Source organism: Myotis yumanensis, unplaced genomic scaffold, assembly GCF_028538775.1.
Source record: "Myotis yumanensis isolate MYYU_CA2020_CCGP unplaced genomic scaffold, mMyoYum1.0.hap1 SCAF_1, whole genome shotgun sequence".
In the NCBI taxonomy this organism is placed as follows: domain Eukaryota; kingdom Metazoa; phylum Chordata; class Mammalia; order Chiroptera; family Vespertilionidae; genus Myotis; species Myotis yumanensis.
Window position 1 is genome coordinate 131803782 of NW_027223752.1, and position 59544 is coordinate 131863325.

The 59544-nt window shown below is 44.4% G+C and overlaps 1 protein-coding gene across 1 annotated transcript; it reads right to left on the minus strand.

Annotated features, from left to right (window-relative positions):
• Nucleotides 1-4574: 4574 nt before the first annotated feature.
• On the minus strand, nt 4575-45491 carry LOC139014920 (cyclin-Y-like protein 1). Its single transcript, XM_070421887.1, has 8 exons — nt 45390-45491; nt 21948-22045; nt 18817-18852; nt 16203-16254; nt 13647-13766; nt 9188-9354; nt 6033-6198; nt 4575-4685 (listed from the first exon to the last, which is right to left on the minus strand). Exons 1-8 carry the CDS (start codon nt 45489-45491, stop codon nt 4575-4577), a joined length of 852 nt encoding a protein of 283 aa, XP_070277988.1.
• Between the last annotated feature and the right edge of the window lie 14053 nt (nt 45492-59544).

Here is a 59544-nt window from a genome sequence, read left to right on the forward strand (position 1 = left end):
TCATGGCTGCAGGCAAGGCACCTCCTGTGTCCAGGGGTACCACCTTGCCTGTGGTCCTGTTTTCAGATCTCAATCACCGGCCGCAGGCACGGCGGATCCTGGGTCCTTGGATGCCACCATGCCTCTAGTGCGGCTTCTAAATCACAATCATGGGCCACAGGCAAGGCCGCTCCTGGGTCCCCTTGTGCCGCCGTGCCTGAGGACAGCCCTCTGAACATGATCATGATCCCGGGTCCACTTGGGTCCCGGGGTGCAGCCTTGCCTGTGGTCCTGCTTTTAAATCTCGATCAGGATCACGATCACGGCTGCAGTCAAGGCAGCTCCTGGGTCCAGGAGTGCCGCCTTGTCTGTGGTCCGGCTTTGAAATCACGATAATGGGCCACAGGCAAGGCGGCTCCTGGGACCCGGGGTGCTGCCTGGCCTTGGGCTCAGCTTCCTGATCGTGATCATGATCCTGGGCCACAGGCAAGATGGCTGACGATTCCTGGGGTGCCGCCTTGCCTGTGGTCCTGCTTTCAGATCACAAGCAGGATCAGGATCATGATCACAGCTGCAGGCAAGGCCGCTGCTTGGTCCTGGGGTGCCACCTTGCCTGTGGTCCAGCTTTTAGATCTCAATCAGGGGCTGCAGGCAAGGCAGCTCCTGGGTCCCGGTGTGCCGCCATGTCCGTAGTCCGACCTTCAAGTCAAGATCATTGGCCACAGGCAATGCGGCTCCTGGGACTCGGGGTGCCTGTATCCCGGCTTTCTGATTACAGTCATCATCATGGGCCATAAGCAAGCTGGCTCCTGTGTCCAGGGGCGCCACTTTGCCTGTAGTCCGACTTGTGGATCTCAATCATGGGACGCAGGTAAGGAGGCACTTCGGACCCAGACTGCTGCCTTGCCTAAAGCCTTAATTTCCGAGTACTATCACGATCACGATCATGATCATGGCTGCAGGCCAGGCACCTCCTGGGTCCCGGGGTGACACCTTGCTTGTGGTCCTGTTTTCAGATCTCAATCACCGGCCGCAGGCACGGAGGATTCTGGGTCCTTGGATGCCACCATGACTGAAGCACGGCTTCTAAATCACAATCATGGGCCACAGGCAAGGCCGCTCCTGGGTCCCGTTGTGCCGCCGCGCCTGAGGACAGCCCTCTGAACATGATCATGATCATGGGTCCATTTTGGTCCCGCGTGCCGCCTTGCCTGTGGTCCTGCTTTTAAATCTCGATCAGGATCACGATCACGGCTGCAGGCAAGGCAGCTCCTGTGTCCCGGTGTGCCGAATTGCCTGTGGTCCTGCTTTCAGATCACAATCACGATCACGATCATGATCACAGCTGCAGGCAAGGCCGCTCCTGGGTACAGGGGTGCCGCCTTGTCTGTGGTCCAGCTTTCAGATCTCAATCATTGGCTGCAGGCAAGGCGGCTCCTGGGTCATGGGATGCTGCCTTACCTGAAACCTGGCTTCTAAATCACAATCTTGGGCCATAGGCAGGATGGCTCCTGGGATCCGAGGTGCCGCCTTGACTGTGGCCTGGCTTTCAAATCACGGTCAGTATCACTGCTGCAGGCAGGCAGCTCCTGGGTCCCGGCGTGCCGCCTTGTCTGTGGTCCGTCTTTCAAATAATGATCATGGGCCACAGGCAAGGCGGCTCCTGTGACCCAGATCGCTGCCTTGCCTGCAGCCTTAATTTCCGAGTCCTATCACTATCATGATCGTGATCACGGCTGCAGGCAAGACACCTCCTGTTTCCCGGGGTGCCACCTTGCCTGTGGTCCTGCTTTCAGATCTCAATCACGGGCCGCAGGCACAGTGGCTCCTTGGACCCGAGGTGCCGCCTTGACTGCTACCGGGGTTTCAAATCAGTATCACAGGCTGCAGGCAAGGCAGCTCCTGGGTTCCGGGGTTTCGCCTTGCCTGTGGTCCGGTATTCCAATCTCAATCACGGCCAGCAGGCACAGCAGCTCCTTGGTCCTGGGGTGCCCCCTTGCCTGAAGCCCGGCTTCTAAATCTCAATCATGGGCCACAGGCAAGGCGGCTCCTGGGACCCAGGGTGTCACCATGCCTGAGTGCAGGCTTTCAAATCACGATCATGATCAACGTCCAGAGGCAAGGCGGCTCCTGGGACCCGGTGTGCGCCGTGCCTGAGGTCGGCCCTCTGATCATGATCAGGATCACTGGTCCCCTTGTTTCCTGGGATGCCGCCTTGCCTTGGTCCTGCTTTCCGATCTCAATCTCAGGCCGAAGGGCACAGTGGCTCCTGGGTCCTGGTGTGCAACCTTGCCTGAGGCTGGGCTTTCTGATCACGATCATGATCATATGCCACAGGCAATGCGGCTCCTGTGTCCCGGGGTGTCACCGTGCCTGCGGCCGGCCTTCTGATCATGACGTAGATCTCGGGCCGCCTTCAGTCCTGGAGTGCTGCCTTGCCTGTGGTCCTGCTTTCAGATCGCAATCAGGATCAAGATCACGGCTGCAGGCAAGGCAGCTCCTTGATCCTGGGCTGCCTTCTTCATGCGGCCCGGCTTTGAAATCATGATCACATGTTGACATGTAAGATAAATTCTCATATTTTCAGTTAACAAAACTTTTCAAATGTATACCACAATATAAAAAATTTAAAATCTCATTTTTTTCATGTGCACTTTAAAAATGAGGCAAAGTAAATTGAAAAAGTACGAAACTATATTTCTCAAAGGGGAATTCAGTGTAGTATGCCCACCTTAATTAGTTACTGAAGTAGCAAACTTAATATATTATGAAGCCTTTTAATCTATCACTGTGGATCTTACAGCACTGTCCACAGTAAGTATGCAGTATATACTAAGATACTAATAAAAAAGTTACAATAAAAGTTCTTACTATTTCCTTACTTTTTAATATAGAGACTGGCTTTAAGCAGCTAATCTTTACAAAAAATTTTAATTACTTCAACTATTCCTGCCAACATTCTGATAACTTTAATGAAATATTAAATATACCTATATGCAACCCAGTAAAACCTGGAAAATATTTAAACTCAATCTTAATGACCCTTTTGACTGACATCCTAGCCTAGTGAATATTTTCTACTCACTTCCTTCAACTGTATTATCAACTCTAAACATGTTAAAATTTTTGAAAGGTTATGCTTGAAAAGACTCAAGAAGAAACATCATGGAAGTGTTCCAATTTTTAAAATTCTTCCTTGCTAATGTGCTTTTAGAATTTGCCATTGTAACTGCAGATTTAGGAGAGAAAATGCTGACATCACAGACACATTTTAACTCAAAAAGTCAATAGTGCAACACAGACAGTCCTCTAGGGAAAGCAAGATGTAGATCACAAACAATGAGATTTTACTTTCTAGATACTGGTTGTCTAATTTCTTTAAAACCAATTTCTAGACATGATAGCTAATGGCATGCATTATAGGTAGAGTAAGTCACTTACTCAATGTAAGCCCTTGGAAATACCTGCTAGCAAGGCGGTCCTGGAAAGTAATACAGAACAGCCACCCTTTGTATCCAGCGTCTGTACCACCAGAAATCTACACTTCACTAGTTCATTGTGGCAGTTTTAAGGCCAGTTACACGAGAATTTTCAAAGGCTAAAGAGCACAGACTATATGATTTTTATAATGAGAATAGTTGTTATTTAATTTCTTTGAAAGAGAAACCTTCACCCTGGCTAGATGGCTCAGTGGATTGGAGTGTCTTCCCAGGCACCAAAGGGTCCAGGATTCAGTGACCAGTCAGGGCACATACCCAGGTGCCAGGTTTGATCCCCAGTCCCAGACACTGGATGGGAGGCAACTGGTAGATATTTCTCACATATCCATGTTTCTCTCCCTTTCCCTTTCCTTCTCCCTTCCTTTCCCTCTGACATCAATTAAAAAGAAAGAGAAATCTTCAAAGTCAGAAAAACTGAAATGAAAACTCATAATTAAAATTATTTTAAAGTAATTCATATATGGTAACAATGTCCAAAAGGTTCCGGAGGAAAGGAAACAGCACATAATATATATATTAAAAAAGTAGCCATTTTGCTCTAGGAAGCAATATAAAATATTTAAGGAATTTTCTACTGTAAAATAATCCATTTTCCACATTATTAAAGTAAACATTAAAGCATTTGAAACTATACTAGTATACAGAAATAGGTACTTTAAACTTATTAAGTGAGAGGACCAAAGCTGAAAAGAAAATGTCAAGTGGCAGGTTAACTAGAAATTGTTAAAAATTTAAGAGAGACATTTCCTTTTTATCCAAAATTAAACAAATGTAATAACCTCTAGTAATAAAAATAATCAAAAGGGAAATGAAAAATACTAAGGATCATAAATTAAGCATAGGCTAAGAAAGATCCTCATCAGGTTAAAACCTTTCACTTATTTTTAAGAGGAAATACTAAACTTGCCAGAATAGGGAATATTATATTTCAACAGTCCTTGTTTTGATAGGTGAGATACTCTTTATGTCAATACGCCCCCGCCACCCCTGTCTCACTTAAAAGGAAAGAACTTATCTGGGATTGGAGCAGGAGCAGTGATTCTTCTCCAGTCCTTGCAGAGGAGGCGCTCATCCTGTCACAGCCCTCATTCCTCCTTAAGATAAGATGGCATGGCCACGCTGCACATCAGTAAGGTTAGCACAGCTGCCAGATTTTTTTGTGGCCACCCTGCACAGGTTTTTGTTTTCACAATATCTGGAAATGGCCTACGGGTAAACATGAGATAGAACACAGGTACATTCAAAATAAAGGAGCTGCAGCCTTCACAGAGAAAGCATCACTGATAGCCACACAGTCCCACTTCTTTATATGGATTATAGTCATTGCCTCTTCGGAGAGCTGGCGTATACACTGCATGGTCCTTGGGATCCTATTTTATGTTCATCCACGAAGTTAAGTAGTTTAGGGACTCTGGTTAGATTGACAGAGCAAAGGGGAACTCAGTATTTTTTTTTAGTTTGAGTTTTTTCAAGATGTCAAAGGTGTGACAGTCTTCCTCACAACAGGATCATCTGTTGTCTGTACACTTGGTTCCTTAAATATAATAAATATACAGTTGGGAAATGTTGTTGTTTACTCAGCTATTTACATTCTATCCAATCTTCATTAGCTAGCGTTTACTCTAAGGAAATTTTAATGAGGCAGGCATGTGCTGTATTTTACTGAAACCTCGAAAGGTCTAGTGACTGATGCACCATCAAGGTACTATTTCACTTGCACATTAAGGCAGACGCACTCTAAAGGACTATTAAGTACCACAAAAACTGTCCATTTTTGTTGTAATTTTGTTGTATACTCCCCAGAATTCATAAGCCATAAATATTACTTTGTCGCACATCCTTTACAATTGCCATTAAAAACCCATATACTTTCTACACCCAGTGCTTGAAGTACATATTCTACAATCTAAGTATCAGTCTCTCAGGTTACTTTTTTCTAACAAACTGAAGGTACTGAACTGTGATCTATACAGAAAAGACATGAATTTGCAAACTGAGTTAAGAGTGATAAGTAGAATATGGTTGTAGATATGATTAATGATACAATTGTAGGAAATTATTCATGTATGGTTATAAAATAGAATACAGTTTCAAAAAAAACCATCAAAGTTTAAAATGGATTTAAATTATTCTGAATCGTGGTCACAGAAAAGGTAATTTTTTTTTAAATTTTTTAATTTTTTTTATTTTTCGCTTAAAGTATTACAAAGGGTATTACATAAGTGTCCTTTTTTCCCCCCCGCCCTTGACAAGCCCCTGCCCTCCTTTACCCCCCAGTGTCTTATGTCCATTAGTTATGGTTATATGGGTGCATACAAGTCCTTCGGTTGATCTCTTACTCCCCTCCCAGAAAAGGTAATTTTTATAATGTAGGATTCTTATATACACCATAAAAATACTACTAATATGATGTGAGAGAGTTAATAAGTCTTATTCAATGTGTTAGTTTAAAACAGCTTTTCATTTTCCTAGTCTCTACATAATATGATTTATGCACAGGTACTGGTTTTTAAGTCTGGCAGAAAACCCCACTTTGTGATTCCACAGCCTTACCTCTAGGTTCAGTGCTCTTTCTTTTCGAAGAGGAGTCAATGCAATAGGCAACAATCCATGGTCACTTGCTAAGGACCGAAGGTCAAAATAGTATTGGGCATAGACACTGGTAGAAACATACAGACGAAACCGCAGTAGACATATGTATTGCCTTTCCAACTCATTTCTGGGGAAGAAGGAAAACACAAAACCACCACAGGGCAGTTTTAGTCAACATGGTTCTCTTCAATATTGTCATTCTAAGCTACTAGGTTGGCTCTGAGTTTAGTTTTGAATTAAATAAAGGCTACCCAGCTGGGCTAATACACTAATGTTCAACCAGGCAAACAAGGCTCAACAATTTGTGGTCCCCTTTGAGTTTGGGACAAGGGGAAGGACTTTGAGTTTGGGACAAAGGGAAGGAGGTTATGTCTCTTGTGCACAACAGCTGTTGACTAGGGGCTCAATTATCAGAGTCCCATTAGTGCAGCTGTAGGTTTATTCTTCTTGCTCACTCTCAGGGCTCCACTCTAGTGCTCAGATGAAAGGAATGATGTATGCTGTTTCTTAGCCCTGAAGAACTTGCAGACATTTTACCAGGCTGATAGCAGGAAGGGGATTAGTAAAATAGAGATGTGCCAACAAAAGGACTGGGCACATCACCACAGCAACAAATGGATCCATTCAGAACCACCACTCTTATCTTTGAGGGGAAAACTCTTGGAAAATTATCAGACACCAAAAAACAAACTGAGGAAGAGACAAATCAATGGAAGCATGTACAATGCTCATGGACAGGAAGCATTAACACCTTTAAAATGTCCATACCACCTCAAATAATCTCTTTCAACCAAATTCCTATCAAGATGCCAATGCCATCTTTTACAGAAGTAGAACAACTAATCCAGAGTTTTATACATACCCACAAAAGAATCTGGACAATTCGTCACAGCAGTTGAGAGAAAAACAAAAGAGGCTGGAGGTATCACACTACCTGATATCAAACTCCACTACAGGGTTAGAGTCATCAAAACAGCATGGTACTAGCATGAAAACAAACATAGATCAATGAAACAAAATTGAAAGCCCAGAAATAACCCCACACCTATATGTTTAATTACTATTTGAAAAAAGAGGAGACTTCATTCAACGGTATGAAGACAGTCTATTCAATAAATGATGTTGGGAAAATTGAACAGATACATTCAAACATTGAAGCTAGACCACTTCTTACACCATATACAAGAATAGACTCAAAATGGATTGTTAACCTAAATGTAAGTGTCAAAACCATAAAAGTCCTAGAAGAAAACATAGGCACTAAAATCTGGAATATTTCTCTTAGTGCTTTGCTGATAGATTACCCTGAGCAAGCAAAATAAAAGAAAAAATAAAGGATTGGGACTATATCAAACTAATAGTTTTAGTATAGCAAAAGAAAACAGCAACAAAATAAAAAGACAACCCACTGATGGGAAAACATATGTGACATTGATATATCTAATAGGGGGTTTAATATTCAAAATTTATAAAAAACATATATAACGCAACACCTTATAAAAAACAGATACAGCTCAATACCAAAAATACGAACAATCTAATTAAAAAATGGACAGAGGACCTGAAAAGACACTTATCCAAAGAGAGCATAGAGATGGCTGATAGACAGGAAAAGATGCTTAACATCACTTATCATCAGTGATATGCAAATTAAAACCACAATGAGATATCCTCACACCTGTCAGAATGGCTATCATCAACAAACAGCAAGTGCTGACAAGGATGTGGTGGCAAGGTATATTGGTGCAGACACTGTGGGAAATAGTATGGAAGTTCCTCAAAAATTAAAAATTGAACTGCCTATGACTCAGTGATTCTACCCCTGGTATATATCTGAAGAAAACCAGGGCACTAATTGAGAGGATATATGCACCCTATATTCACTGCAGTATTATTCATAATCCTTAAGCTGTAGAAGCAACTCAAGTGCCCATTAACTGATGAGTGGATAAAAAAGCAGTGGAATATCATGACTCATCCATAAAAAAGAATGAATTCCTGCCATATGTGAGAGAATAGTTGGACCTAGAGGGTATAATGTTAGTGAAATAAATCAGTCAGAGAAATACAAATAACATATGATTTCACTCAAAAGCAATATAAATGAACAAACAAAACAGAAGCAGACTCAGAGGTAAAGGGAACATTTTGATGGTTGCCAGAGGAGAAGAGGTTTGGGGGCGCTGGGTGAAGAAGGTGAAGAAATTGAGAAGTACAGACTGGCAATTACAATGCAGTTATGGGAATATAAATTACACCATGGGAAAGAGAGTCAATAATACTGCAATAACTACGCATGGTGTCAGGTCAGTACTAAAAATACTGTGGAAAACACTTCGCAAAGCACATGATTTTCTAACCATTATGCTGTACACCTGAGACTAATATGAAATAACGAGAAGCCCGGTGCACAGATTTGTGTTCTTACACAACCCGGGACCCCTCGGGGGATGTCAGAGAGCCAGTTTTGGCCTGATCCCTGCAGGCCAGGCCAAGGGATCCCACTGGTGCACGAATCTGTGCACTGGGCCTCTAGTATGTATATAAGATCTTTGGTTAATCTCTTCCCGCACTTCCCACTCCCCCATTCTCTCTGAGATTCATCAGTCTGTTCCATGTTCCCATTCCTATGGTTTCAATCCTGCGTTAAGCATCTGCCCAGGTCACGAGTGCACATCATAACTACTGGCTGGGCAGCCGGTCGCTTAGGTTTCTCTTTATATATAGATAATGAATGTAAAGTCTTATTGAAAATAAATGAAATTTTGAAAACGGGGGAATAAAAGACCTGAACTGGTAGAAAGCGTTAAGAAAGGCATGAAGGTATTTACATTACTGTTGTTTTTGAATCTGAGCTTCTACAAACTTTGCTACCAGAGAAATATACCAAATTATCACACAGATTATTACAATAATAACACATGAAGACATACTAATTAATGAGGAGTATGAAATGTCAAAGCAAATATGGATAGAAAAATGTATGTAATTTTATGCCTAGTTCAGTCCTCTGCACAATGCAACCTTTCAAAATATTTCTTATTTTGTAAACTTTATGGGGGCAAATAAGGTATTCGAAAATGGTTTGAAACTTCATCAAAATCTTGCCAACTCACAAGTTCTTGATTGTAATGCCCCTTAGCAATGAGAAGAAGTGAAAATTCCACATAGCCTCATCGTGCAGATACTTGTAGGTCAGAATAATCGCTCCCAAAACAATGCGTTTCCAGTTAGATGGGCAAATGTCGATTTCAGCATAAGATAAAAGTCTTTCTATGTAAACCTGCAAAGTAGAACACTGGTTTTTGATTCTAGTTCAGTTTAAGTGCTGTGATAAGAACTTTCAGGAATGATAGATTTCATCAGTTTTTGACATGCCTTTTATTCATAGCTTCTAGAGAGACTGCTTGGCCAGCCAAAGCCAGAGGCCAAGAAACAGTTGCGAATCAGACACTTCTACTGCCTACTTTCCCATGTGAATTTCCAGCCTGCTCACCAAAGAGTCGCTGGTTCCACTCTTGGCCCCTGTCAGGACTCATGCGGGAGGCAATCCATAGATGTCTCTCTCTCATACTGATGATTCTCTCTCTATTTCTCCTCTCCTCCCCTGTCTTTTCTACTTTCTCTGAAAATCAATGGATAAAATATCCTCTGGTGAGGATTAAAAATTTTTTTAAAGAGAGTCCCCCCAGTGGCTGCTGTGTGGTGCAGCAGGACAGGCAGTGCAAACAGGTGTGTCTGAGGCAGGTCTCTACAACTGTCAGGTATCCCTGGACTTAGTGCCTTTGTAAGAAACACACACGCACACCAAGGATAGACATTTCATATCCCCTAAGCCTCACATCTCCATCACGATTCTGTGAAATACATCTCTGTCTTACACAACCTGAAGCTTGGTCAGTTCTGTTGGTTTCAGTTGGTAGCAGAGCTGCCAGTCTCTATCTCCCTGGTTCTCCTCTAAACCTGCCAGATAGCTGGTGAGATCTCATGATTTCTTCACATGTATTACATGTCTATTCTACAAAGAATTGGGTGAAGTTAACAGCTAAGCAAAGATTATAGATGCAAGCTGTGATTTGCTGTTTCGTCAAAGGGTTCTTTGAAGGAGAATATGTTTACTGTCTGAGGTTATCAGATTGACAGCCCACATTAGCCAAAGGTGTTAAAACCCAACTGTATTATAGAAAGCAAAAGGTTATTGAACATTATGTGCTATTAGTGAAAGTTTGCACCAATCTTCCAAAGCTAAATGCTCCCAGATATCCTATGAATGAACCTCCTTACAAGGTTTAACTGTCAACTTCCTGGGAATAATTAGAGACATACACAACATTGGAAATCACTCAACTTTCCTTCATCACTTCTACAGATTTAGAATGTGCCATTTCTCATTCATTTATACCACTTGCCCTCCTGTGTCAGTGGAATTGAGATTTCTCTTTTCACTGAAACTCTTCTAGCAGTGAAGTCAATCCCATCCCACTTCTGAAGAACACCTCCCAGAATTACCTCTTCTTGAACACTTTCCTGTGCCAGAGATTCTCCCCAATATGAATGTATTTATGTGATACCCATCCCACTCCCCACAATCCCTAGACTGCCTCCTCTCTGTTTGCTCACAGTGAATGCCCTGAAGTTGCTTCTCATCTCCCACTCTCTCCTTCACCCACTGTAGTCTGCCCCTGGCACTGTCACTCGACCAAAACTACTATGCTAAGGTCATCGGTGCATGTGCACATACAAACCAGAGCTCTTCACCCTAGCTCCCCACTCCCCACGCATTCCCTAATGTCATGTGGGGCACTGCCATTTGCCTAAGTGCTTGGCCAAAGACATCCAATTGAGTTGACCTGTTGCAAACTGTTGGCAACTCTTGTTATCGCTGCCTGTCACTGATAGTGAGGCTGCTTCCTAGTCTATTTGTCACTTCTCACCCATGTCACTGTTATTGCCCCTGACTTCTCGGCCTCCACTCAGACTCCCAGCTACCATCATTCTCCCCAAAGCAGCCTGGATAGCTTTTGTAATCAAGAGCACTTCCCCACCCTGCTCAACTCTGCCAAAGTGTTTCCACCAAACAAATAAAAATGTCACTTTCTCCCATGACCTGCAAGCTGCAAGGCCCAATCAGGTAGCACTTGCCCTTCTGGTCCACATGACCTACATTCTCTCCCTCATTCCACACTCTGACCACACTGGCCATACCTCACTCTTACTCAAATACCAAGTATAAGTTCCCATCTCAGAGGCTGGCACTGATTCCCTCTGCACATAACGCCAGAGCTCCTCATCTTCCTCAGTTCAGTCAGGCCAGGGTCAGATGTCATCTCTTACAGAGGCTCTTCCTGATCACCTCTCTCAAGTAGCAAGCCCCTCTCAGCATGATATCACGTCACCCTGCTGTACCTTCGTGATATTTACTACTACCTGAGACAGTCACCTTTTAACAACACTCAGTTAAAGAAATATTTCTCTCTTCCTCACTAGGACAGAAGCTCCATAAAAGCAAACACTTTATTCAACCATGGCTCTCCTCTATCCTCTGCAATTAGATCTGTAAGGACTCAGCTCTGAAGGAGAAATCATCAGGCATAGCTTAGGGTGCTATCAAAAACAGGGAGAAACAATAAAATAGAAGGAACATAAGCGAGGTTCCAGAAAGAGAGTGAGGTCAAAGTGCTCAATGCTGACAAGAAGTTGCTCATTCCATAAATATCCACTAAATACCAGCTCTTGTTACTCTTCCTGCTTCCATGCACTTTTTATTCACACATTTTCTCGGTATTGGAATAGCTAATACTAATTCCCTGCCAGTAGCTCAGATCCATGCTCGAATTCCACATATTCAAACACGTGGCCTGGTGCACCAAAAGCATGCATGGAGGGGGGTGTTCCCTCAGCCTAGCCTACACCCTCTCCAATCGGGAACCCCTTGGGGGATGTCCAACTGCCAGATTACGCCCAATCCCATGGGCCTAAACTGGCAGTCGGACATCTCCCTCACAATCTGGAACTTCTGGCTCCTAACTGCTCACCTGCCTACCTGCCTGTTTGCCCCTAACTGCCTCTGCCTGCCTTCCTGCCTGCCTGCCTAATTGCCCCTAACTGCCTCTGCCTGACTGCCTGATCACCCCTAACTGCCCTCCTCTGCTGGTCAATTTGGTTCTGACTAGTCTCTTTCTATGCCAATCAGCATCAAAAGCTCTGCTTCCTAGGCAGCCATTGGCTCCTCACACTTCACCCAGATTTGGTTCTGACTGGTCAGTTTCTATGCCAGTCAGAGTCTCTGGGTCTATCAACAGAGCCTGCTCAGAAGTACGGCACTGATGAGCAGCCCCGGTGGAGGCCTGGAGAGAAATAGAGGTGCTGCTGCTGGCCCGGCTTGGAGAGAAAGAGAGAGGCAAGTGTTGATCAACAGCTGCCACACAGGCTATGGATCAGACCCTGCTTCTCTCTTCAGGCCTCAATCTGGGCCTGGTTTGTAGTCCCCTCAGCAGTCAGTGCTGGGTCATAGTGCCTGCAGCCGCAGCAGTCAGTGCTGGGTCACCACGGCAACCAAGTGCTGACTGCAGGACTGACTTTCGGTTGGCTGAACCTCCGATTATGACAAACTCAGGGTTTTTATATAGTAGGATGATCTCTAGAGATGCCCCTCTGTCTCACAGGTGCATCATCTTAATCTGTTTGAAAAGCACTCACCCTCTTCTACCCCAGATGCTCTCCTTGCTGAGTTCCCTAGCTCTTCAAGTGGGAGCACCACTCCCGCCTTTGATCAGCTGTGCTCAGCACTCCAGAGGGCTGGCATATACGTGGAATGCCCTGTGTCTAATCCAGTGCCCACTGAGGGGTCTCTATTCGGAAGCATAGGCTGCCTCTCCAAAATTCTGACTGAACACTGACGGAGGAGGCACTGCACTAAGTACTCTTCCCTCAGACCAAGCAGGAGACTTTCCCCTTTAGGATTGTCCGAGGGAGGAGTGATACAATCCCCATTCTTTCTCAGGAGAATGGACCACTCATTCCAAATGACACACTCTTTCCACAGGAATCCTGGATGAATGACAAAGAGGCCCTTACACAGCTGTAGCTGAGCAGACAACCAGCAAAGCCCTTTCAGGTCCTACTGGCACTAGAATCCTGGAAACATCACAGGCAGGCACAAGAGGACAGCAAGGACGGATGAACACCCATCATCCAAGGAACAGAGAACATTGGGCTCTAGTTCTCAGTCAGGACACACATTACAACTGCCTGGGGAATGCAGCCTGCGACTCAGCTTAGACCTACACTGAACCTGACACTGCCTGGGGCCCAGAAGGTTCTGTTATTGCCCCCATCCTGCCCCATCAGCACACCTTGTATGTATGCCTGTGTGCACTGCATGTGCCTATGTCTCCTGAGGTCTGGAGGGAGAAATTGGAAACCTCTCCCTCCTGCTGCCTTTGATAGCAATCGCTTTGTGGTGAAAAAAGCAAGGACATTTTAAATCATAGTGATTATTAAGCTCAAGTGTGTGAACTTTACATCCTTTGATAGGTTTCCCTTAATAAAGTTCTGAAGGAAGAACTATCTTACCAATGTTGTTATGGCATATCCTCCTGTTGCCTTAAAGGCAATGAGGAAAGGTCGAATAAATCTGTAAATTGATTCGGGATCAGGATTATGATGAAAGAATTCCTCAGGAACCTTTTCTTCCTGCAAGAAAGTACCCATTGAAGAAAAATATTAAGTACTTTTGTAACAACCATGTTCCACTTGTGCCCATGTGCCGCTTAAAATAATTTTGATTGGCTGACGTGTATTTTAGACTTTTAAATATAAATAATGGGACCTTAAAAAACAGCGACTGAATATTGACACTCAATAAAGATAAATACAGGCACAACCTCAGAATATTTATATATTCCTTTCCACCTTCCCCTACAATATTCTGTCTAAATGTGAACTATTTTTAGGCTCCAAAGACTTGTTGGTTATCATGTCATACTTCTCTGCAATCAACTTTGAGAATGTAACCATCAGGCTCTAAGGCTGTGCTGTGCATACAGTGCTCACCAGCCACATATTGTTAAAGAGCATATCTGAAGACATTTGAAAATTTTTGTCTTTCTAATTAATTCAATATTTAAATAGCTGTTTAATTGTCTTCTAGAGATCCTGACATATCTATTAGGTTTATGTACAAATATTCATATTGCTTGATGCTATTGAAAATTTTCTTTTAAAAATATACATTTTTGTTTTTCAGGCATGTTGTCCACTGTAGTTCACTAATTATACAAATCTGAAACTCAGTTCTTACTGACCTATCCTATATAATAAAAGGGTAATAAGCAAATCGACCGAATGGCGGAACAATTGGTCGCTGTGATGCGCACTGACCACCAAGGGGCAGAGCCTCAACACAGGAGCTGACCCCTGGTGGTCAGTGTGCTCCCACAGGCGGAGTGCTTTTCAGCCAGAAGCCAGGCCGATGGCTGGCGAGCACAGTGGCTGTGGCAGGAGCCACTCCCCCCTCCGCGGCAGTGCTAAGGAGGTAAGCCATCAGTCAGACATCCCATAAGGGCTCCTAGACTGCAAAATGCAGAGACTGGGCTGAGGGATCCTCCACCCCCAGTACATGAATGTCACGCACCGGGCCTCTAGTTTCTTATATAACACGAGAGGCTCAGTGCACAAAATCCGTGCATGGGTGGGTGGCCCTCAGCCTGTGCCCTCTCACAATCTGGGACCCCTCGCATAGGGTCCCTAGGCTTGACTGGTGATGAGGCCCTATTGGGGCTTTCCTTCTCCTGGCTACTGGCAGCTGACCATGCCCCCGTTGCTGCCACTACTTGCCATTGGTGTGGCACTGCCAACCCCTACCCCATCACTTGACATCTCCCTCTGCGGACAACAGGCGTGGGGTGTGATCATTGGCTGGCCTGGGTTTTCCCTCTGCGGGGTGATCACTGGCTGGCCCTGCACACCCACCACCACATTGCTAGCCAGTGGGCTGGGCCTCCCTCTGTGGGTTGATTGATTGCGGGGGCCCCCAGATCAATCACCCTGCAGAGGGTGACCCTGCCCACACAAGACAGTGCTGTCTGTAGGGGTAGCCTGGGTCTTCCTCTTTAGGACAATTAGTCGTGGGGCTCTGCCCACCCAGCTGGGGCTCCACAAATGGTCACCGCCCAGAGGATGGCCTGGGCCTCCCTCATTGGGGCGATCACGGAGTGCCACCCCACCCCGATCGATTGCCTCGCCAGCCAGAGGCATGTGTCTCCCTCTTTGGGGCCTTGGCCTCCCTCTGTAGGGCGATCATGGGGCGATGGCCGGGCCCCCTGACCAATCACATTGCACCCACCCTGGCAGGCCTGGCACCAGTGTGTGTCATAGCATGGTCATCCAAAGTTCATCTGGAAGGTCGTTCTGCTGTTTGGTTGTTTGGTCGGTTTGCATAGTACACTTTTATTATTATAAACTAGAGGCCTGGTGCACGGATTTGAGCACAGGTGGGGTCCCGCGGCCTGGCCTACGGGAATCAGGACAAAACCAGCTCTCCAACATCCCTCAAGGATTCCCGGACTGTGAAAGGGTGCAGGTCAGGCTGAGGCATCCCTCACCCCAGTACACAAATGTTGTGCACTGGGCCTCTATTTTCTTATATAACACTAGAGCTCTGATTCACAGATTTGTGCACAGGTGGGCTCCCCTGGTCTGGCCTGCAGGGATCAGGCTGAAACCGCTCTCCGACATCCCCCAAAGCATCCGGGATTGCAAGAGGGCAGTTCTCGGGTTACACACCCCAGAATAGGCTCCCTCCTCTCTGGTTCCAGGTTCATCACCTGAGAACCACAGCTGCCAAGTCACAGCAACTCAGTAGCATCTGCATTGAGTGTCAGCCCCCTGTTGGTCAGTGCGTGCCATAGCTACCAGTTAGACAGTCGCTTATGCTTTTATATATAGAGATTTCTTTTGTAAAATAATTAGATACAACATGTGGTGGGGAAGAAAACTTAAAGGAAGGTAATGTGAACTCCAAGCTGGAGAAAGTAATTTTTTTCTAGTGATTAATTTTGAAGCAAATCAGCATGGAATAAGCACAACTGTCTGAGAGAAAAGGACAACCTCAATACAACTGGCACTTACTGTGACAGGATGGAGTCTCTCATCAAAAATGTCCTTGGATCTATTTGCATCTCTAGAAAACAAGAACGTGATTGAAAAAAAACTAATCCAGGAATTGTCGTGTTAGCAACACATCTGCTGGGAGTAGAGGGGGGTGGAGGGAGCTTAACCTTCAACAAAGAAAGTCCTTCTACAAATTCTTCTCTTAGATCCCGTAGGAATTTTCTGACCTCTTTTTATTCAGCACATCAAATTCTGTGAAATTTCTTCTACAATGACCTGCCAGAGCTGCCTTTATAAGCATTGACCCTCCCTAATAGGCAACACTAGGCAACCAAATCGATGGCCAGTCCTCTAACCTCTCATTGGCAGACACAGGAACATTTTACAATGCAGTAGTAGTGGGCAATTCTTCATGTGAGAATGAGATTCCTGTTTTTTTTTTCCACTGTTTTTTCTCTTACTAGTTTCCTATATTATATTCTTCTTGATTCTTTACAATAATCTGAGGTTAAAATTTGCCTTTGTATTTTAAAAGTGACCACTCTATTGATTTGAGGGGGAAAAAATGGATTGGCTGCCTCCTATACATGGAACTGGAAAACTAGCTATGTGGCCTTACAGTATTGAACCTACAACCTAGGTATGTGCTGCCCTAACTTGGAATCAAACCTGCCAGCTTTTGGTGTACAAGACAATGCTCCAACCAACTGAGTGAGGGAAACCAGTCTTCTGGGGGTGTTTAGGTTTAATATTCCACACAACTACACTCTGCTCATTTACACAGTGGTTCTCCAAGTGTGTTTTGCAGGCTTCAGTGGTTCCACTAGACCATTTCCAGGAGACCCATGAGGCCAAAACTGTTTCTATAGAAATATTAAGGCACTGCCTGCATTTATACTGACATTTGCAATGACTGGATAAAAGCCAAAGTCAGTAAAACTGGTTTCTGAGCAAGAATCAAGGCAGGGGTCCCAATCTGTGCTAGTAGTTATTCTATTCTTCACTGCCACTTGTTGACAAGAAATATGCTTTACTTAAGCACATCTTTGATAAAGCAGTGACAATGAATAATGTTATTAGAAGTTGAATCTTCTTCTTATACTCTACAGTGGTTCTCAACCTTCTGGCCCTTTAAATACAGTTCCTCATGTTGTGACCCAACCATAAAATTGTTTTCGTTGCTACGTCATAACTGTAATGTTGTTACTGTTATGAGTTGTACTGTAAATATCTGATATGCAGGATGGTCTTAAGTGACCCTTGTGAAAGGATCATTCGACCGCCAAAGGGGTCGTGACCCACAGGTTGAGAAATGCTGCAAGGGGAAGTATGCATTAAGCCTTTCTGCATACTGAAATGTGGTTGTTAAGGAAAAGCACTTGGAATTAGTTGTGAGATGAATGCCCTACTGTTCTCAGAGAATAATATTTTTATTTGATAATACAAGTGTCGTGCACTCAAGACTGAAAAGTGAGTCTGTCACTTCCAGGAAAATAACCTATATATTTCTTGCCAGTTGCACAGTTCCAGCTACCAAGCTCAAAATCAAGATTCGGGAAAACTTGTATCCTTTTTGTGACCTAACAGTTTTTCAATACCTAAAGGTTTTTCTGAGAAGACTGGTGGTTATGTGATGCTACTTAACAAAACTGAGTTTTGATACTGTAAAAAGAAATGTGAGCTGATACTTTCCAAATGACCAATGCACAATGTTATTAGAAAATTACTTACAATTTAAGAGATTCATTTAGCATAGAAGATGTATGCATGGGTACTAATTTAACGAGACCTTAGTACAAGTTCAAAGTTAGGATTTAAAATTCCATTGTAACTAATTTCAGAAGACAGCTTCTGTGGACTTCTGGTATAGTATCAAAGAATATCCAAAATTATCTGAAGGCTTTGAAAATACAAACTTTTCTAGCCATAAAGATACATGAGGCTGGGTCTGCATATTGTTTATTCAAAACAAATTCTTGAGATGACTGAGGTAATCACTAAGGATTGAAGACAGGGTGTAAGTGAGAATCAGCTGTCTTCTGTTGAACCAGACATAAAGAGATTTGCAAAATGTAAATAAGTGACACAATTTCCATTCAACCAATTTATTGTGGAAAATGATTCTCTTTTATAAAGAATTTTGTTACCACTATGACTTGCTATCAGGGGTGTTTCTGCCCCCCAGGAAACATTCGGCCATGGTGGATACAGCTTTTGTTGTCAAAATGGGGCCTGGGAAGATGGTGCTACTGGCATCTAGTGAGGAGAGGCCAGGGAAGCTGTAAACACCTTGTAACGCACAAGGCAATCAGCCACAACAAAGCAGTATCCTGCTCAAAATTTCAACAGTGCTATAAAAACCATGTTTCAACATACAAGGAATTCATTTTTAAATTCTCAATTTTAATTTCTAATAAAGTAAATATCAATATAAACCACATAAACAAATTTTCTTCAGGATCCTCAATAACTTAAGCATTAGGAGTCCTAAGACAAAAACAAATGGTTCGCTTCAACGATGTAATAAGAGCACTATAGCTTACTCCAATAATATCCATAGTTAAAATCTAACACTAACTTTATATCTTGTAAGTTTATTAGCTAGAATCACAAGACTGGTTTTAAAACTCACCTCTTCTTTATGTGGTAATATATTGCTAGTGCCAGGCTGTGGAGAAAAGAAAAAGTAACAATTGACTTTATGTCAGGTCTGAAGACAGGTTTTAAAAGGGTTGTGGTGGGGGAAGACCATCCCAGCTGCCCAGTGGCCATGGAATTCTGAATGAGATCCTCATTCAGAAAGTATCGCCCAAGCACTTTCTGCCTTGTGGTAGTTCTTTGTCAGTTACTAAAATTAGTAAACCAAAATGCTAAGGAATATGCTGTTAGAAGACATGTTTGGGGTGATTATTATAACATATACGTTATTACACTCTTGCCCTATCTTTTGCCTTTCTACTCAGAGAACCTTTCATCCTGTACAAGTTAGATCTACTTGAGCACATGCTTAAATTTAAGCCACAGTAGTTTTTCCACCTGCCCACCTATTTTCCTTCTTCCCCTAAAGTTAAATAAAATGCTCTATACAGAAGAGAATCATTTAAGGTCACTTTTACATAATTGTTAAGAAAATGTAATGGCAAATATAAGAATGCAATGAAGTAAAATTATACACCGTGCAGTATTAAAAACATTTATTTCCAAATTAGTTTAAATAAAATTTTAACGAGCAGATGTAAGTCCTCACATACTGCGTAATTTCCTATATCCCTATGTTATTCCCAGATGCTGTGTAACATGAAACAAAGGAGTGCTGTAGATCAAGTTATATGCTTTTTCTCTTTGCCCCAAATGTCAGAAATGAAGCTCCAAATAATTGAGGAAAAGCAAATCTGAATTTTATAACTAGGCTATAGAATATTAGCAGTTGTACAAAGGCCTGTATTAGCATCAAAGATGGGCACTTCTATAGTGCTTCAAACAGTTTCATCTTCAAAATGATTTTAAAATCATAGAATTTGAAGCATATAAGCTGAAAGGAACCAATGAACTTGTGATGATATTTAACTCAGCAACCCATTTTACAGAGAAAGTAACCAAGGCTTAAAACTGACTTGCTCAAGGTCCCACCAAGAGTGAGAAGCAGTTCTCCTTCTTCTACCCTCTACCCAGGCAGTGTGTTTCCCAAGCTTGGCTGTGCATTGGGATCATCAGAGGAGTTTTACAAACTGCCTTCTTCCACCTTGAGATGCTCTGATTTAACGGGCATTGGTTAACTTTGGAAGCTTCTCGGGTGATGACAAAGTGCAGCGAAGTTTGAGAACACATGAAGTAGAGTTAAAATCAAAATCATCCCAGATGCTTTTCTCCACATAAAAATGCCTTCCATCCCTCCTCAGCTTATCAGAAGTCTTGTGAGAGTGACAGAGTGTGTTAGGGAAGGAGAAATGGAATGCATGTTTTTAGAGACACATTTAGACAAAAATTGCGTAAGTGATTCTAATAAGGCTCACCCATCCCATTGAGAACAATGCACTATTATCCCAGAATAAACTTTTTTTTCAAAACCATTCCTAAAAGCTAATGAGCTCTATTAATATTCTCACTAAACCTTTAATTTACCAATAGTAAATGTACTGAATGATCATTTTCAAAACTTGATAAAAGCAAATGAAAATTTACTGTACTTCCAAAAATTAGACGAATTTGGAGGGAAAAGGCATAACACCCACTTGTCTAAGTAAGGCTAATCTTCAAAACAACTCTTGAATTATATATTGTAACACCAGAATCATCTACTTCAAAAGAAGCTATGAAATGCAGCCAGAAAGGACTGGTTTTTACTCCCGGATTTAGTGGCCAGACTGAAGAAAAAGACTCAGTGATTGTGAGTTGGGTGCCAAAGCTCAGGACTTTAGAGAGAGACGGGCTCCAGTTTTGCTGAAACACAATTTGATCTCAACTGTTGTTATGAGAGAAGAAACTTACATTATTATGATTGTGAACTGGCTGTTATAATTAAAGTAGAAGTTACTGAGAATTTAATTAGCCAAAAAAGCTGATACAATATAAACAAAATTAAGTTTATAAATAAATTATGTCTTAGGACTGAAAAATAAAATCAGGAATGAGGATTTTAATATTTTCAGGTAGAATTTCTCAAACTGTGTTCTGGAAAGTCAACCCTCTCATCCTGGAGAGACACCAATAATGATCCTTGGACAGCTCCAATGGGATTCAGGAAGCTCTACATCCAAGTTTTGGTTTTATTTTGCTCTTAAGTAAGCTTGAGAGTTTCATATTAGGGTGTTTTTAAAGTGCATCTCCAATTGTGGACTATGAACTCACAGAATTTAATGAATAGTTTTCATCATCATGACACTGTTATGTTTGCTGAAGCGTAAACCTGACTGTGACTATGTTTCCCAAACTTCACCTCTCTCATGATTTTGCTATATATGGATCGATATAATGTAGTTTCTTGAAGATGTGTAAATATATATCTATAAATATATATATATGACTAAATTTAATTCATCTATGAAATTAAAACCTCAGTTGAACAAATTTAACCCTCAAAGAAATTATTTTGAAAAGTTGTTCCTTTAGACTGCTTTGATGCATTTTTCCTGGAAGGAGAGTGCATTTCAATATAGAAATGGTGCAGGAAAAAAGAAAGTAGGATGGGGGAAACCTGACACAATCCAATGAACTGTAATTGCAGATACACTCTGGTGCCAGTAGGGGACAAGCTGTCCCTTCTTCCAAGAGCAGCTTCCAGGGTAGTACACATGGTTTTAGGCCTGTATCTCATGAAGAAATACTCTATTCCAGAAACATTCAGTAAAACGCACCTCTCCTTTCATTGGTTCAACAATGTCTCAGGAACAGTAATGCCTCAAGTAAAGATAAACACTTTGGGGGGGATTTTATAATTGTTAAGTGGGTTTCCCTTCTTCCATCCACTCTAAGATTAAAATGGAAGTGGAAATCTATAATAATAAAAGAATAATATGCTAATTAGACCAGACAGCCAAAGACCTTCCGGACATCCTTCCAATGACCTTCCGGATGAAGCAGGGGCTGTGAGGGCTGAGGCAGCTGCCACGGCTGAGAGGGCTGAGCCCCTTGCACGAATTTCGTGCATCAGGCCTCTAGTCAATATATAATTGACACCAGTGTTTTAACCTGAGCACTGAAAAGGACAATAAAATGAAAGTATATATGGGCAGGATAAGGGTTCTGTCCCCTATTTGTACTCACCACTGCAAGGTGATTTTCAAATCAGACTGAGAAATAGTGCTGTCTACAAATATTGTAGCACACGAGCTGTACTTTTCCCTAAGGTGACCAGGAGACACCTGAAGGGGAAGGGGAAGAGGAGAAAATATCACAGTAACTTAAACCTACAAAAGTGTGTTTTTCCTTGGTTAAAATATCAGACAATTAAGCATTACAATTGTTCTCATACCCTATGAACTGCTTCAGTGCAATACCATGTGCAGCTCTACAGTAAACACACTGCATGCTCTCACTTCCAATGATGAGAATTGACGAGGGGGTCATAAAATGCTGCCCTTGACATACTACCTATAATCCAACTTGGCAAACACCTTTGATTAATTCCCTTTATAACAATGTAAAACATTTAAAATAAGATTTTAGTGTTTTTTCCTTGAGAAATGAATCCTGCCAAGATTTCTATTTCTACTATTTATTTTCTACATTAAGACATACTGCCTTCTATAATATTGAAGCAAGAGCTTTTACTGAAGTACATAAAAGCCAATAATAAATGTTAGTTCAGGAGACAGTGTGAAAAATACATGTATCTGAGGCAGAGGTGTGTGTGTGCTGGGGCTGGCCTGCGGCTCACAAGTTAGGGACGAGAGTTCTCTCTGGGCCTCAGTTTCCTTACCTTGAGAATTAAAAAGTATTGTTTTAAGATTCTCTCACATCCAAAAATAGATCAAACAACTCTGAGAATTTAACTCTCTCCTCATGCTGAAATAAGACTATTATTACATTACTCAAAAGAGAACCTCAGATAATACGGTACATAACATGATATTACGAATTCTACTAGAGGCCTGGTGCACAAATTTATGCACAGGTAGGGGTCGCTTGGCCTGGCCGCTGATCAGGACTGATTGGGGCCACCTTGCCCAGTCCTGATCCTGGCTGATCAGGGCCGACCAGCCAGGGTGAGGGACTATGGGAGTTTGGCCGGCCGTGGGAGGTTGGCTTTGGGAGCACACTTAACACCAGGGGCAGTTTCTGATTTGAGTGTCGGCTCCCTGGTGGACAGTGGGCATCATAGCGATTGGATGATTGGTTGTAACGGTCTCTTAGGCTTTTATATATATATATATCTATATCTATCTATCTATCTATCTATCTATATATATATATATGTCTATATATATATATATATATAGATATAGATATAGATATAGATATATATATATAAACTAGATCCAATGAACAAATTCATGTACGAGTAGGGTCCCTCATTCAGGGTCAATTGGGGCTGTGGGAGGTTGGCAGGGGGGACAGGCCATGAAAGGTTGGCTAGCCACCCTGATCGGGGCCATTGGGGGCAGCTGACCAGGGGGAGAGGTCATTGGAGGTTCCAATCAGGACCATTGGGGCCAGCTGGAGGGAGGAAACGTGGGACGGTAGTCGGCCGGCCTTGGGGAACGGCCATGGAAAGTTGGTTGGTCAGCGGGAGGTGCTGCAAAGGGTTGGCCAGTCACCCAGGGGGAGGGCTTATGGGAGCTTGCCAGGCCCAGGGGAGAGACTGCGGAAGATTAGCTATGCCATCGGGGCCATCAGGCTGGCTGGCCGGTGCGGGGAGGGTTTGTGGGACGTTGGCTGTGGAAGCACACTGACCACCATGGGGCAGCTCCTGCATTAAGTGTCTGCCCCCTGGTGGTCAGTATGCATCATAGCTACTGGTTGTTCTGTTGGTTAGGCTTTTATATATATAGATTCCCTAAGCTACATTATACTTATCAGGACCCTGCCTCACTCAGATGCTCTCTCTGACTACAAGGCCTTTTTCTTCCACTTTTTCTCAGCAAGGTTAACCCCACTTCCCATCTACCTCCAGGACACTTCTGCCAACAGCCACACGACACAACTGCTCCTTTCTCTACTCTCACACATCTGAGTTACTACCTGTTACTCGGTATCAACAGCTTCCAGGGCATCCCCCTCATAAAAAAGTGAGCTTCTCTAGGGAAGACAGGACTTTCACTCCTCTTATACCCCCAATCTGCTGAGCACCGAATCTTGGGCAAGTTAGGAGTGGGACAAGTGCTTGACCAATTACCTAAAATCAATTGCAACTGGAAGGCGAATCCTACTACAGATCTAAATTAGAATTTACCTGCAGTGGTGTCAGAGGTATGACAATGATTTTTTGAGATATCCTAGAGAATAAATTATCTTTAAAACACTAGAAATATTCATGTCTTTTAGAAGTATCCATTGATTTGTTAAGAGCCTAACAATACAGCAATAATCAAATACGGAAAGAGCCCAAAGGATGTTACAAAAATCCTCTTAGAGTAAAACCAAAACCCAATTCTAGTCACTGTAAGTAGTTGAAAGTAATAGTAGTATTCTTTAATATGACAGAATACCAACAATTTTAATAAGCTTCATTTTGTTAGTGGCAAAATGGCACCAGAGGTTTGACTTTTGTCGTTGAGTTTTGCTGAGGAAGAATTTAGAGCCAAGAACTTAAATTATAAGAGAAAGTATATTTAGAAAGTCACAGAGGTAGAAGTGAGCCAGTGTTGCTGCGTGGGCTCCACACACAAGTTACAGAGGCAGAAGAAGGGCCCCTGGAACTTAGAAGAAAGAAAGGAAGAATATACACGCCCGGGGGAACAAGAGGGGGAAGGCATGGGCATGCTCCAGGTTGAGAGCACCTGAGAAGAGGGCGGGGAAAACTACAGGCATGCTCAAGGGAGAGAGCACAGGTGCTGGGTCCTTCATCTTAAGGGCTTTTACCTAAAGGCAGAAATTTTAGGGACGGTCTTAGGGGACCTAAGCTGGGCCTGAAGCTGAAACCAACTGAGGCCTAGATATTACTTGTACTTTGACCAAAATTCTGTCTCTAAGCTCAGCAGACCTGAGGCTTTGTTACTAAGGTTGTTAGAATCAGGCCAGGACTTCTTTTGTCCTCAGGGCTTAATGCTATGGGAGTCAGGATGCAAGGGCATGCATGCAAGTTGTATGAGACTATTCTCTGTGACCATTGTTTCTCTTTAAGGGTGTCCATATGCTGGGGGAGGAAAGATGAGGGGACCAGAGATATGAAAGTTCAGGGGTTGTAAACTGCATGACCCGTGATGTGCTAAGGGAGGAAAGGTCACCCTTGGGTGAGGTCCCACCCTACAATACTTGGTTTCCCAGTTTTGCCCATTGCTAGGCACCAACAGCTTTCTACTTTGGTGACATACTTGGCCTATCGTTCCTACTCTGTTTGTGTCTGCCTAACTGCCTACTGTATCAGTTTTCTTGTGTTATTATAAACTAACTCAGATAAGCCTTCTTTCCTCATATTCCTATAAACTAGCTTTCATCATGCTGTCATACTTTCCCACCAGTGTGCCCCTCATATACACAAAAGCCAGGAAAGGGAGATTATCCGGTTGATATCATTTAAAATACAGAGCATTTAAAAACTGCCAGTATCCAATAATCAGAAATATCTTTATATTATACTAGAGGCCAGATACACAAAATTCATGCAGGAGTAGGCCTTCCTTTCCCTTGCTGCCAGCACCAGCTTCCCTCTGGCACCCGGGACCCAGGCTTCCCTCACAGCCCTGGCTTCATCTGGAAGTTGGTTGTCCGGGAGGATGTGGGGTCAAATTAGCATATTATACCTTTATCATTATAGATATAATATCATTTTGCCTGTTTCAGATGCTTCCCTTTAAAGCCACTGACTCCTCAGTAACCATAGGCTCCAGATGGCATAATTTGAAAACAATCACTCTTTGGAGGAACAAATTCTCCTTCCAGCTAGAAATAAATTAACTATAGCTAAAACTCTGATATATTTCTTATGCCATGCAGTTAACATATTCTTTACTTTTGGGATCTCATCAGACAAATACAGCATAAAATATGAAAACTCAATTCAAATACTTTTTTTCCAAATGGAAGGTTTACTACTATACAGCTGCAATATGGCATATAATACACCATAATAAAGTCAATTATGACCAGAAACCTATATAGGGGGAGTAAAAAGAATAGGAAAAAATGCACCAAAATATAGACTAGTTAGTAAAACTTTGGGTGATATTTGCTCCCATTTCCTCTATTTAAAATTTTTTCCATTATAAATGTACATTGTGTTCTATTTGAAAATAGTGCTAAAACACTGAAAATTTTTAATCAGACATGGGCTCACAGGTCTATGGGGGTTCATTTAGTAAAGCAACACTTTACAGTATAGTACTGTTAGGTCCAATCAAAGCAACACTGAGTACTTCCCCATCAGTCCAGGTCTACTCCCAATTTTTCAAAATTTCCAGTACCAAGTATCTAGTACCCACTATGGTGGCAGAATTAAACCTCGTAGCAAATCCTGGATATACTGGCTGCCAGATGATTATGTTCCTCTCATCTTGCTTGAATATGTAAAACAATTGTTCTTTATGGTTAAAACTTTACTGTTGCTAGCATACAACCTCAATAAACTCCACAGAAAAACATAGAGATAAAAATGCAAATACTAAAAAAGAATCAAAGAGCCTAACTGCCAATGATAAGGTAGTCTTTATAGTTATTTCAGTAGGTCACTAAAATACACAAGGCAAAAATCCTACTGTATGTTCACTCATTCAGAACAAATGGTAGAATAGATTGACTTTTACAATCTTTTCAAGAAAGGGAAGGGGTTCCTTAGATTTACTTATTTATTATTATTATTGTTTTTTATTGTCTAAAGTTTTACATGTCTACTTTTTCCCCAATTGACTCCCCATGTCATTCCCACCCCTGGTGGGCAAGCCCCCACCGCCCCAGTGTCTGTGTCCATTGGTTATGCTAATATGTATGCATACAAGTCCTTTGGTTTCTCTTCTTAACCCCTCGCCCCCCTCCCCGTTGCTATTTGTCTCTGGATCTACTTTTGTTTATCAAATTATGTTCATCATTATATCATACATATGAGTGAGATCATATGATATTTATCTTTCTCCGACTGGCTTATTTCGCTTAGCATAATGCTCTCCAGTTCCATCTGTGCTGTTGCAAATGGTAAAAGTTCCTTCTTTTTTATAGCAGCACTAGAGGCACGGTGCATGAAATTTGTGCACTGGGGGTGGTGTCCCTCGGCCGAGATGCACATTCTCCAATCTGGAACCCCTCACGGATGTCTGACTGCTCGTTTAAGCCCAATCCATACTCCGGCAGTTGGACATCTCTTTCACAATCTGGGACTGCTGGCTCCTAAGCACTCGCCTGCTTGCCTGCCTGATTGCCCCTAACTGCTTCTGCCTGCTGGCCTGATCACCCCCAACTGCCCTCCCCTGCCAGCCTGATTGGCCCCAACTGCCCTCCCCTGATGGGCTGATCTTGCCCTCAATGGCCCTCCCCTGCTGGCCTGGTTGCCTCCAACTGCTCTCCCCTGCCAGCCTGATCTCACCCCCAACTGCCCTCCCCTACCAGCCTGATTACCCCTAACTGCATCTGCCTTGGCCCCCACCACCATGGCTTTGTCCAGAAGGAAGTTGGATGTCCAGAAGATGGTGAGTCAACCCATTATAATTCACATATTACCCTCTCATTAGATTATATAGGATAGGATTGCTTTAAGGCGGGGGCGGGGGGGGGGGGGGAAGGGAAGCCTTTTTCAGCAGGAGGAGATGCACTTGGCAGACAAAAATACATAATCACTATATCTTGATTGAGAGCCAGCCCTATGCACTGTACAGCCAAACTGGTCATTAAAAAATTGAACCACTTTCTTACACCTTCCACCAAACAAACTTTGCCCTTAAAACCTCTCCTCAGTCCCCACCTTAAGATCTGCCTTCACAGTTCATCCAGATTAGGTTTTGATTGGTTGGTTTCTATGCCAGTCAGCTTCAAAATCTTTGCCTCCTAGGCAGCCATTGGCTCCAGATTATGTTCTGATTGGTCAGTTTCAATGCCAGTCAGCCTCAAAAGCTCTTCCTCCTAGGCAGCCAATGGCTCTTCTCAGTTCACCCAGATTTGTTTGATTGGTCAGTTTCTATGCCAGTCAGCATCTCTGGGCCTATCTCCGGGCCTGATCAGAGAGGTGTGGCTGACCAGCAGTCACCCAGGCTTCTGGCAAGCAGGCTGAACTGCTGACCTCTCAGAGAGAGAGAGCTGCAGCTGCTGGTGAGGCCCAGAGAGAGAGAGGCAAGGGCTGATCAGCAGCTGCCATGGAGGCTGTGTATCAGACCCTGCTTCTCTCTCTGGGCCACACAAGCACCTACAGCAGCTGATCAGCCCTGTGTCTCCCGTTTTCTGAGAGGTCAGCAGTTCAGCCCGCTCGCCAGTCCCTGCTCACCCGAACCTGCTGCGTATGAAGTGTGGTGTTTGGTCATCCCTTCAGTTGTTTTGTACATTATGGTCCCTGGCTCTTTATATATATAGACTAGTAGCCCGGTGCAGAAATTCATGCATGGGGGAGGGTGGGGAAAGGGGACTCTCATCCTGATTGGCTGGTGAGGGTAGCGGAGGGGACGGTACCAGAGTTGGCGAAAGTCCTGAGAGCCCCTGGGTGTGGCTTGGCGTGCCTCCTGGGGCTGGTGAAGGTCCCAGGAGCCCACGGCCGTGGCCATCGTCGCCTCCTGGGGCACTTGACACAGGCATATGCAAATTAACCGCCATCCTTGTTGGATATTTTGCATAGTCACTCAGATTGGCTTGTGGGTGAGGCTTGTGGGCGTGGCTCAGGCATAGCAGAGAGATCGTTAATTTGCATGTTTCTCTCTTATTATATAGGATAATGAACTCACAGAAAGAGAAATGAAAAAAAAATCCCATTTATCCATGCACCAAAAAAATTAAGATAACTGGGAATAAATTTAACTAAGGAGGTAAAAGACCTCTACTCAGAAAGCTATAGGACATTGAAAAAAGAGATAGAGGAAGAGCTAAACAAATAGAAGAACATATTATGTGCATGGATTGGTAGAATCAACACCATTAAAATGTCCATACTACCCAAAGCAATCTACAGATTCAATGCAATCCCCATTAAAATACCATTTGCACATTTCAAAGATCTATGACATACATTCTTAAAATTTATATGGAATAAAAAAAGACCCTGAATAACCACAGCAATGCTGAGAAAGAAGAACAAAGTTGGAGGGATCACAATACCAGAAATGAAGCTATATCAGCAAGACATGGTTCTCACAACTGCCTGGTACTGGGACAAGAAAAGACATATAGACTAATGGAATAGAACAGAGAACCCAGGGTTCCTCAGATTTAAGTTCAATAGCAAAGGCTAGAAAAATTATCATGCCTAGGAGTCTAGGTGACAACTCAAACCTTACTATCAAGTACCTGTTGAAATCCTGCCTGCTGCCTCATCTTAACATATCCTATATAATAAAAGCCTAGTTAGTGTCACACAACGTTGTCACAAGATGGCTGTCACAAGATGGAAGTCACGAGGTGGCTTGCAGGGGAGGGCAGTTGAAGGTGATGAGGCTGGCAAGGTGGGCATTTGGAGGCAAACAGGCTAGTAGGAGAGGGCAGTTAGGGGTGACCAGGCCTGCAGGGGAGGGCAATTGGAGCTGACCATGCCTGTAGGGCAGTTTGGGGCGATTGGGCCAGCAGGGGAGGGCAGTTGGGGGTGATCAGGCTGTAAGGGGAGCAGTTAGGTGTCAATCAGGTCGGCAGGGGAGCAGTTAGGGTGCAATCAGGCTGGCAGGGAGAAGTGGTTAGGGGCAACTAGGAAGGCAGGCAGGCAGGCGGTTAGGATCCAGCAGTCCCGGACTGTGAGAGGGATGTCCGACTGCCGGTTTATCCATATTGGAGAGGGTGCAGGCTGGGCTGAGGGAGCACCCCACCCCTCCATGCATGAATTTCAAGGAACGGGCGTCTAGTTAAAAAATAAAATGGAACTTTACTGTTTTCTCTCTACTTTTTCACAAGTTGTGGATATTAAGAATTAATAATGACTTCTGAATCACTTAAAATTTCAAACACTTATACGCATTAATGCGAACTGTTCCATCTATGTGGCACAGAAATGGGACAATCTGATGAAATGCAGTTTGAATAGAACTCTTAACCAAGGCTGTAGTAGAAAAATGGAGTATGCTAACTATAGAAGTAACCAAAAATATTCTCTGAATTAATATTTTTTTTTTTTTTTTTTTTTTTTTTTTTTTATATATTTTATTGATTTTTTACAGAGAGGAAGGGAGAGAGATAGAGAGTTAGAAACATCGATGAGAGAGAAACATCGATCAGCCGCCTCCTGCACACCTCCTACTGGGGATGTGCCCGCAACCCAGGTACATGCCCTTGACCGGAATCGAACCTGGGACCTTTCAGTCCGCAGGCCGACGCTCTATCCACTGAGCCAAACCGGTTTTGGCATGAATTAATATTTTTAACTTCATTGAATTAAAACTTTAAACTTTGATTTACACTTTAAATATAAGTTCTAAGTTCTAATTTTGAGTTTGAACGTGTAAGTTTGAGATTTCTGAATTGACCACAATTCCAGTTCCTTTCCCCTTCCTTTCAGAGATATGTCATTAGAATTAAAGGCATAAAAAAGCTACCCAAAGTATAAGAACAAAACAGAGGAAGCACACTTTAGTGTCTAAAGAGAGTGACTGGAATAGGGGTAAGAAAGCCAGTTTGTCTTACAGAACCCAAGGCAGGCTCAGAATGCAGACCCCAAATTCTTGCAGTGTAGCCCTGTTACAGTAATAAGTTTAGTTAGTATAAGATAGTATAATCAAATTTCATTTCTTTATTAGAGTGAATTTTAAACTTTACTTAGAAGTGAAACTTAACTTGTGTGTCTGTGTGTGAGACCCTGATAAGTAACTTGTAATGCCCTGCAAGCTAACTCCTGACCAATAACTCCCAGCATGTTAACTCCTGATAAGAAACTTGCAACCTCCTGCGTGTGCATCCTGATAAGCCCAGAAGGCCACCGGAACACACTGGCAAGAGACACTGAAGAAGCCTGTTATAGTAATAAGTTTAGTTAGCATAAAGTAAACTCCATTTTTGTATTAGCATAAGTTAGCATAAAGTAGACTCACTTTGTATTAGCATAAGTTAGCATAAGTAGACCCCATTTTATTCTTAGACCAAAACTTGTAAACAACTCCAAAAATAAGATGTATGTATGATTGATAAGCTGTGAACATGGTCACAACTTTCCTGCCTGAGTGTATACCTAGATAACAGGGCGGCACCAGTGTATGGCACCCGATATGAGACACTGAAGACGCCCAGCTTCAAGGATTTAAGGAGAGCAAATCTGCTGAGGTTTAGACGCTTGTCTGCCCTCCACAGACAGAACGCTCTCCTCCCCCCTGAAACTGCCGAACTGGAAACTGCCATTCTTGCTCTGCCTGAGCCCAAACTGCCAGAGGCGCCTCTCTTCGAGTCAAGAGACCGAGCTCATTGCTGCAGCGTATTTTTGACGACCTCCCTGTGTCTCCTCTGTCGGCGAGTGTCTCCGGGTGGCCTGCCAAGGACTGAAACCCATCAGCTCTCTGGTAAATAAATCTGTGTGATTTCTTGCATTGTTTATCTCCTGTGTCTCTCTCTCTCTTCTTAGTTTTTGGTTAAGCTCGGCCATATTAATTAATAGTAAGTACCCTCTGACGTTTGTATTGGTATATCCAAATGAAACCAATTGGGTCACCTGTGCTTACGTTCCTATAGATAATTGGAACAAGCCCTGAGAGTTAAAAGTTCCTGCTCGGGGGAGAACCAAGATGGCGGCATAGGTGAATGCCTGTATTTGCTGCCTCACACAACTACATCAAAACTACAACTAAAAGACAAAATGGATATCATCCAGAACCATTGGAAGGCTGGCTGAGTGGAAGTCCGACAACTAGAGGGAAAGAGAAAAGCACATCTAGACTGGTAGGAGATGCAGAGGGGCGGAAGAGCAGAGGTACGGAGGCATGTGAAATGGGCTGGCAACTGGGTATGCTGTTGTCTTTTTCAATTGGGAGGGAGATACAAACTCCCGAAAGCTCTGAAATCCAGTGATGGGCCAGAATCTGGGGACCCACACTCATACGAGGAGAACCCAAATTGTCTGGCATCAGGTCGGAACACGAGGGCGGGTTTCTCACAGAGGTGCTTGCAGCGATCATTCTTCCTGCATGAAGCCGTGGGACACAGAGACCCAGGAACCTAATGGGGCAAGGCTGATGGGCAACCATTGCTGTTTGCACCACCCTGTGATTCCCTGAGACCACACTCCACCCAATTTATAACCTCAACCAAGCTGTGCACAGAGGCTTTTGCATATGAATGGCCTGACCTTTTGCAACCTAATCTAACAAACTGCAACTGGGTCTAAGAACCCCAGAGCTTCCAAAGAAGGCCTAAGGCTCCTTAGCAGCCTGCACTGCTTCACAGCTGCACTCCATGTGGGAACCTCCAAACCCCAAACAAAGAGGAGGAATCTGCAGATCTCATTGTAGCTTCTGCTGGCTGGCCTCAGGCAGTGGCTGACTTTGCACCTCCTTGGAAATCCAAGAGCCAGTGTACGCAGTGGTCAAAGTGAGATCACACCAGATTAAAACCCCACAGATTCATAAGAGACACACTCAGGGAGCAGACTCAGTGAGCATCAAAGCCTCACTGAAGCAAGTCCTGCTTCATAAGGTTGTCTCCAGCACAGCAGTTCTCCTACTGTACACACAACTGGTCATCACAGCCGACTGGCCTGGAGGTCAATTCCTTCCAGTGATACCAACAACAGTCAAGGCTTCACTAGAACAAAACTGTACACAAAGCCCACAAAGGGGTGCACCAAGAGTGTCAATCACAGGTGAGTTGGGTGTTGAGTCACTGGGCCCTATAGGACACCTGGCACACAAAACCACTCTATCAACACAGGGAAGTAGCCAAAATGCAAAGACAAAGAAACATGTCACAAACGAAAGAAATGGGGGAGAGAAAACTACTGGATACAGAGTTCAAAACCATGGTTATAAGGTTACTCAAGAATCATCTAGAAACCTTTGAGAAATTTAGAGAGACCATTAAGGATATGAAACAGGATCAATTAGGAATTAAGCATACACTGACTGAAATAAAGAATAATATAGTGAGATCCAACAGTACACTAGAGGATCCCAAGAGTCAAGTCAAAGATTTGAAATATGAAGAAGCTAAAAACACCCAACCCATAAAGTAAAAAGCAAAAAGAATAAAAAATATGAAGATAGTGTAAGGAGCCTCTGGGACAACTTGAGATATACCAACATCTGAATTATGGGGTTGCCAGAAGAAGAGAGAGAGCAAGATATTGAAAACCTATTTGAAGAAATAATGACAGAAAACTTCCCCTACCTGGTGAAAGAAATACACTTACAAGTCCGGGATGCTCAGAGAACCCCAAACAAGAGGAACCCAAAGAGGACCATACCAAGACACATCATAATTAAAATGCCAAGAGCAAAAGGCAAAGAGAGAATCTTAAAAGCAACAAGAGAAAAATAGCTGGTTACCTACAAGAGAGTACCCATACAACTGTCAGCTTATTTCTCAACAGAAACTATGCAGGCCAGAAGGGAGTGGCAAGAAATATTCAAAGTGATGAATAACAAGAACCTACAACCAAGATTACTCTACCCAGCAAAGCTATCATTTTGCATTGAAGGTCAGATAAAGAACGTCACAGATAAGAAAAAGCTAAAGGAGTTCATCACCCCCAAACCAGTATTATACAAAATGCTGAAGGGTATTCTTTAAGAAGAGGAGGAAGAAGAAAAAGGTAAAGATAAAAATTATGAACAACAAAGTGACAACAAATACATATCTATCAACAAGTTAATCTAAAAATCAAGTCAATAAAAAATATAATGAATAGAATAAACTGGTGAATATAATAGAATCAGGGACATAGAAAGGGAGTGGACTGACAATTCTAAGGGGCAAAGGGGGTGGTGGTGCAGAAAGAGACTGGACAAAAATCGTACACCTATGGATGAGGGCAGTGTGTGTGGGGGGGTAAGGACAGAGAGTGGGTACTGGGTAGAAAATAGCTATGGGAGAAAAAGAGGAACAACTGTAATAATCTGAACAATAAAGTCTTATTTTAAAAAAGGTAAATAGTACCTTTATTGTGGACAAATCTGGCAGACAGAATCAGGGCCATAGAAAGGGAGTGGACTGACAATTCTTGGGGTGAAGCGGGTGGGTGGTGCAGAAAAAGACTGGAAAAAATTGAACAGCTGTGGATGAGGACAATGGGGGAGTAAGGGCATGGGGTGGGGTGGAAACAAGGTAGAGGGGAGCTAACGCGGGAAAGAAGACGAACAACTGTAATAACCTGAACAATAAAGACTTATTTAAACAAAAAAAGAAATAATGAAATTCTGGAGTAAATATGAAAAAAAAGTATGCTCACACCTTGTGTTTCCAATCCATTATAATAAAGAGGTAATATGCAAATTGACCCTCACACCCTCACATCATTACAAGATGGCCGCCCCACGTTGTCACAAGATGGCTGCCACAAGATTGCTACCCCCATGTCATCACAAGATGGCCACTCCCATGTTGTCACAAGATGGTCCACAGGGGAAGGCAGTTGAGGGTGAGATCAGGCTGGCAGGGGAGGGCAGTTGGGGGTGATCGGGCCGGCAAAGGAGCAGTTAGGTGCCAATCAGGCTGGCAGGCAGAAGTGGTTAGGGGGTGATCAGGATGGCAGGGGAGTGGTTAGGGGGTGGTCAGGCTGGCAGGCAGAAGTGGTTAGGGGCAATCAGGCAGGCAGGCAGGCGAGTGGTAAGGAGCTAGCAGTCCTGGATTGTGAGGAGGGGGATGTCCCAGATTGGAGAGGGTGCAGCCGGGCTCAGGGACAACCCCTGCCACCCCTCAGTGCGTGAATTTTGTGTACTGGGCCTCTTGTTAGATATAAAAAGTCAGCCAGGGACCACAACACACCTGAAGGAAGCCAAAAAGAAAGATAGACCAAAGCAGAATGGTAATCACAAGTGTTGTAGAAGTTACGGAGAAAAAGAAACCATCATTCACTGCTAGTAGGAACATAAACTGTACATCCACTATGGAAAAGTGTATGGAATTACCTCACAAAAACAAGAATAGAATTACCATATGACCTGACAACCCCTCTTTTGGTTATCTACCAGAACAATTGAAAAACATTTATTTGCAAAGATATATGTTCATTGTAGCATTATTCCTGATGGCCAAAACGTGAAAATAAAGTGTCCTTCAGTAAATGTTTGGATAAAGAAGATGTGTGTGTGTGTGTGTGTTCATGTGTGTATATGGTGCTACTACTCAGCCATAAGAAAGGAGGAAGTACTGCCATTTGTCACAACATGGGTATTATATGCTAAATGAAGTCAGACAGAAAAAGTTAAGAAGCATATGTTCTCACTCATATGTGGAATATAAAACTAAAACTCAGACATAGACAACAGTATGGTGGTTACCAGAGGGACGGGGTGTGGGGGTAAGTAAAGGGTAAAGGGGACCAAATATATGGTGAGGGGAGATTATTTGACTTTAGGTGGTGGACACACAATGCAATGTAGCGATCATGTATCAGAGACATGTACACTTGAAATCTAAATAAGGATTTTAACCAATGTCACCCCAATTAATTTAATTTAAAAAATCTGAACTCATAAACAAAAAGCAAATTGAAAGCATTTCCTAAAATCTACATGCTAAGAACATCATATTTCTTAGTTATTACTTTCATAGAACAATTTAGAATCTGTGGTATCAGCAAATGAGTTGTCCTATCTATACTAACAACAGGGTAATATGCTAATTAGACCAGACATCTTCCACATGTCTGTCCTGACAAAGCCGGGGACTTGGCTGGCCTGTAAACTACCCCAGGACCCTTGCCTAGGCCAGCCCCATCCCCAGTGAGGACCCCCCCCCATCCTGACTGGAGATTAAGTCAGCTTGCAAACCACCCAGGCCCCTCACCCAGGCCGGCTCTGCCCCCAGTGAGGACCCCAACCCCATTGGGGTTGTGGCTGGCCTGTAAACCATCCTCAGCCCCTTGCCAAGGCCATCCCTACCCCCAAGCAAGGACCCCCACCCCAACTGGGGGCATGGTCAGACTGTAAACTGCCCCAGACACCTCACCCAGGCCAGCCCTGCTCCCCAGCGGGGACCCCACCCTGATCAGGGGGGTGGCCAGCCTGAAAATCACTCCAGGCCCCTAAACCAGGCTGGCTCCGCCCCCAACATGGACCCCCACCCTGAGCAGAAGGTGTGGCCTGCATGAAAACCACCCCAGACCCCTCACCCAGGCTGGCTCTGCCCCCAGCAGGGAACACCCACTCTGATTGGGGGCATGACCTTCCTGCAAACTCTGGTGGCCCCTTGCCCAGGCCATCCCTACCCCCAGAAGGGAGCCCCACTCAGATTGGGGGCAGGGCCAGGTTGCAAACCCCACATCCCCTGCCCCAGGGGCCCTTCCACCCTGCAGGCTTCCCCAACCTGATCCAGGACCCCCTTCAGGGCAGCCCATCCTGCCTCCACCCATGCACCAGGCCTCTATCCTATATAATCAAAAGGTTATATTGACCCAAATGGCAGTATGACCAGAATGACTGCTGGGCCAGTCACTATGAGGTGCACTGAATACCTCTTGTAGTCCCTTCCCCTGGCCGTCAAGCACCAATCACCTGATGGCAAACGGGGTTCAGTGGTAGTGGGGGGCAGGACCGGCTGCGGGAAGCTGGGAAAGACGGCCCTGATCGCAGGCCAGGCCTAGTGACTGTACCCGTGAATGAATTTCATTCGCTGGGCCCCTAGTATAAAATAAAACGGTAGCATAAAAGGAAATAATGTGAGTGATAAAATTCAGAAGCAAAAATAAATAAATAAATAAATTAATTAATTAATTAATACATCAGTCTTCCTTTGGCCAGTGAAGTTCAGTAGTTAGAGCATTGTCCTTTGCACCAAAAGCTCTAGGGTTTGGTTCCTACTCAAGGGCAAGTACCTGGGTTTTAGATACACTCCCTTCCCCTGGTTGGGGAGCATTTGAGAGGCAGTCAGTGGATGTATTTCTCACATAGATGTTTTTCTCTCTCTCTCTCTCTCCTCTCCCGCTTCCTACCTCCCATTCTTCTACTCTCTCTGAAAAGCAATAGAATACTATCTTCAGGTCAGGATTAAATTTTTCTCTATATAAAAGCCTAACAACTGGAACAACTAGAAGGCTGGCCGGTAACTATGATGTGCACTGGCCCAGACCTTGCAGATGGGGACCTGACATCCTCAAATCTGGTTCACCTGCACACCGGACCCAGACAGGAGGGAGGAGGGAGCCCGATTCCTCATGGAATTGGCCGTGCCTTAACCGTGCCTTACTTGCTGCTGGCAATAAGGGGGGGCTGGCTGGCCAACTTCCCAAGGTCCCTCCCTCCTGCAAGCGCTCGCCCCCCCCGTCGGTCCGAAACACCGAGGGACCCCACCTGAGACGACTCTGTACACCAGGCCTCTAGTAAACAAACAAATAAATAAATAAATAAACTTCAGAAAAGCAAAACATTGCATTGGTAAAAGAATGAAATGCTATAAAAAATGACAGGATATAAGAGAACACTATCAATTAAAAACTAGATAAACAAAACAGAATTATAAAGTATTGGTGGCCCTAGCCACTTTGGTTCAGTGGATAAAGCATTGGCCTGCGGACTGAAGGGTCCCGGGCTTGATTCTGGTTAAGGGCACATGCCCAGGTTGCAGGCTCAATCCCCAGTAGGGGTCGTGCAGAAAGCAGCCAATCAATGATTATGTTTTATCATTGATGTTTCTATTTTTCCATTCCTCTCTGAATTCAATAAAAATTTTTTAAAAAGGAGGTTGGTGAACAAAGTCAAGGAAATCTCCAGGAAGCAGAAAAAGACAAAATGGGAAATAAGAAGGGAAAATATTTAGAGATTTGTCCAGGAATATTGGTCTAAGAGTTCCAATGTCTGAGTAATGGGAATGTTAGGAAAAAGAAGGAATAAAGATTGTATAAAAGAAGCAAAAATATCCCCTGAAAGTAGATAAGACCTGGAGTCTTGATGGCCACAATAAAATGAAAAGGTGCATACCAAACATACCATCAAATTTCAGAATCCCAGGAATAGATAAGCTTCTAAACATTTCCAGAGAAGAAAGGGTGGAGGAAATTACTGAAATTGCAAATATACAGTGTATCATACATTGCCAATATATTTGAGAGCAACACTATAATGAGAAAACAGTAGAAATGTCTTTAGAACTGCAAAACTTAATTTCAACCTAGAATTCTCTGCTTTGTTAAGTAGGAGGCATTTCAGAGAGGCTAGATCTTCAAACAATTTCTGCCCATGTATCCTTTCCCAGGAAAAAGTGCTTCAGTGAAACAAAGGAGAATAACAATACAGAGGAAAACATAAACACGGGACGAAGATTTTCAACCAGTGTACCACCCAGCACACTGGTGTGCAGCAAGAATGTTTACAAAATGCAATACCTGACTATTTGGGCAGGGGCATTGACCTTTTCCCTTACATTGTCAAATAACAAAATGACAACAACCAACACCACAACAGATGCCAAGAGTGAATGAATCACAATTATACTTTTTTTTTTAGATTGGTAAAACACACATTTTTTTAGTGTGTCACAGAATTTTAGTCATTAGTTTATGCATGCCATGAGATGAAAAAGGTTGAAAATCGCTGATCTAAGAAATCAGGGATCCAACATAAGAGAGCAGTATGTGAGATCCCGGATGACTTTAAAGAAATATGCTTCAAAGCAGACACAGAGCAGGCCTTCAGAGAACAAGTGCATAGTAGAGGAGGATAACAAAAGGCTAGGGAGATGGCTTCCAATAAGAAATGGAACAAATGTGGTCAGTACGTGGAAAATATTTTTGACAGGCCTGTGACAAATGTCACAGCATGTTCGGGGAAAAAATAGAAAAGAAGAACTGAATACACTAAAAAAAATTAATTCCACAACATAAAAAATGAAAACTTACTAGGTATTATGTTAATGTAGCATAAATGTAGAGTTTTTGCCAACAGTCATCTTTCTCTGCCAAGTTATTAGATTGTTAGATATAAAGCAGTTATTTCTGAAATCAGAGAGACCAGCCTACCTGCTGCCTTTGACTACGTGAGATCATGTTGACGAGGGAGAGGGGTTTGGATTATTCTGAAGAAGTGTAGCAGTGCTCAAATTTCAGTAATACAGGGGGTCCCAAAAATGAATACACATTTTAACAGGTGATAACTCAATTTTCACTCCTTTTCAGGTTTAATTGATTCAAAATAATAGGTAAAGTCAGACTATGCTTTGAATAAAGGAAACTTATTCTAAACTCTGACTAGACTTTTTTTAAATGGGGAGATATATAACTGGCAATAGGTGACAAATTGAGGGCACACAAATATCGACTAAAATATTAATTCTTGACATTTGCAATTCCACTACTTAGTTTTGTTAGCAGTGCCTGGACCAGAATGGTCATCAGTTTGATAACAGGTATTCACAAAATTTTTCACTTCTGTAGATTCTTTCAAATTTTGAAAATGAACTATCTTATATAATAAAAGCCTAATGTGTAAAACGACCAAACGGTGGAATGACCAGTCGCTATGATTTGCACTGACCAGCTGGGGGCAGGCACTCAATGCAGGAGCTGCCCCCTGGTGGTCAGTGCTCCCACAGCGGGCCAATCCCCACAGGCCTCACCCCCCACCAGGGCCTGAATCACAGGCATGGGGCCTCAAGTAAGTTAATAAACACCAACATAATCATGCAGAGTGCGTATACATTTTTTGATCAAAAGAATGAAGGGTATACAAGAAAAAGGCACAGCCAGAGAACTAGAGGGCTCAACGGTAACAAACATTTGCATAGTCATGATAACAGAAACACTGATTCAGATTTACTAACAACCATGATACATGTTGGGAGAACAGAAGGAGGGAAAGAAGACCACAGTGGAGGGAGGAAGCTCAGCTGTCAGCTGCTAAAACAACAAGTCAATAGATAACACAAAAATTGCCGTAGCTATTATATGGTTGTTACTTTTGTTAAAAAACAAATGAAAAGTTAAGGCACAAAATTAAGGCAGATCTTTATATCACAACCATGTTACTGACATTTAACTTAAAGGTCAGGACCCCTTAAAAATGACCATTACTAAACCAAAACTTTCCTGCATATGTAAACCTGTTAATTAAGGTAACAGAAGTGATTAAGACAATCTTCCAAAACAGGTTCATGCTAATGATACTGGAGTCAATAGATTTTTAACAATTATGGTAGACAATTTTAATTCAAATTATTAATTTCTTACATAACTTTTCGAGTATGTACTTACGTGGTAGAAAAAGTTGTTCTTCCTCTTTTCTCCAACTAAGAATAAAAAAAATTAACTGATCAATCCTGATACAAATGCCACAGAAAAACATAAGTTACTGATTACCTGAAAGATTACTAATATACAAAACTAGAACTCGTGCACAGGTGGAGTCTGGCTGGCCAGGCCCCAATCAGGACAGATGTGGGCGGGCCTGTTGAGAGGAGGAAAGGGCAGAAGATTGGCCAGCCAGCCTGCCCTGACTGGGGCCTGATTAGGGCCAAGCTGGCTGCGGGGAGGGGCCATGGGTGATTGGCCAGAAGGCCCCACCCCCAATTGGGGTGGGGGAGGCCAATTGAGGGTGGGGCCAGCTGTGGGGAGGGGCTGGATGTGTGGGGGTCGGTGATCAGGGGCAGAGCTGGCTGTGGGGAGGCGCCACTGGCCATCAGGGTGGTGGTGGGTGATCAGGAGTGGGTTGACTGGGGATTAGAGCTGCAGGAGGTTGGCTGGCCAGCCCCTTGCCCTGTTGGGGAGGGGGAGCAATCAGGGGCAGGACCATCTGGGGGGAGGAGCTGTGGGCCACTGGGAGTGGTGGGGGCCCAGCAGGGGTGGTGCGGGCCTGGGGTAGGGGCTGCAGGAGGTTGGCCAGCCAGCCCCCCCACAATCTGGTCAGTTCACTGGCCACAGTGGGTGTCAAAACGACTGGCCTGATCCCACCCGTTATGGTGTTCTAGTCGCTGGCTTTTTATATATATAGATAAGACCAAATTTTATTCCATTTCTTTTATAACTTCCAACAAAATTTAAAATTTAAAGCACCTGGCAAGATGAGTCCCATAAGCAGTATCTTAAAACTAAGTTTTACACTTTTGACCTAATGGATATTCTGTTTTAGGTACAAATAAAAGTCTCTCATGTCCAGAAGGAAAGGGCAAAGGGCAAAGCCAGGGGAGAAACTTGGCTAACAAAAAAGCTTATCTGTTGTGCCTCTGAGCCAGTACTCAGTCAGAGTTTCCACTTCTACATGGATACCCTCTGTACTTGAACCACCAGGATCTAACAGTTGAGGGCTCTAAGAACCAGTTTCTGGCCAGGCACCTGCAAGCATCCTGAACCACTTAGGTAACCACCTAGAATATCTTACTAAGAAATTAAATGCATCTCTACTCAACTGCAAAGTAACCTATCCAATTTAAACTTTAAAATGATGCGGCTAACCTAAGTAAACAAGTGTACAACACACAAAATCGTTTTGTTCCAATAAAGATCTGAAGAAAAATAAAAGCTCCAAAGAGGGTCTTGGGCTGAACTCTGGTTCCCACTCTGCCTCCTTTAACGTGGGAGGGGCATCATAGGCACACATTCCTTAGGACTGAGGAGAGGGGCATGGGATAGCACTTCCTTTACTCTCTCACCCTCTCTCTACAGCTGAGCAGCCCCTGGCTCTGGAAGAAACTGAGAAATGCAGCAATCCTAAGCAAAATGATCAGCTCCAGACAGTCATGCACACAGGCCATGAAAACACATGTTAAAACCCCCACTTTGTATTGAGCTGCATGGATTCAAATAAAATGGATCCTTCCCTGCCTGTACTACTGCTGTCACAATCAACGGAAAGCCTCGATCCTTGTGCCTTTTAAAGCAAGTAAACTCGATTGAACATAACATTAAGGAAATAAGCAGGCAAGCAGAAGCATTAAAGTCCTACAGTTCTGGTTGTTATCCTAAAACAAACAGGACACAGGAAATGGGCATAGTTGCACGTGCTCCTGCTAGGCTTCTGGGGAACCCCATAGGGCTCTGTTCCTCTGAGGTACTCTGGCAGCATTACATAGGGGAGAGAGTTTGAATAGCTTCAAATTCTAATGTGGAACAGGATTCTGTGCTTGAGCACTATGTACGATCACAAATTCAATCCTCATACATAAACAACTGAAATGTTTTTTATTTGTTCAAACAAAAACCTGTGACCTCAATCCTATCTTGACTTACCGATCATTTGACATTTCTTCCGGAAAATTGTGCCAGCCCCAGGATGGCCAGAAGGGATTAAACCTGAAGGAAGAAGAGAAAAGACATACAATTTTGTTGACGAGAAAAATTCATAATTTAAAAAATAGCTACACATCAACTTATATCACTTACTGTAGGGAAGACTTTTTTAAAAATATATTTTATTGATTTTTTACAGAGCATAAGGGAGAGGGAAAGAGAGTTAGAAACATTGATGAGAGAGAAACATTGACCAGCTGCCTCCTGCACACCCCCTACTGGGGATGTGCCCGCAACCAATTACATGCCCTTGACCGGAATTGAACCTGGGGCCCTTGAGTCCGCAGGCCGACACTCTATCCACTGAGGGAAACCGGTTAGGGCATGGGAATACGTTTTAAGTAATGGTAATCAGCCAATTTTAGTAAAGGCAACAATATAAAAATTCTACTCAGTAAATTCAAAATTGCAGAATCTTGCTATACATGTGCAGTAAAACCCGGCTATGTCTTAGACTTTTTTTTTAACTTGCACCTAAATAATCTATGGATTATTTAGGTGTTTCCCCACTTCTACTTATCAATTAGAAATATAGTCAGTCTCTTTCACACTGATATTACCAGCACATTTCAGAAACAGTGTTAAGAAACAAAGTAAACTGTGGCCAGTTACTGTCAGATACCTGCTAATATATCAAATATGCCCAAATCATGAGCTATATTTGGCAAATGTTCTTTACCATTTGGCTAATTCTAACTCTATTCACAAAATGAACTTATTTAGTTAGCTGTGGCTTCCTTGGGGCTATTCATCGTGGCACGTTTAAAAGGACAGTATAAAAGCTCAATGTTTTAATCTACGGGGAAACTTTCACGACAGTGACTTTTTATACTTTCATCAAAGTGATTTTTTTCAATCTTTATTGTTCAAAGTATTACAGATGTCCCCTATTTTCCACAATTGTCCCCTTCTAGCCCACCCCCAGGACTTCACCACCCTATTGTCTGTGTCCATGGGTTATGCATATATGTGAAAGTTTTCACTTGCATTCTTTGCTTGATCTAGTCCCACCCACCCAACCACTCCAGCCTTCCCTCTGAGATTCATCAGCTGTTTCATATTTCTATGTCTCTGGATCTATTTTGTTTTTCAGTTTGTTGTTGTTGCTGTTTTAGACATAGATGGAGTGGTAATAGTTGCTTCTGAGTTGTATACAATAATTTCAAATGGAAATAATCAAGACTGGAGCAAGTTAAATAGGCTCACTTTGTGGAGAGTTTATAACATATAGGCTGCATTCTAAGGAGTGCTGTATGCATCACCAAATTGAATTTGGCACATCTATCACCAGCATGTCAGCCTCTCCTGTTCAGCAGCTGGTTACACATCCGTTCACATCTCTAAGTCTCAGTTTCTTCATCAGCAATAGAAGTATATACACGGGACTTGTTTGCAGTTAGAAGGACCAAATGGGCTATACATGGGAGTGAGCTGTAAATCTTAAATATATAAAGGTCCTATTTTGGTCTCTCATCCAACACTACCCATCTACTAACTGGTTTATAAAACCACTCAGACAGAGGCTTACCTTATAGCACCAAACAGAGTGAACAGAAAATTTCACATGTTCTCACTTGTTTTGTGTTTAAAGGTACAATTCATTAATTCATGTAAGTTGCTCATTTTTTCATACTATTTTAATATACTGAACAGGGAGTACTTTTCAGTTATAAAGACATAGCGACCATCCAGGTGAACCCCTAGGCTTAATTATTCTAACTTTTAAAGAAATTAAAAGCTAAACTAGAGTTTAAATAGAATAAGAGCTATGATGTGTTTTCTCTATGAAATAATCTCTACCATTTAAATGAAAAATAAAAAGGGCCAAAGAGGCTTTAACATCTTTGTAAATGTATCTTTCCTACTTCACAAATCACAGTCTTCATTAGCTATATTTGTTACCCAGAATTATTTTAAACCAAGTACCATATTTCCTCTCTTCTCCCTCTCTCCTCCCACTTCTCTATTCCCCAAACCCCTCTTCAGGCATCTGGACTTCAGAACTTTGACCTCAACATTCTTACAGTTAAACAGGAAGCTACTGGCAGTACGGGAGACGATGAGGACAAACCTCCTTGCCCACAATTTTACATCTTAACTGCCAAGACTTTATGTTACAAACTAAAGTCTACATATGTGTGTTCTCTTTAGAAACTTTTGACCAACACTCTTGTGAACCATCCCCGCTCCTTTAGGACAAACAATGTGACAGGGAAGTCTGTTAGGTCACTGAAGGAAGACTGAGGAAATTTTGTGTCAACGTGGACATATCAAAGTAATCAGAACTCTCTGGGTTCTGCTATAAGTAAAAAGACAAACGAGCAACTATTCTCTATAGGACTGGCAGTAACATTTCACATGATTCGAGAAATTTTGAGTTCCCTCTCCCACCATTTCCTTCTGTGTTCAAATTATAAGTTGGAAGGAATAAATAGCTTCTATCCAGGCAACTGAAAACAGCCAATGTAATAACACTATATAGGTTCTATGTCGGTTATCGATTTTGAGTTTACCTAACAACCCCTAAAATCTTTGCAGCAGAACTGTTCAGAGTATCAACTGTCTTAACAGGTGGAAACAAGGGTATCACTGGGCCCTACCTGATTCCTTCACTAAGAACCAAAAGGCTAGGTAAGGACAGGGAGATGGGATGGAACCTTGGAAGTTGGGATGTTAAAGTTTTCACTGAGAAAAAGGAGAGAATATACCCACAATTCTTCCTGGAGTCCCAGGAGACACTACAGAGAGCCAGGAACAGGAAGGGCCAACTGGAGTGTCTCAGGCTGAATGGGGATGGAAGAAAGAACTGGGTAGTTGGGTACTGAACAGGGAAAGAAACTGGCCAGACATGACGGGGGATAAATAAAGGATCGGGATGCCAGAAAGAAGGCAAGGAGGAGTCTGAGATGGTGCCCATCTAGGGGGTCCTGGGGTCAGCAGAGCCCAGAGGTGTGACTGAGATCAGCGAACCCCTGCCACCCCTTACCTTTGGGCGTTTGCTGGTTACTGAGGCGCAGCACAGGGTGGCATTTGCAGAACAGGAGACCCAAGTCCTCATGTGCCCAGGCAGCTTGAGTCACCTCACAGGCATCAGACTCAGGGTGCGGATTCACCCACTCCAAGCTCTGGCCCACCTTGGGGCTGGCATTGGGCTTCAGGCAGCAGCTGAATTTGTTCCCCATGAGGAACCTCTACTCCTGCTGCTGTCACTTCCTTCACTCAACAGTCCCCCTAACCACCCCCCACCCCGCCCAACCCCCAAAAGGGCAAACCCAGGGGCCCCCGCCGCCCCCGCCCAGCTGTCAGCTGCTGCCGCCTCCACAGAGTTGACTAGTCTGTGAGGACAGCCAGCAGTCTCACGTATTTAAAAGGTGTGCTGATCAGGCAACTGCTGAGAATCACAACCACTGCAAGAAGAGAGCACAGCCGAAGCTCCACCGCCTGCCACAGCTGCTTCTCAACTGAAGGCAGGGCTCCTGGAGGGCCCCAGCCAACCAGAACACATTCTGTGGTCACCTGGTTACGAGGGACCAATCACGGCAGCGTTCCCTCCACGTGCCCACCTGGCAGGGAAGGCAGTGGGTCAGAATGCTGGTCCTCCCTGCCCTGTAGGCCCTCTATCCCCTCTCCCAGCTCACACATGTGGCCCAGCCTCGGGCTCCAAACAGCATTTCCTAAACACACTCAAATGTTGTCAGGAGGGCAGGAAACCTGCAAATGCCCTTGGCGATGGCCAAGAAGTGAATACATTTTTCAGTTACTGTACACGTTTTGGAGAAAAAACAGAAAAAAATCAAGAAGAAAAAGACGTGTACAGTAATTGCAAAATGTACAGACATTTAGAAACCGTTCAATCAAATAGTTGTCCCCCCAAAGGACCAGAGGGAGTGTTTTCCTTTATTAAATGAGTAGGAGAGAAATGTCATCTCAAAAAATCAGGGAAACAGAGATTATTAATATTCAACAGTATAAGAGATATGTCTGGTGACAAGAATGAGCAAGATGTTAACATGTGGAGACCACAGTGGAATGGGAAATGACCTGATGAACTTCAGTTTCTTTTAAATAGCATCTAGTTACATCCTTAGAACCTGGATATAACTGGATGCTATTAATAATATTATTGTCTAAAGTCCTAGGAATGTCATTAGATAGCATTTTGGATGGCTCTTGGAAGCTTGAGACAACACTGAAGATTATATTGTAAACAGTGCCTGCACTTAACGACAGAGAAGCACACAACAAAACTCAGACTTCAATCGCCAGACATTTAAGGTTTTCCCTCCAGGCCCCAGAAACCTAAGAACAGGTGCTCTTTCTGAGGACTGCGCCCCTCATCCTGCCCTCCCTTCCCAGGATCAGCAAGGAGAAAGCCTGTGACAGAGGGCATAAGCCTGTCCCTACAGCACCTGGAGCCCACTCTCCCCACCCCCTTCTACTTTTCTGACCGCGCCCCAAACACTGCTGCCAGATCCCAGAGAGCCAGGGCCTGGTGCTCAGGGTAAGGCATCCTGTTGCCATAGTGTCTGAGGCTTCTCCCAGACAGGCAGGCTCCATGGATGCAGGTGCACTCAGACCTGGGAAGGAAGGAGCCACCTGGCCTGCCTTCCATCTCGGCACCTCCACCCCGGAGAGCGGGTGTCCATGGAATCCGCTTGTGGGCTGGAGAAAGGGGCACATCCCTGCCACATCAGCCTCTGCCAGACTCCTCCCATTGTGCATAGGACCCCGCAGAGCCGATCCCAGCAGCAAAGCGCCCAGCCAGGAGGGCAGCAGTGTGGACACTGCCACCTCCCAGAGACCACGCCCGACCTCCAGGGCCAGGGTCTCCAGCCTTCCCTGAATTCGAATCCACAAGGACCAGGTGCCCTGAGCCTAGGACCCCCTTCCCCAGGGAGGACTCAGTGTAACCCTCGATGGTCTTCCCGCAGCATAAGGCCAACTGGACAAGGGCACAGCACCCCAGGAAAGCAGGCAAGTGATGGCTGGGGGACTGGGCAGCCTCAGGGAGCCTGGCTGCCAGGTGGGGACACAGCTGTGCCTGAGCGGAAAAGCAGGTGAGTGCACACCCGGTGGGCAGGCCCAGCCTGACAGGGCCCCTGTGCTCTCTGGAGGCTGGAGCTAACCCTCCCATCTCCTCAGTAAGAGCCACGCTCCCATTTCCTGAGGACGGGACAGGAAATCTCCACGTGAGACCTGGACGCCCTGGTCCTCCCTCCATGTGGGGTTTGACCAGCTTTCCAGCTGACTTTGGCAGACATAATCCTCAAAATTCATGTTTTCTAGACGTGAATCTTTAGTTAGGAAAATTTGCTGCATGCTGCATGGCCTTTTCCGCTGTTTCTCTTCCCTAACCCCTGACCTGTCCACCAGGTTGGTTTAAGCCCGCCACACTGCGCACACCTTTCCCACTCTCTCTGCCAGCCCCCAGAAAGGGCCCAGGACCTGGACTGCAGTGCTCAGTGGCCCCTCCTCCTTGGGAGCTCCCCTGGCTCCCCAGCTTTCTCTACTGTCTCTGGTTTATTGTCCTGAAAGGGGTCCTGCAGAAGCGACCTCTGTTCTGCTCTAGTTGCCTGGTGGTGTGGGGAAGCCACATGCGCTCTTGACGTCTGGGGTACACGCTGTCCACGCTGGGGGCACGCACTCTGACCCTGGGAACACGCGCTCTGATGCACAGGGCACGCGTTTTGACACACAGAACATGTGGTCTGATGCCCTGGGCACTTGCTCTGGACCTCCTGGGCAGGAGCTGTGGGAGTGGAGCGCTTGGGTCAGGGAGGCTTGTGCACATGGTGACACCCTGTGGTCCCTGTGCTCCCTTTATTCCAGGGGGAAGGCTCCTGGGGGTGGCTGTGACCACCCTGCCCTGCGGAGACCTGCAGGTAAGCAGAGCCCCAGGGGAGCTACCACCACCAGTGTGGGTGAAAGGACGAAGGTCTCACTCCAGGCGTCCCTGTGGGTCTCTTTCTCCCATTTGTCAGAAGCCAAGGCTCGGTTTCCCCGCAGGAGTGAAGCTTTCTGTCCACAGGAGTGATGTCTGTGCTGGTTTGGTGTGCTGGGGAGGGGAGGCTGGTCCTGCACCACTTGTCTTGGGTGCTGAGGTAGACCTGCTACCGAGCCTGGGGGAGGCCATGGGACCTGCACCAGTGGGTGCACCAGCTTGGTGGACTTGGGCAAGCAGGGCACCTGGACAGGGGTGTTTCCTGTTCTCTCAGAGGTTGCCTGTCCTTTCCAGCCCCCTGTGTGCAGTCCTGTTCCCTGGAGGAAACTGGATTTCTGCTGCAGGGGATGGGGTGGGGGGTGGGAGGGTGTGAGTGGTCGCTCAGGCCTCCCTCCTTCTCCAGCTTCTCCCACCAGCCCCAGATTATCCCTCCTGCCCCAGCTTCTCCCACCAGCCCCAGCTTCTCCCTCCTGCCCCAGCTTCTCCCACCTGCTCCAGCTTCTCCCTCCTGCCCACAGACCCACCTCTCAGCCTGTTCCCACCATCACAGTGCCTCCAGAGGCCCACACAGATACACAGTTGGTCTGTAACTGGGTTAGACCTGCCACCCAGAAACGTCAAGATAGGTTAGCATTAGAACATCCTCACTGCTTGGATAGGCACTGCCCACAACCTGCGTATGGCTATTTGCCCTCCTCTTTATCCTGCTGCACTGGGAACTGCAGTGTCACACCCACCCGGGTCCTCACAGGGCCCAGGGTATCACTGTGCTCAGTGAGCATGTCTTCACCACACCTGGCCTGGGCCCAGTCAGGGTCCTTACCTGCATGGCCGTATCCCCTCTTCCCATCCTGTGTCTGTTTTGAGAAGGTGATTACTTCACTCAAGTGGTCCATTGAAATAATCAGACTGCTTAGTCATTCCCATGGAAGAGCAGAGCATCTGGCCACCTCACAATCCTTGGTGGGTCAGAGAAGGGGTAAATCACAGAACCCTAAATACAGGTGCCAGCGCTGCAAAATGATTGCCTTGCTGGTGCATTCGGAGAGCAGGGTCTACAGCGACAGTCCTTCTTGGAATCTAATACTTGTTAAAAAGGATAAAGATTCAGATGACACAATTCAGAAACCATGAACGGCCCGCACAAATCCTCCACTGCATGCTGTTTCTATGGTCACTTCTTTGGGGAAGACCCTACCTTTAACAGCTGCCCAACTTCTCTTCCCGTACTGGAAAAGTCACATATCCACCTGCCAGAGATGGGAAGCGCTTGGGAGCCATCAAAGGTATTGAAAGCATTGTAGTACCTGCTTTTCCCCTGCTGGCTGTGTGACCACAGGGGAGTGCCCAACCTCTCTGAGATGGTTTCTTCCTGCCTACACCAAGCGATTAAACAAAACTTTGTCCTGCCAGTGTCGCTCAGTGGTTGAGCATAGTCCCAGGAACCAGAAGGTTGTCTGTTTGATTCCGGTTGAGGCACATGCCTGGGTTGTGGACACAATCCCCAGTGTGGGGCATGTAGGAGGCAGCTGACCAGTGATGTTCCTCTCTCATCAATGTTTCTATCTCTCTCCCCTCCACTCTCTCTAAAAATCAAGAAAAACAAAACCAAAATTTATCCCTGGAAACCTGCACATCCCTTTGCTATTGCTGATTGAGAACAGCCAGCATGTCTCTGGCACTCAGGTTTCAAATCTCGAAGATAGACATGCAGAGGATGCTCCGAGGTCAGGGGTCAAAAATATTCACATAAAACAGCCTGCAGTGAAGGAGCCATCTTCCTGTCAACATGAAAGGTGGGCCATGTTTCTGGAAATTGACTGTGTTAGACTTGGAAAATTATAATCTACTTAGAATCTTTTGCACATCTTGCTTCTGAGATGTTGCTGCCAATTTTCATAATTCTGTTTCCTCTATCCTCCGTACACTCAGACATACACATCTGAGAGAATATATATATGACACATACCTGCCGTACATTTTCCCACAAAATGCAGCTCAAACCCCTGTGGAAAATCACCAGGCATTAGTGCACAGGTTCCAGATAGTAGGCATTTCCTATAAAATGAAGTTGGGGATGGAATTTATTATATTAACTAAACCAATTTCCATGCGATGACGGTGAAAATTCTGTCTGGCAGCCTGGCTGTCTTTGTGGCGGCAGCATTCCTTCACCAGGAACATCTTGGCTGCCCCTGCAAGAGCACTCCCAATTAAGAAGGTGCGGTTACATGGCAGTGTCACTGTGCTTTGTGCTGCCAGCTGTGGAATGAGTGCTCCAAGCTGGGGAACAGCTTTGGATCTCCTCATGCCTGTTAATGACCTGCATCAGAATGGGCTGCTTTCTTTGTCATTTTACTTAGTTTTCTTAGAGCCAGATTCAAGTTTTGTTCATAAAATCATGATGGTGATAAATGAAGGGGGCCCTATAAACCCTCGGAAGCATATAGATCATGGGCTAGGAATATAACCGCTGGTTTTGCCAATGGAAGGAAATACATCAACTCCTAGGTTACAGATTTTTAAACATGTATTTGCTTAATGAAAAGTTGGTACAAGTGTGTCCGTAAAATTCACAGGATATGAGAGTTACAAGGGTACAGCGGAAACCTAAAACCGGTCTCCAGCTAACAAAGCTCTGTCTAGGGGCAACTAAGGTTATCGATCCTTATGTGTCCTCTGTCTTATTTTACAGTGAAGGAAAATGACACTCAGACCAGAAAAGCGATTAATTGAGCCATACCACTGGTTACTTGCTGTAGCTAGACCACTGGACCAGGACCTGGCCTCCCCCAGCCCTAACACATTCGTCCCCATCAACCATGGCTGTCCACAGGCCCCAGGCAAACTAGAGACATTCTTTTTTTTTTTTTTAAATAGTTAAATCTTTATTGTTCAGATTATTACATTTGTTTCTCTTTTTTCCCCCCATAACTCCCCTCCTTCCAGCTCCCACCCCACCCTCCGCCCTCACTCTCCACCCACTGTCCTCATCCATAGGTGCATGATATTTGTCCAGTCTCTTCCTGCATCTCCCACACCCCTTTCCCCCCCAAGCATAGTCAGTCCATTCCCTTTCTATGTCCCTGATTCTATTATAATCACCAGTTCATTCTGTTCATCAGGTTATTTATTCACTTGATTCTTAGACTCACTTGTTGATAGATGCGTATTTGTTGTTCATAATTTGTATCTTTACCTTTTTCTTCTTCTTCCTCTTCTTAAAGGATGCCTTTCAGCATTTCATATAATACTGGTTTGGTGGTGATGAACTCCTTTAGCTTTTCCTTATCTGTGAAGCTCTTTATCTGACCTTCAATTCTGAATGATAGCTTTGCTGGATAAAGTAATCTTAGTTTAGGTTCTTGGTATTCATCACTTTGAATATTTCTTGCCACTCCTTTCTGGCCTGCAACGTTTCTGTTGAGAAATCAGCTGACAGTCATATGGGTATTCCCTTGTAGGTAACTGAGTTTCTTTCTCTTGCTGCTTTTAAGATTCTCTCTTTGTCTTTTGCTCTTGGTATTTTAATTATGATGTGTGTTGCTGTGGTCCTCTTTGGATTCCTTTTGTTTGGGGTTCTCTGTGCTTCCTGGACTTGTAAGTCTATTTCTTTCACCAGATAGGGGAAGTTTTCTGTCATTATTTCTTCAAATAGGTTTTCAATATCTGGCTCTTTCTCATCTTCTTGCACCCCTATAATTCGGGTGTTGGTACGCTTATAGCTGCCCAGAGGCTCCTTACACTATCTTCCTATTTTTGGATTCTTTTTTCATTTTGCTTTTCTGGTTGGGTGTTTTTTGCTTCTTCGCATTTCAAATCTTTGACTTGATTCTTGCAATCCTCTGGTCTGCTGTTGGGAGTTTGTATAATATTCTTTATTTCAGTCAGTGTATGCTTACTTTCTAGTTGGTCCTTTATCACACCATCGAGGGTCTCATTAGATTTCCTGTACATCTCATCAAGTTTATCGACAGACTCTAGAAGCCTCTTGAGAGACCTCAAAAGTGTGGTTTTGAATTCTATATCCAGTAGCCTGCTTTCCTCTGGTTCTGTCCTTTGTGACCTGCTTCTTTGTCTCGGCATATTTTTATGCTTCGCTGTGTCGATAGAGTGGCTTTCCGTGTTAAGTGTCCCAATTACCTGAGGTAGACACTCTTGGTGCACCCCCTTGTGGTCTTTTGCGCAGTCTTGTTGTAGTTAAGCCTTGATTGTTGTAGGTAATTACTCCTTGACCTTCAGGCCAACTGGCTGTGAGAATCAGCTGTGAGACATTCCTTCTGGTCGGAATTCTCTCCACTCCACTTACCTCTCTACTTCCTACAGATTTTTAGCAGATAATCTTCCCAAATACCTTCAGCTTTCAAGTTAGATGTCACTGCTCCTGGGTTGCCTTTTCTGTGTTCTTTAAAGCCTACTCTTGTATATGTGTGCAGAGCACACTCTACTTCTCATTCCGTTGCATACATCGTAATGTGTTGCATTTTTTTTACCTTTCACAGCTCCTTTATAAGTTCTTTGAGATCAAAGACAATTGTGTTTTCAACACCTTGCCTACTCTTAAGATATACTTCTTAATTTTCAGATACAGTTTACATTTAATATTATTCTGTACTAGAAGCCCAGTGCACGAATTTGTGCATGGGTGTGGTCCAGCTGGCCAGGCCCCGATTGGGGTGGATCAGGGCTAGGCCTGTCAAGAGGAGGAGAAGGTGGGAGGTTGTCCAGCTGGACCATCCCGATCGGGGCCAGGCCAGATGGCGGAAAAGGCTGTGAGTATTTGGCTGGTGGGCCCCGCCCCCCATTGGGGTGGGGGTGCCAATTGGGGGTGGGGCCAGCAATGGGGTGGGGCTGCAGGAGGTTGGTTGTCTGGCCCCGCCCCTTATTGGGGTAGAGAGTGGCAATCAGGGGCAGGGCCAACTAGGGAGAGGGGCTGCAGGCTGAGAGGGGGGGTGGGGGCCCATTGTGGGTGGGGATGGCCAGGGGGAGGGGCTGCAGGAGGTTGGCCACCAGCCCCACCTCCTATTGGGGTGGGGGGGCAATCAGGCACAGGGTGATCCCATCGGGGCAGGGCTGGCCGGGAGGAAGGGGCTCGAGATTTTGGCTAGGGGGCCAAACCCCAGAACGGCCCTTTCATTGGCCACAGAGTGCGTCATAGTGATCACTTGTTCTGGTCATTACAGCGTTCTGGTCACTGGGTTTTTATACATGTTTAGAATACTTTCAGATGTACAGCATAGTGGTTAGAAAATCATGTAATTTACAGACTGGTTCCCCCAATATTTCAAGTACCTACATGGCCCTATACATAGTTATTACAATATTGATTAGTCCCTGTGCTGTAATTTACATCCCTGTGACTATTCTCTAACTACCATTTGTACTTCTTAGTCCCTTCACCTTTTTCACCCAGTGCCCACAGCTGTCATCTCCTCTGTCAATTGACACTCTGTTGTCTGTATCTGTGAATCTGTTTCTATTTTCTTGCTTATTTTGTTCTTTAGATTTCATATGTAAGTGAAATCATATGGTATTTGTCTTTCTTTACCTGACTTATATCACTAAGCATAATACCCCCTAGGCCTATTCATGCTGTCACAAAAGGTAAGATTTCTTTTTAATGGTCAAGTAGTATATGTACCACAGCTTTTTTTTTTTTATCCTCACCCAAGGACATGCATAGAGAGAAAAAGGGAGGGAGGGAGGGAAAGAGAAAGAGCATTGATGTTACAGAGAAACATCAATTTGTTGCCTTCTGTATGTGCCCCTACCAGGGATGGAGCCCACAACCTGGATATGTGCCCTGACCAGGATTCAAATGGGCAACCTTTAAGTTCAAGCGATGGTGCCCAATCATCTGAGCCCCACTGGCTAGGGCCCAACAATTCCATTTTATGGTATACACTAAAAGGACTTGAAATCTGGAACCCAAATGGACATGTGTCCACCAAGGCTCATAGAAGCATTATTTACAATAATGTAGAGGCGGAAATAACCTAAATGTCTATCAACAGAGGAATGGACCAACAACAGTTGTATATACATAAACAGAATATTATTCATTTTACAAAGGTAATGAAATTCTGATTCATGCTGCCGTAGGTGAACCTTGAAAACATGGTAAGTATGAAGTAAGCCAGGGGAAAAAAGGACAAATATATGTTTCCATTTCTATGGGATATCTACAGTGGACAAATTCAAAGAGATGGAAAGTTGAATAGAGATTACAAGGCCCTGGACGTAGGGAGAAATGAGAAGTTAGTGTTTAATTTGTATAGAATATCTGTTAGTTATGATAAAAAGTTCGGGAAACGACAGTGGATGATGGTTACACAATATTGAGACTGTGCTTCTTGCCACTGAGTTATACATTTAAAAATGGTTAAAATTATACATTTTGTTAGGCATAGTTCACCACAATAAAAATAAATTAAATTGAAAAGCAAAACAAAGATAAGAAGGAACCAGGGAATCTAATGAACAAAATAAACTGATGGACAAAATAGATCCAGAGACACAGAAGCATGGAATAGTCTGAGGAATCTGAGGGAAGGTAGGGGTAGGATATGGGTGGGGAGACAGTAACCAGGGCAACTCATATGTATACATGCATAGCCCTGGGACACAGACAATAGTGTGATGAAGACCTGCAATGGACATATATAGGGTGGAGGTGCTTATTGGGGAAGGGGAGAAAGGGGGAGGCAGCTGTAATACTTTCAACAATAAAGATAAATTTTTTAAAAAGTAACCAGGGGAACCAGAAATCTTGACTATGACTGAAATAGGACCAAAGGCTCAGTTAATAGGGACTTGTTTTAAAAGAAACAAAGTTGAGATGTTAAATATCTTTATAAACAAAAGATTGAGGTAATATGTATATAAATTATATATATGTAATATGAGAATGAATGGGTAATTTTTTTGTCTTTGGAAATGTTTGACATTCTCTAATTAATATTCAGTAAGCATGCAGAATCAAAGTAACTAGGCCTATGTTGCATTGAAAGGAATTAAAGGAAAGTGCTGAGATTATTTTGAGGCTATTTTATATTCTCCACTTGATTATTATTTTCTCTAGAGTAGGAGCTGCCTTAACTCATGTATGTAGTTCTATTCCTTGCCACTTGGTAAAGCCTGAACTGTTTTTTGAATGAATGATTGTGGGCAGGATTAGCAAGGTTGTTTTTGTTTGGGGCATAACTGGATTGCAATGTAGGTGTTAGCAGCAATGTCTCCAGTATGGCACTGGAACAAGAAAAATACAATAGGAGCTGAAAGCTATAAAGTTGGGGGTATGGGAGGAATGTAAAGATGTATCCTATACGTTAAAGTTCAAAAAGAGTTTCACGCTATTTGATCAGTTTGTATAGAGTACACTAAATTATTCTACAAATATTAGAATACAATATGTGAATTATTTTAATATTAGGTATTAGATAGATCATGTTGGCTCCTTCAGTGGAGACCCCAGTGAGGTCATTAGCTGCTCCCTATTTCAGTGTGCTGTAATTTCTGGATTCTAAATTGTCATGCCTTTGCTCACCAAGGATTAATCACTATGGATTCCTAATGGATAGTGCTTTGTGCCTGCAAAGTTTACTAGCCTGTGCAGTTTAAACTTGCAACTGTGGTCTTCTATAAGATGGTCTAACCAGGCAATTTTGGCATAAAAATGATCACTAAATGAAGTGCGAGACTATGAAAAGTCACAGGTCACATCATTAAATGTATCTGAGATAAGCATCATTATTCTCTGTTCATGTTACTTGGCAATACTATTTATGTTACTTTAATCCTAAATGTTATCTACACTAATAAAAGAGAAAAATGGTAATTAGCGTCCGACCGATACCCTTCCCTTTGGCTAATCAGCATATCCTTATGCAAATTAACTGTCAGCCAAGATGGCGGCTGGCAGCCAGGCAGCTGGAAGGGAACATGAGGCTTGCTTGCTCCAGGGACTGCAGACTCCAATGTTCCCGCCTGCCTTGCAGGCCTCTGAGCTGGCAGTTTGAAACTTTGTAACAAATATAGCCGGCTGGGATCTCAGAGCTGAAGTTATACATTGTTTCGATTACAGAACGGCAAACAAACCAGCAGCGGAAGCCTCAGAGCTAGAGCCAGAGCTAAAGCTGGCCCAGAATAACATAAAAAAAAAGAAAAAAGGAGTGGTTGAGAGCTTCAGTCAAAACCGCCAGCCTGAAAGCAGCCCTCAGCCCCTCACCCAGACTGGCCAGGCACCCCAGTGGGGACCCCCACCCTGAAGGGTGTGTGACCAGCTGCAAACAGCCATCATCCCCTCACCCAGGCTGGCCAGGCACCCCAGTGGGGACCCCCACCCTTATCCAGGACACCCTTCAGGGCAAACCAGCGGGCCCCCAGGCCTCTATCCTATATAGTAAAAGGGTAATATGCCTCCCAGCACTGGGATCAGCGGAGCCAAGAGGTCTCCTGGCACCAGATCAGCATGACAGGGTGCAGCGCCCAAACCCCCTGATTGCCCTGCGGCTCTGTGTGTGACAGAGGGTGGGGCCCCAACCCCCCGCCCCCACGGGCCCTGCTCTGTCTGTGATGGGGTAGAGCCATAACCTCCCCATCGGCCCTGCCCTGAGTGTGACAGTGGTGGCGCTCCAACCCCCTGATCCGCCCTGCTCTGTGTGTGACAGGGGGCCGTGCCCTAACTCCCCTATCGGCCCTACTCTGTGCGTGACGGGGGAGCTCCCCAACCCCCTGATGGGCCCTGCTCTGTGCATGAGAGGGGAGAGCTCCCCAACCCCCTGATGGGCCCTGCTCTGTGCATGACAGGGGGGGGGCAGTGCCCCAACCCCCTGATTGGCCCTGCTCTGTGAGTGACAGGGGGCAGCGCCCCAACCCCCTGATAGGCCCTGCTCTGTGCATCACAGAGGGTGGTGCCGCAACCTCCCCATCGACCCTGCCTTGAGTGTGACAGGGGGCGGTGCCCCAACCCCCCGATCAGCCCTACCCTGAGCGTGACTGAGGGTGGCATCACAACCTCCCAATCCGCCCTGCTCTGTGCATGACAGGGGGCGGTGCCCCAGCTCCCCAATGGACCCTGCTCTGAGCCCGACCAGGGGCTGCACCTAGGGATTGGGCCTGCCCTCTGCCACCCAGGAGCAGGCCTAAGCCAGCAGGTTGTTATCTCCCGAGGGGTCCCAGACTGCGAGAGGGCACAGGCCGGGCTGAGGGACCCCCTTTCCCCCCCGAGTGCACAAATTTTTGTGCACCAGGCCTCTAGTTGTAAATGTTTTCCTTTTATTCTATTTTTTAAATTCTTTATTGTTTAAAGAATTACATAAGTCTCCCTTTCCCCCCATTGACCTCTCCCTGGCCGCCCCCACCCCCAGCATATGCCCTCACATGCCTACTGTTTGTGTCCATTGGTTATGCTCATATGCTTGCATAAAAGTCCTTTGGTTGCTCTCTTACCCCCTCACCCCCTGTCTTCCCTCATAGGTTGGACAGTCTGTTAAATCCTTCTATGACACTGGTTCTATTTTTGTTCACCAGTTTATATGCATTATATTCCACAAATGAATGAGATCATGTGATATTTTTCTTTCTCTGAATATCTTATTTTGCTTAGCATAGTTCTCTCCAGTTCCATCCATGCTGTTGCCAATAGTAAGAATTCCTTCTTTTTTACTGCAGCCTAGTATTCCATAGTGTAGATGTATCACAGTTTTCTAATCCACTCATCTGCTGTTGGGCACTTAGGCTGTTTCCAAATCTTAGCTACGGTAAATTGTGCTGCTATGAACATAGGGATGCATATATCCTTTCTGATAATTGTTTCTGTTTTCTTGAGACATATTCCTAGAAGTGGGATCACTGGGTCAAATGGGAGTTCCATTTCTAATTTTTTGAGGAAACACCATACTGTTTCCATAGTGGCAGCACCAGTCTGCATTCCCACCAGCAGTGTTAGAGGGGTCCTTTTTCTCTGCATCCTCTCCAGCACTTGTCGTTTCTTGATTTGTTAATGATAGCCATTCTGACAGGTGTGAGATGGTATCTCATTGCTCTTTTGATTTGCATCTCTCAGATGATTACTGACTTTGAGCATCTATATATATATATACTAGATGCCCAATGCACAGTAATTTGTGCACTGGTGAGGGCAGGAGGGGGGTCCCTCAGCGCAACCTGTGCCTTCTCACAGTCTGGGACCCCTTGAGAGATAACCACCTGCTGGCTTAGGCCTGCTCCTCTGGTGGCCGATGGCACGCCCAATACCGCATTTTCTGCCCCATCTCCCCTGGTCGCAGATGGCAGGCCTGGATCCTGAGTTGGGTCGGGTGGCCAGTCAGATCATGCTGCCTTCCGCTCCGCCCCACACACGACAGGCCCGGATCCCATGCTGGGGTGGGTGGAGGCTCTGGATTGCGCTGCTTGGGCACTGTTGGCCCTGAATCTGTTTTACTGTACACCTGTGTTTGCATTTCACAGCCTGTAGGACAGCAACTTTGATGAATGCCCTCTCGCACTCCTATATATATCCTATATAATAAAAGAGGAATATGCTAATTAGCCCATATATACTAATTAGTTACAGTAAGTCAGGTGCTTAATAGTCACGACCTGTCAGGCGCAGCCCGGGAGTGGCCCCCAGAGGAAGTGGCCACCATCAGGGGCGCCACTCAGCTCTGAGGCTACCCCGCTAGGAGTCACAAAGAGGCAAGCCTCACTGCCTGGCCTAGGCGCTGCTCCAGGCAGAAGTGGCCATCGGCAGAGGTGCAAGCAGGCACCCTGCATCCGGGCTGGAGGCCGCCCAGCTGAAAGAGTCACTGGAGACTCTGGTTAAATTTAATAGTTAAAATCGCTATGATCTGTAAGAGCTGACATCCTCAAACACTCAGGACCCTAAATCACACAAATTAATAGGAAACAATTGCATAATGCTTTGGCCTAATTGTACACACTTTAGTATTGTTTACAAATTATTCTACATCCTTCAAGTAAATTCAGCAGCTGCCTGAGGAGAGAAGGTGCTGAGATGTGAAGGGCCCCAGCTCTGCTATCTTGAGTTTGTGGTTCCCAAGGAAAAAGCCAGAAGGGATGATAAACCCTCCTCAACCTCAGCCAGCACCTATCTAAGCTGCGGCAAGTGGAGGCTTGGTTTAAATCGAGCCTTTCCAGCATGAATGACCCCAGCCCTCCATGGATCAGGCAGGTTCCCGTGGAGTGCAATCTCCAGGCATTACAAGGGGGCCCTAGTTTCATCCCTGGCGATTTCAGGGAAGTCGGGAAGAAAGAGAAAAGGCATCATGTGG

Bases quoted from the DNA above. Each gene is read 5' to 3' on its own strand.
- LOC139014920 (XM_070421887.1), bottom strand. From the start codon at position 45,491: ATGGGGAACAAATTCAGCTGCTGCCTGAAGCCCAATGCCAGCCCCAAG. The intron at 16,255-18,816 runs GTGAGTTTTAAA...CTTGTTTTCTAG, and splicing joins TATTACCACATAAAGAAGAG to AGATGCAAATAGATCCAAGG. The intron at 13,767-16,202 runs GTAAGTGCCAGT...ACTTTCTTGCAG, and splicing joins AGAGACTCCATCCTGTCACA to GAAGAAAAGGTTCCTGAGGA.